At 39.4% G+C, this 72089-nt stretch overlaps 1 long non-coding RNA gene and 4 other non-coding genes across 8 annotated transcripts; 2 read left to right on the forward strand and 3 right to left on the reverse strand.

The window, feature by feature from the left end:
* Positions 1–347: 347 nt before the first annotated feature.
* Positions 348–3517, reverse strand: LOC120270738. 4 transcript variants are annotated; one of them, XR_005539679.1, is made up of 5 exons: positions 3236–3509; positions 3026–3147; positions 2792–2840; positions 1495–1533; positions 348–530 (listed from the first exon to the last, which is right to left on the reverse strand). It is a non-coding gene; the product is annotated as an uncharacterized LOC120270738 (long non-coding RNA). The 4 variants fall into 4 exon arrangements; XR_005539676.1 differs by having other exon boundaries at positions 1495–2840; positions 3236–3517; XR_005539678.1 differs by lacking the exon at positions 1495–1533.
* Positions 3518–12820: 9303 nt separating this feature from the next.
* On the forward strand, positions 12821–12927 carry LOC120281246. Its single transcript, XR_005542522.1, has one exon. It is a non-coding gene; the product is annotated as a small nucleolar RNA R71 (small nucleolar RNA).
* Positions 12928–27899: 14972 nt separating this feature from the next.
* LOC120281109 lies at positions 27900–28006 on the forward strand. Its single transcript, XR_005542494.1, has one exon. It is a non-coding gene; the product is annotated as a small nucleolar RNA R71 (small nucleolar RNA).
* Positions 28007–35519: 7513 nt separating this feature from the next.
* On the reverse strand, positions 35520–35625 carry LOC120281182. The gene has a single exon (XR_005542511.1). It is a non-coding gene; the product is annotated as a small nucleolar RNA R71 (small nucleolar RNA).
* Positions 35626–44465: 8840 nt separating this feature from the next.
* On the reverse strand, positions 44466–44572 carry LOC120281304. Its single transcript, XR_005542531.1, has one exon. It is a non-coding gene; the product is annotated as a small nucleolar RNA R71 (small nucleolar RNA).
* Positions 44573–72089: the final 27517 nt, after the last annotated feature.

Here is a 72089-nt window from a genome sequence, read left to right on the forward strand (position 1 = left end):
ACGACCGAGTTTGTCACGGTTTTTGGCACTGTCGAGTTTGTTACAGTTTTTGACACGGTCGAGTTTGTCACGGGTTTTTGGCACGGTTGATTTTGTCACAATAATAATTTTTGGCACAATTTTCTGTCACAGTATTAAATTACAAAAATAATTTGTGGCACAATTTTTGTCACGGTTTTAAATTTAACATGATTGTTGACACATTTTTGTCAAATTGTTTTTCACGGTTTTGAATTTACTAATGATATTGACATGATTTTTTGTCACAAAATTTGGCACAATTCTATTTGAAAAATAAAATAAATTACAAATAAATTTATTTAATATTAGAACCTACTACAATTTCATAAAAATTATAAATTTTAATATTTGTAAAATATGCAAAATGTTATTACAATCATAGCATTACTACAACAATAAGGTCCAATCTAACATAACCCTATGCATCATCATGAACCCTATACTTCATCTTAAGAGAAATACAAGCTCCCTTCGGAATTGGAGAGTGCTTAGCTGATTCTTCAATGTCACTGCATATTGTGTAAATTTCATAAGATAATGCCAAATTAATATCCAGAGCATCAGCACAATGCTACACTCCACATTGCAATTAATGTACAATTTCATAGAAAAAAATGTCATCAAGTTAGTTCAAAAAGGCAACATATTAAACCGGAAATTCCAAGGTAAAATGAGACAAAAGAATCTTGGAAGAAGATGATAAAGATCTAGAGCATCAAACAAAAGAGGAAGTTCATGGGTGAACAATTTAGAATAAAAGGGAATTAAGCAGGTAATTATCAACAAGTGTAGGACCTTTCAACTGTTCAAAGCTTCTGGTTCACTCACGCAAGAAAGAAAAACCATTTAACTAATAATCATATTAATTGAGTCGGGTCACAGCGAAACTCCTTTGATTAAACCAAGTTCTAATTTTTTAGAAAGTATATACTTCTGGAAAGATTCTACATTACCAAATAGATTTTCTCCATACAGTTTGGCCTTAATTGATATTTTAATGCCAATCTTATCTGATTCATGAATGTCAATTGTACATTAATTTCTTAAGCACGTGCATGAGCTTTTGATTTAACCATAAAGCATGAATCCAAGAAGTAAAATATAATTGAACCACATCCACATTTAATTAAAAAATAACGTAGTTACAAGACCAAGACTAGTTTGGTTCTACCTTCTAGCCCTATGAGATTAAGAGGATATAACACATTATCTTTATCATTTTATATGGCTTCTTGTTATCGTCGAAATATCACAAAGACAAAAAAGCAAGATCAGTTTGGTAACAAAGCATTTTGATGACAACTATTACTAATGCCACAAGTGTAGAATTGTTAACCATCTTTGTCCATTTTCATATAATAAAAATTATGGTTATTCAATGTATGTTTGCAAATATCTAAACACGATTGGTTTTAAGGCTGCTTTAAGCATGTATACCATAGTTTTCCTGTAAAAGTTTAGTTTTTCACTTACCTATTATCCATGTGATTATAAAATCAAACCATTTTTGACCTTTCCATCTAGTAAGCATCAAATCCATATGAAAATATTTTTAGTGCCATTTCCAAGACATATAGCCAGCATGTAAGATAACATATAAGTGATTAGCAACCAATTGTTAGATATCATAAAGATAAAAATAAATCAAAATAAATGGAAATTAAGTCATTCTCATGGTTATTCAAGCAATTCATAATAGACTTCAGGCAAATTATATAAAGATTTTCTTTGAAAAAAATCATTATCATATCTAGAAAGCAGGGAATTCAGCAGGTAATTAAGACAAAAGTAACTTGAGTATACTTTCCAAATCCTGTAACTCAAAACTATCACAAAGTTAGTCCCGCCTCCAAGAAAAATGGAATACATAAAATCAATGCTCCACCAACACAATGAAAAAAGGTTAGTGATTCAAACCAATAGTTTAAATCAATACATTTAAGAACCTAATAGTTATATAGGGTTCTAAGACTTAATGTTATAAAAATCATAGGTTCAAATCCTGATTTATTCAAAATGAAAAGAAAAACCAACTATTCTGCCTAAAACAAAGAAATGAATGGAGAACCCACATAAGACTGAAATCAACTGTTAGGGATCTTATCAACAGAATTAAAATACCCGGACATGCAAAATGATGTAAAACATATCGCCTTTTAAACAATGAAATGAATAGGTGCATAATGTTGATTTCCTAGGTAGCTTCCAGAAATCTTTCTTTGTTCATACGGAAAGAGAATTGAAAATTATTGGAGGATACTGTTCTAAATATATGATTAAACTTCCTAACAAGTACACCAATGACAACCTAACTTTGGGTCACTATCATCAATTGTACATACATACTGAAAAGGTTATAAATTATAATCAAATAATAGATATTAAATGCTTGACTCAATATACATAGATTTTCAAGTTCACATTGGTACCTTGAAATTATATACTTTAGTTATCTTCCAAAAATATATGAGCATTCATCATCTAGTAGTTGACAGGAGAATACTCATTACCATGTCAAATGTCTTTTTTCCCGAAAAAGAGTGATACGTACAAGTGCGCAACCCCATCATAATTTATACATAGTTAACTGCTCAACTCCTCAAATAATCTTTTCCATAAAATCAAATTTAACTTTTAATTTCCCTACTATTCTATCTGAAAGGGCATAGCAGTTTAAAAATAAAACCAACGCCTATCCAAGGTAACCATGAAGAACATTTAAGAACAGTTCAAACATAGGGAGATAAGTAGATAAGGAGATAAGGCGCACTTCTTATCACTTGCATTCACCAAAGTCACCAAAAGCCAATTGTAAGCTCCTAACAAATGGACAACACACAAAATTAGGAACCAGAAACAAAAACATAAATCAATTTCGTCTAAAATATATATAAAGCAACAAGCCAAGCATTTAACAATGCCAACATCTCAATAGAGTCAACGATACGATTCATAGCATGAAATCAAACAAGGTTCAACTCCTCAAAACTAGTGATCTACTTACTATCCAAAGATACATCAAACCATCGGAAGCCAATCCTCTCCATTATTAATTATCGAGATCCTTAACTGGAATTTTGACTGGAATTTCCTTTAGGGCCTTCCGGCATCCTCGTCTTTCATATGCTGGAATCAAAACGAGATCATGTAACAGATCGATAAGGGATTTCACATCAAGAGGTCAACATCAAAGGGAAAAGGAGGAAAGCCTTACGAATTCATGGATGATGCCCTTGTAGATGAGGATAGGAACAGTGATACCGAACAAGCCGATGATGGCAAGGTTCCGGTGGGTCCAGCGGAAGTTAAACTCGAGGTTCTCCCGGCCGGAACCGATCAAGAGGAAAGCCTTATGAATTCACGGACGATGCCGTTGTAGATGAGGAGTTTCGGGCAACTCGGTGTCATCGAAGGAGGATGGTGAAGATGTGGAGATGGAGGGTGGTGGGTATGGGGACCAGATATGGGGGTTAGGGTTTGGTGGTAAGGATGGAGGAATGGATGGCCTTTTGTTTCATGGAGGGCTCTTGGATTACTCTGATGTTGGTTGTGTACCGTTGGATCTTGATGCTAACCCATAAATCAATTATACAATAGCATCTCTTCGAAGATTCCAGCTATCCATTTTATTATTTATTTATTTTTAAACTAACACATATCTAAATTTTAATATTTCAAGATTAATAAAAACTGGAAAATCAAGACGTTGTCAAGAAAATTAGCGAGAAAATTAGAGATTATTACGTTTAGTTATGGAAATGAAAATTTTGACATGTTTCTTAGCCGAATGAGATTACTGAAAGTTATTATCAATAATAATAAAAAAAATAGAACATATAAAAATAATTTAGAATTAAATATCTATTTATATGTGTATGTGTATTAAATCAAGAGAACAAAATGGACCAAACAAACATGATTTTATGATTATTTGTAAAATAATGAATATTTTTTTGTTTCCAACTTTTAACTTAATTTTTTTTATAAATATATTATAATAAACAAAATTGTTAATAACTACAAATTATTATTTCATAAATGCACAACTCTATTCAAATATCAACTTTAAAATTAAGATAATTAAGATAAATTAAGATAAGATAATAGGATAGTTTCTCACACACCTCACAAGAAAAACACACCACTCTATTACAACAAAACTAATGATGACAGCAGGATAGTTGCTCACACAGCTCATAGCTTTACTCTATCTAACGCCTATGGAATCGCCTCGCACGGTTCCTTTGCTGAACGCCTGCACAATGTGGAAGAACTTCTTGAGCATCGTCATAAGTCATCGCCATGCCGCCATGTACTCCATACCGCCTATGCAGTTGCTGCATGTGTCCTGGTTCAATATTGTACCTTTCCATATAGATGTCTTGCAGCTCTGATGTCTCTAGTGTTTATGCTTACCACCAAGTGAGTCTGTGGCACTAAAACATGAGCTTGAGCTCTCTCCTGTCCGATAAGTTCCGAACTGGGCTGATCCATCAGTGTTGGGCTTGAGGTTCCTTGTGATAGTCCCTGAGCTAAATTTTGCTCATCAGTAGTAATGATGGCAACAACAGCTGTGGTAGCTCGAGCTTCTTCTTCTTCCTCCCTCCTTTGCTCCTCTAACTACCTCTCCATTCTTTGTCTACTAGACATTGGTGAAGCTAACCCTTTTTGCCATCTGGATGCCATGGTTCTCCAAGTGGTTGGTGATGATAGAACATATCTTTGGCTATGGCTCAATTTAAAGGTGAGCCCCAATAATGAAGGTCATGAAGTCCACAGCTCCCTTCTGTGAGTAGGTAGATAGAGCATTTGTCAAGTCACTTCGTAGTACTAATCTTCCATGCTATGAACAGTGTGGGAACACATCTTTAACTTTTGAAATACACATAGCTAGAGATTTAGTATTGTCACACCAAACACGTAGAGCAAAGCATTAGACCTCTGTCCTAACTAGAAGACCTAAAAGCAAACGGAAGGATGATGAAGAAGAAGTAATACGGGTGTTTTGAAAATTTTAAATTATAATATAAAAATTTATTATAAATATAATATAAGTATTATAAATATAGAATATCATGTGTATGCATAATTAAATTATGCAAGAAAATTCTTATATATTTTTGTGAAGCATAGTAGAGAGTTTCTAAGAAAATATTATGGAAGAAAAAAACTAAGTTTTTCTTTTATTGTGGGTATGTAATTAATATAAAAAGAGTATAATTATTATAAATAGAGTATAAGTATTATAAATATAGAATATCATGTGTATGCGTAATTAAATTATGCAAGAAAATTTATACTTATCTAGTTTTAAATTATAATATAAAAAATTAATTTTTTTTATTGTGGGTGCATAATTATTAGAGTGCAGTTATTATTTAATTATTATAAATATAGAGCAAAATTAAGTTTTTGATACGTTTTTAAGTTGGTGGTAGCAAAAACATGACAAATCCTTTATTTGTCACAGTTTTTGGCACGTCCAAGTCTAAACCAAGCCAAAAACCATGCCAAATGCCATGTATTCTATTGCCATGGTTTTTATCATGGTTTAGGCTTGGACGTGCAAAAAACCGTGACAAAGAAAGAGATGATAGTGTTTGTCATGTGTTTTGGCAAGTCCAAGTTTAAACCGTGACAAAAATGTACCAAATGCCATGTACTCCATTGTCATGGTTTTTGGCACAGTTTTGATTAAGCCGTGCCCAAAACCGTGACAAAGAAAGGGATGGTGTGTTTGTCACAGTTTTGTCACGTCCAAATCTTAACCATGCCAAAAAATGTGTCAAATGGCATATACTCTATTGCCACTGTTTTTGGCACGGTTTTGATTTGGCCATGCCAAAAACCATGAGAAAGAAAGAGATGGTGTGTCTGTTATAGTTTTTGGCACGTTTAAGCCTAAACCGTGCCAAAAACTATGCTAAATGCCATGTACTCCATTGTCACAGTTTTTGGCACAGCTTTTGCCTTGGTCATGCCAAAAACCGTGACAAAGAAAGGGATGGCATGTTTGTCATGGTTTTTGGCATGCCCAAGCCTAAACCGTGCCCAATACCGTGCCAAATGCCATGTACTCCATTGTTACAGATTTTAGCATTGTTTTGCCTTGGCCGTGCCAAAAACCGTGACGAAGATAGGGATGGCGTGTTTGTCACAGTTTTTGGCACGTCCAAGTCTAAACCGTGCCAAATACCGTGCCAAATGCCATGTACTCCATTGTCACAGTTTTTGGCATAGTTTTGCCTTGGCCATGCCAAAAACCGTGACAAAGAAAGGGATGGTGTATTTGTCACGGTTTTTTGCATGTCTAATCCTAAATCGTGAAAAACTTATGCCAAATGCTATGTACTCCATTGTCATGGTTTTTGGCACGGTTTTGCCTTGGCAGTTCCAAAAAAACCGTGACAAAGAAAAGGATGGTGTCTTTGTCACAACTTTTTGGCACGTCCAAGTCTAAATCATGCCAAAACTGTGTCAAATACCATGTACTCTGTTGTCACAGTTTTTGGCACTACCAAGGCAAAACCGTGCCAAAAACCATGACAAATAAAGGGATGATGTGTTTGTCATCAGTTTTGGCACGGTTTTTTTGTCTAAATTTTAGACGAAAACATAAATGGTGCTAAATACCATGATAAAGTTGTCACAATTTGTTAATTGTGCCAAATACCATGACAACTTTGGCACTACCTTCAACTTCGTGCCCATTTATGTGACAAATTTGGCACAGAATCAAAACGGTGGCATATAAATCGTGCCAAAATCCTATTTTTCTTGTAGTGTTTTAGAGAACTCATGCAACTTGAAGATAGCTAATAAGACAAACAAAGTAGAGATACCAAACATATAGAATAAATAATTATAGGATATGAAAAGCAACATAAACAAGACCAAGCAAATACAACATCGGAGTACAAATATATCTGAAAGAAACAAGCAACGCCTCAGAAATAGCCGCAAAATATGAAATAAAATTTTAAATATAAACACATTCTTTGCATCATTAAAGAAGTATCAGAAGCATCATGATACCAGAACACAAGTTAAGGCCAGACTGGAAAATTTAAAGATCTGATAATAGAATAGCATAGTAGGCCATGGCAGGAATAGCTTATATTCTAGTCCAGCTAAAAGCACTCTTCATAAAAATAAAAAAAGAAACCAATTTACTTAAGTCCCTCTATCTATATTCTATTGCTTATTTCAGGATTCCATACAATGTTGGATCATGATTTAAAATATAACATCTAGGCTATCATAAACTGCATCAGGCTATAACACTAATGCCACTCTAAAGTTCCACAAATCATATCATATGGTATAGAAAATTTGATATATCTAACCTCAAAAATAGATTGGAACTACATTTAGAACATTGACGTGTTTCAAGAAACATTGAATTAGTTTCAAAATGTTAGCATCATGTTATATATTTTAAAATGTCAATGTCCACAACTAGAGAACTCCATGCATATCAGCATGCTACAAAATAAAGGAATAAACAAAAAGGCAAAAAATAAATACCTAACAGTAATTATCCTTTATACTTGTTTAAGGATTGCTTGAATTCTTTAATCTTCTACTGAGTCATCTCACCTCTTTAAAAGTCAAAAACCTTCTTACCTAGATGTTGAATGTTTGATTATCTATGTTATCTTCAAAAAGCCATATCACTTTGTAAAAATAAGAGTGAGAAAAAGGTGCCCAAACCTTCAATATGGGTATACAATTTTAACAAAGTGTTTCACTGCTCTTTGCTACAGAAATGGCACACCTCTTGTGTGTGTGTACCGCAAGTGCATGGGTTATCAAAGTAATAAAGCACCCTGGTGAGTGGGTAGTCGTATCCACAGGGAATAGTGCTTAGAAACACAAGAATTACTATTTTACTATAGTGAAAATGATTCAAGAGTGGTGTGAACAATATCGATGCATGTAAAAAAAAAAAAAGAAGAAAGAGATGCAATAGAATATAAGGAGAGGCAATCAATAGATGGATGGGGGACCCGGACATTGCTCACCCTAGGATAATTGTTTCAAGTGCAATACTAATCATTATGTCTCATAACTGATGCTTAATGAGTTGTGAAAATCCTAAAACATGGTCCCAAATCTAAGGTCAACTGTGACTAACCCTACACTATGCCCCGATAGCAAGGAATACTCTCGACGCCACACACTGTGCAAGGTTGCTTAAAACTCTAGGGATTCCAAATGATAAACCCTATTCCCTAATATAGATCTAACTCTTTGATCCAGGCGAATGACCCTTAATCATAATTAAGCCCCAGCACTAAGGATTACTTCAACACTTCACTCTATTACTCGTGCAATTAAGCCCTAGTGGAATTTGTCTCTTAGTACTTCACTCTATTGTAACCGTAAAGAACTCTTGGAACATGGAGGTAGGATAAATCACACCATAAGGGAAAGGGGACATTTTTCTACCTCTCGACTTACCCTCTCGACCCTCTCCAACCTAGCTTTGTCCAATCCTAATGAAGTGTCACTCATTCACAAGGATTACCAATATAGATTCTCAACCTTAGTGTTACACTAAGGGAAAATCCATTAAAATATCAATTAAAGAAACATAATAAAGGTTAATGAAACAAAATCATCCTAGGGTTTACATGTCTAAGCATCCACTAGGGGTTTAGCTCTCCATGGAGCAATATATAATCAACAATGAAATGGAATGTAAAAGCATGTAATCCATAAGTAAAACAGCCTTGTAGTCCGTATCGATGATCTTGTGAAGTATCCTCGTCTTCTCCAAGGGTTCCCTCGTTAAGCCTAGGGCACACATCGCCGAATCGATGCCGACGAAAGCCCCCCTCCCCCCTCCCCCCCCACCCCCACCCCAATAACTCTCTTCCAAAGTAAAGCGATGTTGAAGGTCGTAGAACCACTCCAAAGACCTAGCCGAAGCCTCTCCAAACCCTAGCCGCGAGTGCCTCCAAAGATAGAGAAAAGATCGGAAAAGAATCTTTCAAAACATCTGAAATCGTGGTATTTATAGGGGCTAGAATTTGGCAACAACACGGGCGGTGGAATTTCTAAAAGTTGATTTCCTACGAGCTATAAACAGTAACTGCTACAGTAATTTTGCTCCAATGATTTACTGCAGTAACTATTGCAGTCCTTTCGCCAAAATGCTCCCGTAATCCAATCTTTTCATTGAGGCCACATGAATGAGCTCACGTCTATGCGATAGATCACGTCATGTCTTCAACTAACCCACATTGACGAAGATCTTGCTAGTATTACACAAGTCGAAACACATTAGTGTGACTGCCTTTGTGCGCCTCCAATTTGTGTGTTCGGTCGAGCACAATAGAGGTTGGCACACATTGACATGTCTTTGAGCATAACTTGTGTCTTCACGTTTGTTCACTCCAAGACTTCATCAACAAGTGCATCCATGATCTACTTTTGGATTCTTTCTTCCACAATTATCTTCATAACCCTAAATGCACAAAAGAACGCATATAAACACGATTAAGTGATAAAATTTAAGAAAAGTAATGCTCAATGTAAGAAAAGAATACTTCGTATTACTTATACACAACTACTTATCAAACTCTATCACACTTAAACTTTTTCTTGTCCGCAAGTAAAAATAAAACATTCAGCATATAAGAAGGAAAATTGAAAGTTTTTGGCCTTATGTTCACCAAAAGCATGCAAAGAAAGCATTCTACAAGTAAGGAAAAATTTTCACACCGAATAAGAGAAATCAAAGCTCTAGCTAAAAACTTGAATAAAAAAAGGACAACTACCCAATATCGTGTAAGTGTGTGTAAACTCACTCAAGTCAACCCAACGTATACTCCTCAAAGCTCTAAGTGAGAGGGACTTATTTATGTATAAAAAGAAAAGAGAAAGTAGTAGCTTCACACATCCTCTAAGGTAGCCCTTTCTAAAGAGGTCGCTAAAGTGGCTTTCACAGTTTCGAGGTGGTAGCTTTTTCTACCGGGATAGTAGTTTTCCCTCATCCCATGAGATAGTTCTTTCTCTCATTTGGGTATAACTAGTATCCGACTTATGAGAGTAGCTTTCATACTTCATAGGTGGTAGCTCTTTCCAACACCAATGCACAAGCAAACAAACACATCTATATTTTTTTCTTCTTTCTTTTTCCTTTTCATCCATTCAACCATTTATTTCTTTTTTTAAAGAAATTAAAATATGAAACAAACTAAAACAGTCTCCTAAACATCAAACTTGAGTTTCCACACAGTTTAATAAAAAAGTATAACAATCAAAACATGTGTGGAGAAGGGTAATTGAAACAATACTCCCCTGAACTCCTAATGGTACGTTTGATGGAGCAATGTTCATAGAGAGTTGAGTTCCAATAGGTTGTGGAGCACACACGGCCATGTGAATAGCAACATGACCGTGTCCATGACTATTCCTCTAATTCCAGACTCACACGACCATCTGCACGTATACACAATGGGGTTCAGTGAAGCTCAACGAAAACAAAATAAACTCGAGTCTATAAAGATATGAAAATGAAATACAACTCAAATAACTAAGAATAAAAGATAAACTCAGAAGGAAAATCCTTTCTGAGTAGTATAAGTCCAAATAAAATGCAAAAATAGAATACGAAAAACAGAAAAAAAAAAAAAAGAAAGATAAAGACGCCTCTAGCGTCAGTATCTAGTGCTTCTATCTGCTGTTACTACTGGTGAAGAAGATGCAGGTGTTACTGGTGGTGGTGATGGTGTTGGGGATGTTGGAGGTGTCCAGGGTCTCATCACAAAAGTGGAAGTCGCGTCTCGCTCGAGTATCTGCTATAGAATGTTGATAAGTGCTTGAGTAAACATGTTTTTATACGTGTTTTACATGCATTGAGCATCATTTTATATATGGTTTATGTCTCATATTGTTTATTAGATGTTCTTTTATGCATGTAGGTTGTGAATGCAATAAAAATTCAAAAGGAAGCAAATATAGGCTATTAAAGAACGATGTTGAGAGTTCTTGTGCAATTAAAAGACAAAGACACAAGAGGAGTTCATGAATGAGAAGATGTGTGCCATCTTCCAAGGAAGTTTAAGTCAATTCACTAGATGGAAGGGCACAAAGGCAGTCATATCTTCACATTCCTTCTCTTTGTGAAGATTGTAAGACTTTTCATAGATTCGTCGATGAAGAAAACTCTTAAGCCTACCACATGATCGTGTGCTCGATTATGTGCCCTCAAGAGGAGAATATTTGGGTCACGTTTGTGAAATCACAACAGCAAAGCAATGTAGCATTTTTACTGTAGTAATATTGTAGTAAAGTTACTGTTCATGCGCCTCTGCGTGGAAATTCTTGCAGCCCACACAGGCGTGTGGAAAATCCACACTGGCGCATATGGGCACATGACAGATGCGATTCTTAGCTTTTGTCGAGCACTTTGAAGGGAAAGTCGCTAGGGTTTCGAAGGAGATCTTTGGGAATATTGGGGAAATTCCATCACCAACTTTGATCGATCTTCTCTCCATCATAGCAAAGTGGTAGCCACCGGTGACCTAGCTTCGATGTAGGATTCTTCAAGATTTTGGGCAACCTATCAAAGCCATTCATCACGAATTCAAGGGTGTTTTCCTTCATGGTTTTCATTGCTTTTCATTGTATTAATCATTGTCTTGTAACTTGCCCCATGGAGGGCTAAACCCTAGTGTGTAATTGGGCATGTGAATCCTAGGATCTATTCTTTGTTTTGATTTGCTTTATGTTTCTAGTTAATCCGAGTTTATTTGAGTTTTAACCTTGTGATTTCATTACTTTCATGTGTTATTGATCTTTATGATTAATCTACATTTCTTAATTTGTTACTTTGATGTGAGAGGTCTCCATTTGAGTTAAAACACTAAGGTTAAAGGGGGTTGAGAGGGTGAGCCATGAGATAGTGGAGTGTCCCCTTTCCTTTCCGATTGAGTGTTTTCTATCTCTGTATTCCCTAGACCCTATGCAATCATATTTTGTGTGAGGCATGAGATTGATAGATTTCTCCGCCGGGACCTTACAAGAAGTTAGGGATCCTTCGCCGTGAATTAGGGTTGGATCAATTTTTAGGAATCGGTTTCACTCCAAGGTATCCCTAGAGCTTATTGCGGTCATATGGGAGTGTGAAGTGTTGAGATTGAGTGATTTCTCCACCGGGACCTTGTAGATGACTAGTATTAGTTGCTTGCAGATGAGGACCGGTTATTCTTGGATTACCTCGACTCCATTAAACTTGGTTTAGAGTCATTTAGCGAATCTTGAGCTTCATGTTGATCCTAGGGGGAGCATTGCCTGAGTACCCCATCTTAATTGATTGAGAACTCCTTCCCTTTATTTCTTACCTGTTTTATTACTTATTAAAATTTCTCGCAATTAGTTCAATTCATCACATTCATTGATTCTTAGTAGATAACTAAGCATTAGTTAATACTAATACTTCTGTTCTCTGTGGATTCGACTACGCACTCACTGGGGTAATTATTACTTCGACACTTGTGCACTTGTGGTTACACGCAATGCAAGCGCCTGTCAAATGTCGAGACACCATCACCTCTGTATGGTTTGTGGCCTGTGTTGCGTGAATCTCAGCAAAATCACTCTGTAATACTCCCACAACACTCTCGGGCCTTTCAAATCCATCATGGGCTCGAGTCAGAGAGAAGATCCAAGACCAGTGGTGGCTTTTGTGCAGGAGGGGATGCCTCTATCTGCATTTGCTCTTGCTGTGGCATGGGAGTATGCTATGAACCCTCGGCTATAGAAAGTCTAAATAATCACCCACTTGGGGAACCCATGTTGAGGACATTTCTGCAGGAGCCCATTGAGCCTATCACATGTCTTAAATAGAGACTCCAACTCTCTTTGCACAAAAGATGATATTTCATTCCTAAGCTTCGTAGATTTTTGGAGAGGGAAATATCGGGCAAGCAAATCTTCTACCAACTCCTTCCATGTAGTGATCGATGCTCTAGGTAATGAATGTATCCATTGCTTCGCTCTCCCTTTCAAGGAAAATGGGAAGGCTCTCAACTTAATAGCATCATCGGCAACAATATTGATCTTGAGCATGTCACACTTTCAAGAAGTTCTCTATATGATTGTTTGGATTCTCATTAGCCAAACCATTAAACTGTGCCAACTGCTGTAACATTTAGATGAATGCTGGCTTGAGCTAAAAAATTCTGAGCAGTAATCGGTAGCCGCACAATGCTAGATTGCGTGCCAAGAAGTGCGGGTGTGGTATTATCTGAGAGTGTCCTCTGCTGCTTATTCTGTTATGCCATGTTATCTGACCCTTCACCTTTGATAAGTGCGGGTGTGGCATTATCCGAAGGGTTCCCAAGGGTCATAACCTGGAGCTGTGATAAGTGTCTAAATATACTTATTCTAGTATATGTATTTGATACTTCTAGCATGTATTTTTATATGAATGGATGCCCGTTTTGTGCTTACTCGACTATTATTTGCTTTATAGGCATGAGAAAGCCATGGAGGACACGAAGATATGATTTGGGTGAAAAAAAGAAGAAAACCAGGTCGCAGTACTATAGTGTATACCTGTAGCAGATACTATAGCTGGAGTACTGCAACGGCAGGTATAGGCACAAGATCACTGTAGCAATCACTATAGCACTTTGAGAGTTTTCGAGTCAGAAATTGATCTAGGCCATACGGCCTCAATGCTGCCGAGATTGACCCCGGAATTGATACTGTAGATAGAGAAGAAAAGAGTTTTCTTGAAGGCATACGGCCTCAATGAGGCTATGATAGAGGCCGTGGATTGACCCCAGGATTGACCTCTGTATACATCATTTTGGGGCATGATAGAAGGGCTCTTCTAGGCCACCATACTTTCTTAAGGCCTTACAGCCATCTTCCGGCGATGATCTTTGTGGGAAACGAGCACACATCATCACCAAGAGAGAGAGAAGCAAAGGAGAAGGAGTTGGAGTGAAGTTCTAAGCCACCATTGATTCACCATTCGAGGCTTCATCCATTCAAGGAGACCAATATCGCAGAAGGAGTTTTCTTGCTTCTTTATTGTCTTTTTTTTTCCTTGTATGTTGTATAAGTATCCCTCGTCATGATGGATTAACTTTTTATTGTGTTTGGATTTGGATGAACCCTAGGGTGTATTCTTGTGTATAAACTTGGGATGTTGTTCTTCATTTAATTTAATGATTGTTTGAGATTCAATCTTTCATGCTTTGATGCTTAGAATTACATGTATGGCGAAATCTGTAATTCTATTATGAGTTGTATGTGTAGATGTGACCTAGTCACGCGCACTAGATCTAGGAAAGATTGAAAGGGGATACTTATGCCGACACGCCGAGAGATCGGGTGTTGGAAGCCCTTCATTGCTAGGTTTAAGCCAAAGAAGTGTAGGTTTACTCTTATTAGAGAACTCCTAGAACTTAATGCGATCATAGGTGTGTTCATCAGGAAGAGATTCCGATTGATATTCGTATGGGATTAGGGGTGAATTGCCGAGAGATTGGGGCTAATCTACTCACGAGGTCTCTAGGTCTTAACTATCATCAATGCATCTTTAAACCATCCTAGTTTGGGCCTTAATGACAACCCTAGGTGGATTCTTTATCCAAACACTCCCTTCTCATGCTTGATACTTCTTTGTTTGTTTACATTCGTGTGCTAGTTACCCAGCCATAGGATTAGCTTAGCCTGGTTTATTTTATTTCATCTGTTCTTCTTACTAAGAATTGTAGGCTAGATAATAGATGATGAGCGAGAAATAATACTTCCTTGGCTCCCTGGAATGCGACCCCTGTGTCACTCATAGGGTATTACTTGGCGATCCCGTACACTTGCGGAGAAGCAATCAAGTTTTTGGCGCCATTGCAGGGGAACTTCAAAGAATATTAGGAAAGCTTGTAACCTATTGCTCCAGCCATTTTTCTATTATTTGTACACATTAATCTTTGTGCATATTTTTCTTATTTTATTTAACTTTGTTCTTTATATATTCTTTTGTGCAAGGTATAATTTTCTTGGCAATGCAAGGGGCTTGCAATTTGAGTGATTCTAAACTCAATTTCAGCCGCTAAAGTTGATGCCAAAGTTGATTTTATTGGAGGACAAAGAACTCAAGAAAACCCATGCAGCACAACTTATGATCCGAAGTGGAAATACCACCCATATTCTTCATTGTATCAAGGGCAACAACCGTCACAAGTAAAGGGATTTACTATAGAGGATGTGTTGGCAAAATTCATGACAAATACTGAACAGAGATTTTGAGACATCACCTCAAATTTGATGCCCTCAACACTAAACTTCATGCCCTTGACGGCAAGTGTAATGCCCGATTTGAGGCCATCGATTTCACACTTCTGTTGGTGTAATCTTCTGTTCACAAGTTAGAGAGTCGGGTTGAACAATTAATTCAAGAACAAGCAAATAGAACTCCCAACCACAAACAACAATGAAAAAGAATGGAGAGGTGATGGAAGGGAGGTGGATGAGAATTTTGGTGTATTGAAGGTGAAAAGGGTGGAAGAAGTGGCACCGGTATCACTTGAGCTAGCCCTTCGCATGGAAGTGACTCAAAACACCAAATCATAAAAATGAATTATTTCGGGATGACTGAAGATTTGGGTAGGAGGTTAAAGCCATCCAATGTCCCACTGATGCTAATGTTAGACACGTCCCAACCAAAACTTTTTCCCTTGAGGCCCAAACAATTTTTGTGGGTAATTAATGGAAGATTGACAATGGTTGAAGAAGGAGATGTGGATAGGAGGTTTACACCGCCCAAGAACCCACCGATGCCGAGTTTGAAAAATTTTCAACCTTACCTATTCCCTTGGAGGCCAAAATGATTTTTGAGGAAGCTCCAAGGAAATTCAGCTGGGACCAAAGTAGAAGAGGGTCAGGATGTTAAAACCGACAAAGGATCAACCCAAATTCAAGTTGCACAATGCCTGACCGAAGCTTTTTCCTTGGAGGCCAAAAGGTAACATATTCAAGGTCTTCAGAAACTCATCATCCCGGATGGTAATTATTTTCTTTCATGGAAGTAGCTATGCTACATGTAGCAGGGAGGAACACACCCTCTTCAAGTCCCCTTAAGGTAAGAACGAGGTACATCGAGGTAATGACGTTAAACAAGCACTTCTTGGGAATCAACTCAAGCTTCAATTTCTTCATTTTCTTATTTTCATATTTTTAGTTTAGTGTAGATTGTGTTTTCGTTAAGTGTATTTGTGTTTATTTTATGTTTTTGTTGTGTGAATAAGTCCATGCTCGCTTTCCTTCTACATTTTTTCTCATCGTCCTTGTTGTGGTTTAATCATTTATCTTCTTGAGAAACTCATGTTTTTGATGTTATTTCATGCATTAGATCGAGTTTTTAAACTTGCTTTCAAGTGTGGAGGTGATCTAAATCCTTTCATGGCCTTCCTTATTCCCTTGGACAAGCATTTTTTGGCTCAAAATGTTTCCTGGGTGCATACGGCCTCAATGAGGACCTCATTGAGGCTGTCTGCCCCATCCAGAAAATTTTAACTAGGCCATATAGCCTCAATAAGGCCCTCATTGAAGCCGTATACACTGTAGCAATAGCTATATCTTAGCTATTCGGCCACCTTTTCTATCTCCTCATTTGTTCTTCTTCTCACCCGATTGTCTCTCTTATTTCTCCACCATTCCTTGGCCAAAAACTCTCATTTCTTCTTCTAGATCACCTCCTAAACTCTTTGAAACTTCGATCTAATGGTTTACCAAAGGTTTAACTCGAGTTTTCTCAAGGTTTCATCGGTAAGCTCTTTGGTACCCTAGTTTTATCTTCTTGATTTTTCTTTCATTCTTGGAGCTTATTTGTGGAATTATTTAAGTATTTGGCTTGGTTTTTGTGGTGTGATTGTTGTGGATGAAGTCTCCCTTCAATTTATGTAAAACTTTTTCCATTTTCATTATTTTGGGGAGGTTCTTTCGAAGTGAACAGTACCCATATGGCCCCTATATGGTTGTATGGACACTATACATCATATTTTTCATTGTTTTTTCATCTCATACACTACATTTTGAATTATATTGGATTCTTCTATGCTTGGTTGTGTTTTTCATGGTTTGTAGGAATATTGAGGATGGAGAAATTGACAACAACCATGGAGTTATGTCTACACCACACGGGTGACCACATTTTTGGACAAGAAGACCATAGAACAAGATGTCATTTTGTGATAAGAAACCTAACTCCAAGGGGCAAGGACTAGCATGGACACTTTGTTTTAATATTTAGCCTTTAGTTTCTAGTTTTTGTGTTAGTGTTTGCATGATTACGCCCTATCTCTTATTTGTAAATTTTTGTGAAATGATGATGTCCCCTTTGTGACTTACAGGGCATTAAAGGAGCTTGGTTAGCCCTCCTTTCCATTTGGTGGAAGCCCGACCCGATATGTATAGCTCGCCATACTTTGTGTTCGGGTCGCACCTTTCCCTTTGCACAAGATGAACCAGGGAAGTTCTTTGTCACCCTCCTCTATTGTTTCCATTGCAAATATTGTCTTGTTCTTCATGATTAGTGTACATTGGGGACAATGTACAACACTAGGTGTGGGGATGTGTGTATTTCATGTATTAGGGTCATTATTTGCATGCTAGTGTTATGTATGTTGGCTTGTTCATTATTGTAAGACTCTTCTAGCATGGATTAATGATTGATGTGAGTTACATATTTGTTGTTGTACTCTATTAAATCCTGTTTCACCTCTAATACTGTCTTGTGCACTGAATCTTGTGTTGATGCCCTGGGAATAGCCAACTTGACTACTCTAATTCTCTTCTATGCTTAACACACAACTTTGAGTACTTGGCCTTAGAAAACTAAGTTCTATCTTTCAATGAACTCTTAAGAACTTCTAAGTCTTGGTTCGCTAGCCCTAGTTTTGTGGCATGTAGTGTAGTCTAAAGACGTGATCTAAGGTGAATGTGAAAAAATAAAGAAAAAAATGAGTCTATGTCAGTATTCCTCTGCTAATGAATCATGAATGCATCTATGTAGACTGTGATTGACTACTTGGGTGGCTCTTGTGCCTAACCAGCATGTGCACCCTTCAGAAAGATTTTTTTGTGCAGTCTACGTTAGTCAGACTCGGAAAAAATGAAAATAAAAATAAAAACCCTAGTGATCTTTTTAACTACCTACTAGAGGGTTATGAGAAGGAAATAGGGAGTTAGTTCAAGTTTAAAAGTTAGAAGGATCTTGCTTGTTCATTGGAGTAGCACTAAGCATTTTAAGACTCAGTACTCTTTGCATGTGGAGTGATTAGCATCAAGAGCTGTACTGACTGAAGTCGGTAGGCTAGACAAGATCAGGGAAGATGAGGTAGAAGATTCACACACATGGCATAGACATATAAGAGATGGGACAGGATCTTTCTGTTGTGCTTACTGTTTGTAACTCAACATCTGTATGTCATGATCCATTGCTTGTAAAGTCTTGAATTTATGTAAGCCAGAGGTAATGCATTTAGCCATTTATCATTTCTTTTTGCTTTTTCATGATTTGTTTGCTTAGGAACAAGCAAACGCTTAGGTGTGGGGATATTTAATAAGTGTCTAAATGTACATATTTTAGTATATGTATTTAATACTTCTAGCATGTATTTTTATATGAATGGATGCTCGTTTTGTGCTTAATAGACTATTATTTGCTTTGTAGGGGCATGAGAAAGCCATGGAGGACACGAAGATACAATTTGGGTGAAAAAAGAGAAGAAACCCAAGTCACAGTATTGTAGTGTATTTACTATAGCAGATAATATAGTTAGAGTACTGCGGCAGTGGTACTGTCGCAAGATCACTTTAGCAATCATTATAGCACTTGGAGAGTTTTCAAGTCAGAAATTGATCTAGCCATACGGCCTCAAAGCTGCCTGGGATTGACCGCAGGATTGACCCCGAGATTAACCCCGGTATACATTGGTTTTGGGGCATGATAAAAGGGCTCTTCTAGGGAAATATGAAGGGGAATTTTTCTTAGCCATTTGGGCCGCCGCTAGCACACTTTCTTGAGGCCTTCCGGCCATCTTCTAGCGATGATCTTTATGGTAAAATGAGCACACATCATCACGAAGAGAGAGAGAAGCAAAGGAGAAGCGAGTTGGAGTGATGTTCTAAGACACCATTGCATCACCATTCGAGGCTTCATCCATTCAAGGAAACCAAGATCGTAGAGGGAGTTTTCTTGCTTCTTTATTGTTCTTCTTTTCCTTGTATGTTGTATAAGTATCCCTCATCATGAGGGATTAACTTATTATTGTGTTTGGATTTAAATGAACCCTAGGGTGTATTCTTGTGTATGAACTTGGGATGTTGTTCTTCATTTAATTTGATGATTTTTTGAGATTCAATCTTTCATGCTTTGATGCTTAGAATTACATGTATGTAGAAATCTATAATTCTATTATGAGTTGTATGCATAGATGTGACTTACTCACGCGTACTAGATCTAGGAAAGATTCAAAGGGGATACTTATGCCGACACGCCGAGAGATCGGGTGTTGGTAGCCCTCCATTGCTAGGTTTAAGCTGAAGAAGAGTAGGTTTACTCCTATGAGAGAACTTCTAGAACTTAAAGTGATCATAGGTATGTTGATCCGGAAGAGATTCTGATTGACATTTGTATGGGATCAGGGGTTAGTCGTCAAGAGATTGGGACTAATCTGTTCATGAGGTCTCTAGGTCTTAACTGTCATCAATTCATCTTTAAACCATCCTAGTTTGGGCCTTAATGACAACCCTAGGTGGATTCCTTATCCAAACACTCCCTTCTCATGCTTGACACTCCCTTGTTTGTTTACATCAATGTGCTAGTTACCCGGTCATAAGATTAGCTTAGCTTAGTTTATTTTATTTCATTTATTCTTCTTACTAAGAATTGTAGGCTAGATAATAGATGAAGAGTGAGTAATAATACTTCCTTGGACCCATGGACTACGACCCCTGTATCACTCACAGGGTATTACTTGGTGATCCTGTACACTTGTAGGGAAGCAATCAAGCTGCAACCAAAGAAAGAAAACAAATCAGAACGATGGAAGAATAAGAAAATGTGAAATAGAATAAGTAATTAATAGCTAAAATAGTAAATTCCAAAGTGTTTCTAAAATGCCCATTCCCCTGCATCGGCGCCAAAAATTTGACAACGCCGTGCACTGTTTTATCAAAGTAATAATACCCTGGTGAGTGGGTAGTCGAATCCATAGGGAATAGTGATCATAAACACAAAGATTGCTATTTAACTACAATGAAGAAGAATCAATAGTGGTGTGAACAAAATCAATGCAAATAGAAATAAGTAAAGAAGAAGGAAGCACGAATAAAAGATAGGAGAGGCAACCAATAGAAAGTGGGGCATATAGATATTGCTCACCCTAGGACTATTGGTTCAAGTGAAAAACCAGTCATTATGCCTCCTAACTGATGTCTAATGAGTCATGAAGATCTTTATAAACACGGTCCCAAAACTTAATGTCAACCATGACTAACCCTACACTATGCCCCAATGGCGAAATCGCTCAATCTCAACATCTCGCACTATCCTAGGTTGCTTTAAGCTCTAGGGATTCCAAGTGATAAACCCTATCCCCTAATATAGATCTAACCCTTTGGTCCAGGAGAAAGACCCCTAGTCCTAATCAAAGCCTAGATACTAAGGATTACTTCAATGCTTCACTCTATTGCTTGTGCAACTAAGCCCCAGTGTAGTTTGTCTCTTACCACTTCACTCTATTGTGACCACAAATAACTCTTGCAACATGAAGGTAGGATAAATCATACTGGAGGGACAAAGGGGACGTTCCACTACCTCTCGACTCACCCTCTTAACCCTCTTCAATCTAGCATTATCTAAACCTCATGGTGTGTTACTCATCCACAAGAGTTACCAAGATGGATTCTCAACCCTAGTATCACTCTGAGGGAAAATCAACTCAACAAGCATTGAAGATTGGAACTCAATTAAAACATTAATTAAAGAAAGTGTAATAAAAGGTCAAAGAAACAACATCATCCTAGGGTTCACAAGTCGAAGCACCTACTAGGGGTTTAGCTCTCCATGGAGCAAAATACAATCAATAATGAGATCAAAAGTAAAGATATTCAATTCATGAATAAAACCCCCTTGTTGTCTGTGTCGATGGTCTTGTGGAGTAGCTGTGTCTTCTTCAAAGGTTCCCTCGTCAAGCCTAGTGCACAACTCGTTGAATCGGTGCCGATGATAGCTTCTCCAATAACTATCTTCCGAAGGAAACGCGGCATCAAATGGCGTAAAACCACTCCAAAAACCTAGCCAAAGGCTCTCTAAACCCTAGCAGTGGGCTCCTTAAAAGATGGAGAAAAGATGGCTAAAAGATAGGAAAAAGATTATGAAAACAAGCTACAATCGTGACTTAAATATGGGTAGAATCGGGCATCCACACGGGTGTGTGGAATTTCTACACGCTTGTGTGAATCTGCAGAAATTCATTTTTTAGCGGCCAGTGAACAGTAATTGCTACAGTGGTTTACTATAGCACCCTACTACAATACTTAGACAAAATACTCCCAAATCCACATTTTCCATCGAGGTTACATGAACGGGCACACATCCATGTGGTAGATCGCGTTACATCTTCAAATAAAAACACATTTGACGACAATCTTACTAGCGTTGCATAAGTTGGAAAACATGAGTGTAACTGGCTTTGTGCCCCTCCAATTTGTATATTCACTTAATCATAATGGAGATTGGCACACACTCACATGTTTTTGATCACAACTTGTGGCTTCACGTGTGTTCACTTCAAGATTTCATCAACAAAGTGCATTCGAAATCTACTTTGGCTTCTTTTTTTTATACTTGTCTCCGCTACCCTACATGCACAAAAGAACACAAATACACATGTATTAGCAATAAAATATGAGAAAAGTAATGCTCATTGTAAAAAAAAAATACTTCATATTACTAATGCACAAGCACTTATCAAACTCCCCTACACTTAAGCTTTTGCTTGTCCTTAAGCAAAAATAAAACATTGAAGCATAGAAGAAGGAAATATTGAAAGTGCTTGGCCTTAGGTTCACCAAAGCATGCAAGGGAAGCATTCTACAGGTAAGGGGAATTTCAACACTAAATACGAAAAATCAATGCTCTAGCTAAGATGACAACAAACCCGAAATTGTGGAAGTTGTGTAGACTCACTCAAGTCAACCGAACGTATACTCCTCAAAGTTATAAGTATAAGGGACTTATTTATATTCAAAATAAAGCAAAGAGACGGTAGTACCTTCACACATCCTCCAAGGTAGCCCTTTCTAAAGCAGCCGCTAAGGTGGTTTTCACACTTTCGAGGTGTTAGCTCTTTCTACTGGTGTAGTAGCTTTCACTCATCCCATAAGATAGCTCTTTCTCTCATTAGGGCATAAGTAGTATCCAAGTTATGAGAGTAGCTTCATACTTCATAGGTGGTAGCTTTTTCCACCCCAAATGCACAACCCAAACATACACATTTTTTTTCTCAACAAAATTAACACCAGAAACAAAACTAACTAGTCCCTTAAACATCTAACTTGAGTTTCCACAAGCTTTCATGAGAAAGTAGTGCAACAAGTGTCAATCGGGCAAAAAATTCCTAGAAATTCAAGTAAAAACTAGAGCATGAAAATGTTCAATGTTAAAAATTCTCCTAAACTTAAGAATACAACCATTGTGACTAAGGTGAACCGCCATTGTCTATTTGGGAATTTTTAGTTAAATTTTGTGTAAAGAACATGTGTAATGTGAACTCCCCCCTCTCCCCTTACCCACCCTCCCCCCCTACACACAGACACACACACACTTAAGATGTACATTGCCCTCAATGTACGCATGCAAGCTAAATAAAAAGTATAACATTCTAGATCATATGTGAAGGTGGGTAATTGAAACAATACTCCTCTGAACTCCAAATTGTACGTTTAATGGAGCTATATTCCTTGAGATTTGAGTTCCAATGAGTTTTGGATCACACATGACTATGTGAAAATCACATTGACCATGTCTATGACTAGTCATCGAATTCCATACTCACAAGACCATATACATGTATACACAAGGGGTTCAATGAAGCTCAACAAAAACAAAATAAAACTTGAGTATATATAAAGATAAAGCAATGAAATACAACTTGAGACAATGAAAATAAAAGATAAACTCAGATGAAAGATCCTTTCTGAGTGGTACAAGTACAAAATAAAATGCAGAAATAAATATGAAAAATAAGAACAAAGAAAAATAAAGACGCATCAAGCGTCGGTATCATGCTCGGTCGCCTTTGCTGCAGCTGGTGTTAGATCAAATGGTGCCGGTGGATCTAGTGATGATGGTTCTAGTGATGCCTGAGGGGTCCTGGGTCTCATCACAAAGGGGAATATCCCATCTCGCTCGAGAAACTCCTGTAAAAAATCAAGACGCGCCATCACCTCTGTGTGGTTCTCAGCCTGTGTCACGCGAACCTCAGCCAAGTTTGCCAGTAGCACCAATACCGCAGTCTCAAGCCTCTCAATGCGATCATGGGCTCGAGTGGGAGAGAATATATGCACAGGCGGTCGCTCCTGTGCTGTGGGAGATGCCTCTACCTGTACCTACTCTATCTGTGGCTCAAGTACTAGATGTGACCCCTCTACTACATCACCCTCGGTCTCAACTGGCTTTGGTGCCGGTATGACCATCACATAAACCCCTGGTCGGTACCGGCAAACCATCCCCATCAATTTCATCGTCTCATGGCCGAGAGAAGCTGGTATAATCGTTTTCTCTACCCCCTTGATCGCATCTAGTAAACCCATCCCGATGATGAGTCTAGTGATGTATGGGCCAGAGAAGATCATCCCTACTCTCGCATACTATCCCTAGTGTCTCAAATATTCAGCCATAATGTACCACAGATGCAATAGCTCACTCTCAACCATGGAGTATAAGTATAAAAGCTCTTGTCTGCTCAAAACTCTAGTACTATCACCGCGGCCGTCCATTGATCTGCACAGGATGGCATGAATATATTTATACCTCGGCCAGGATAGACATGTAGCCTTCCACACCCCCAGCTCATACTGACCCTGGACACATAATGCCATGTACGCTCTCTCAGGAGTCAAACTATCCGGATAATCGGTCGGTAGGTGATCATACTCCTCAGTGTCGTTAAAGGCCTCGTCATACAGCCCGAGTCAAATGGAGAACTGGGTAACACACATGCTGTGATACTCACCGAACGCACGGAACTGAACGGCGTCGATAGTGTCAAAACTGCTATATGATCAGTCAAACTCGAATGACGCTAATACCACCAGCATCAACGTACTGACAGCTGGCTCACGAATAGAAAACAATCTCCTCCAGCTACCAACTTAGATGAGCTCCTCTATCTCTTTAGCCATGATGTCCCTTTACTATATCACCATGAGCGCACTCAAATCCAGGAATCGAGTCTGACCAAACTTGAGCTTGGACAATCTCCAAATTGATCCTAGTGCTCAGGATTGTCAAACTTTAACTGTTCTATCTAGGGAGAAGACTCTCTAAGACGTTTGTCGGATGCTTTCTTTGTTCTGAGGGCCATGTCTTCAAGTATTAAAAAGGAAATCGGTCATTTAAACTCACAAAACAATAATGCAGAAATTCACACGCCCTTGTGGATCCACGGGGCGTGAAAGCCACACAGTCTTCATACAAAAAATCCAAAAATACATCCCAAATTTGTTTCTAAACACATTCTAAACATGCACCAACCATTTAAACATAAAAACGAAGCAACATGCACCAGTTTAATCGAAATAAATCAAACTTGGTGAAGAAAAGAGGGAATGAGGGTTTACCGACAAAATGAAAATGAAAACCTTGAAATCGGCCGGAGAACACACTAAAATCTGTTTAAATAGATGGCAACAAAGTCAGGAGAGCAAACGAGGCATTCTCTGAATCTTTAGAAGTGTGAAAATGAAAAGGCGAAATAGATTTATAAAGAAAAATCGTGGCCTTTTGAGTTCTGTACATCCACACGGGCTTGTGGAAGTTACTAATTCCCGTGTGACTCTACAAGGGAACTTCATGGGGGTAGACACGAGCCTCTATATGCTCTCCTGATAGCGCATCTTGCTTCTAAAAGAATCCACACAGGCGTGTGGAAATTACCCAAGCCCATATGCCCGACCCACAAGGGCACCTATATGCCCTTGTAGCTTCTCTATCCATCCAAGAAATTTTTCTAAGTATTTCACAAGCCTGTGTGGAAATTCCACACGGGTGTGGATCTTCACAAGGGCATTCACATGCCCCTGTGTCTTCTCTACAGAGTTCTCTGCCATCTTCTAGGGATAGAGCTCTGAACTCTGTAGACACATGCCCCTGTATCTTCTCTACAGAGTTCTCTGCCATCTTGAGAAGACACAGAGTGGATCTTCACATTCCAAGGTCAGACATAAGGGGTAGACACACGGCCCTGTATCTTCTAGGGATAGAGCTCTGAACTCTGTAGAGAAACATATGCCCGTGTGTTAGTCATAAGGTCATTCACAGGGGCAGACACATGCACCTGTGTCCTCTCGGGATGAGCTTTGAATGAAAACACATGCCTGTGTGTCTTCTCCGAATGACTTAGAAAAAATTACAGACTTCGCAAAAAATTTCTAAACATTTACATCTTTTTAAAGCCTGCCTATATTATGCAAAATTAACTAGAGAATCATGAAAAATACGCTCAAACGACCAAGAAACTTTGCCACACACAATTAAGCACATGATACCACCAATAATCCATGAGAAAATCACAACAATAGCATATAAAAGATCAAGAGACCAACACTCAAGCTCTTATTCATGCAAACACTAACTAAAACCTAGACAAACAATAAAAACTTGTGTTGCCTCGCAAGAAGCGCTTGTTTAATGTTACTTAGTTTGACGTACCTGACCATACCTCAGGGGACTCATAGATTAAGGTTTCTCTCTTACCCATAACTTGAAAAGTATAAGGAACATAGTCTTTTGAAGGTAGAGGAATAGTTATCAAGTTTGTTACTGCAAAAGGGTTCATCACCCTTACTCCATTCTTACACGTCCCCATTAGCCTTGGGTGCATTTCTTGTGACGTCTCCTTGTATGCTTCATCTTTGGAATCATCTTCTTCAAGATCCCTGCGGTAGGTTGCATTTTGTCCTTTTGACCAAATGTCATGACGTCTTCATTCTCCACTTCTTGGTCTAGCAACCCCTTGTACGGGTCCGAATACATCATTTCCTTCACATCTTCATCTATTAGTTCATCGGTAGTGTCAAGAAAGTAATGAATATCATCAAAGTCAAGAGAATGTCTTATGGCTTCGGTGAGGCGGTATGTAAGCTTGTTATCCCCAACTCATAAAGTCAACTCCCCACCGTCCATGTCAATAAGAGCCTTGGAGATGTGTAAGAAGCGCTTCCCTAGTATCAATGGGACATCGACATCCCTCATCAACATTCGACACTACGAAGTCCACAGGAAATATGTATTTGTTGACCTTCAGAAGTATGTCTTCAATGATGTCCCTCGGATGTCTAACCGTTCCGTTCACCAATTATAATGTAATCTGAGTGGGCCTAGGATCTCCCAAGTCAAGCTTTTGGAAGAACGTATAAGGCATGATGTTGATGCTAGCCCCTGAGTCCACCAATGCCTTTTCTTCATCCAAATTACCAATGTTGCACGGGATGATGAAGCTTCTGGGGTCCTTCTTCTTGTTCGACATATTCTTTTACAACACCGCCGAACATGAAGCATCTAATATCACAGATGCACTCTCCTCTAAATTCCTATTGTTGGTAAAGAGGTCCTTAAGAAACTTTACATAATGAGGCGTTTGAGATAATGCCTCCACAAATGGGATGTGTATGTGCAACTGCTTGAATAACCACAAGAACTTCTTGTATTGCTCATCATTTTGGTAGTTCTTCAATCTTGAAGGATAAGGGATTCTTGGCTCGTAAGGTGGGGGTGCCACCTCCTTCCTTTTAGTTCTCTCCTCAACCTCCATGACCTCGGGTGTTTCAACATTGGTCTTCTCACTAGGAGTTCTACCTTCAACATCACAACCACTTCTCAAAGTGATCACCTTAACATGTTCTACTGGATTAGTCTCCATGTTACTAGGCAAACTTCCTTGAGGTCTCTGTGATAACGACTTCACAATTTGCCCCACTTGATTTTCCAAGTTATGCAATGATGCGGTGTGGTTGCGAAGTGTGGCTTCAACCGATTAAAATCTTGTATCCGACGATTGAATAAACTTAGTTAAAGCCTTCTCTAGATCGGTTATCTGGTTTTCCAATCCTGAAACTCGGTTCTCCATGTTCGGCGCTCCTTGTTATTGTTGGAAACTAGGTGATGCCATTGTCTTCTGTTGCCCTTAATTACTCCATGAAAGATTCGGGTGGCTCCACCAACCCGGATTGTAGGTGTTACTATATGGATTGCCTTGGCTTCTCATTGCATTACCCACAAAATTCACTTGTTCTACCAAGGATGTACCACCGATAGAAATTAGGAAATCAGATGGAGCACGTCCTCCCCCACACCACGTGCAACTAGTCACGACCGCCACTCTATTCGAAGTTAGACTGACTAACTTGTTGCTCAAAAACTTAACCTATGCCACGAATGAAGTAACTGAATCAATCTCATGAAGTCTGGCTATCTTCTTTCAGTTCCTTATATTTCACTAATAACTGTTCATAGCCATTTTGCCAATAAGATTTCGGGCTTCTTCTGGGATCTTGCAGCATCACCTAACTGCTTCGTACTTAGGTTTAACCCGCTATAGAAATTCTGAATAATCATCCACTTAGGGAACCCATGTTGAGGACATTTTCGCAGGAGCTCCTTGAACCTATCCTATGTTTGAAATAGAGAATCCAATTCCATTTGCACAAAAGAGGATATTTCATTCCTAAGCTTCACAGATTTTTTGGAGGGAAATATCGGGCAAGAAAATCTTCTAACATCTCCTCCCATGTAGTGATTGATGCTCTAGGTAATGAGTGTAGCCATTGCTTCACTCTCACTTTCAAGGAAAATGGGAAGGCTCTCAACTTGATAGCATCATCCATAACACCATTGATCTTGAGCATGTTGCACACTTACAAGAAGTTCTCTATGTGGTTGTTTGGATCCTCATCAGCCAAGCAATTAAATTGTCCTAATTGTTGTAACATTTTGATGAATGCTGGATTGAGCTCCAAATTCTATGCAATAATCGGTGGTCGCACAATGCTAGGGTTCATAAGTTCAAGCACCCACTAATAGTTTAACTATTCATGGAGCAAAATACAATCAATAATGAAATCAAAAGTAAAGGTATGCAATCAATAAATAACACCCCCTTGGTGTCTGTGTCGATGTTCTTGTAGAGTAGCCGCGTATTCTTTAAAGGTTCCCTCGTCAAGCCTAGCACACCTCGCCGAATCGGTACCGATGAAAGCTCCCCCAATAACTATCTTTCAAAGGAAACACATGTCGAAGGCGGTTGAACAACTCCAAAGACCTAGCCAAAGCTGTGAAAACCCTAGCAGCGGGCGCTTCCAAACATGGAGAAAAGATGGCCAAAAGATTGGAAAAATATTCTCAAAATGGGCTTAATTCACGACTTAAATAAGGCTAGAATCGGCATCCACAGCGGCGTGTGGAATTTTCACACGCCCGTGTGAATTTGCAGGAATCGTTTTTCAGCGGCCTGTAAACAATAACTTCTATAGTAATATGCTACAGTATCCTATTACAAAACTCTGCCAAAATACTCCCGAATCCACATTTTTCATTCAGGCAACATGAAGGGGCACACGTCCTTATGATAGATCGCTTTGCATCTACAATTAAAAACATATTTGATGATAATCTTTCTAGCGTTGTACAAGTCGGAACACTTGAATGTGACTGCCTTTGCATCACTCCAATTTGGATATTCCCTTGAAAACAACGGAGGTTGGCACACACTCATATATCTTCGAGGACAACTTGTATCTTCACGTTTGTTCACTCCAAGATTTCATCAACAAAGTGCATTCGCAATCTACTTTGGCTTCTTTCTTCCATACTTGTCTCCACAATCCTGCATGCACAAAAGAACACAAATACACATGTATTAGTGATAAAATCTAAGAAAAGTAATGCTTATTGTAAGAAAATAATACTTCGTATTACTAATACACAAGCACTTATCAATGAACCCCGAGAAGAGTATTCCAACCCAGGCATAGTTACCTTGATGCCTCATGTACTTTGCTACAATGTGCCCCAGGCGAAGTGGCTCACTCTGTACCATTGAGTACAGGTAAAGAAACTCCTGGCGGCTCAACACCTCTGTAATGTTACCACGGGGGTTCACTGTTCGGCTAAGAAAGGCATGAATGTAGTGGGAAGCTGGCCTGGAAAGGAATGTTGCCTTGAAGACTCCCGGCTCATACTGTCCCTGGCCACATAATGCTCTGTATGCATATTGAGGTGTCAATCTACTAGGGTAACCTGTCGGGAGCTGCTCATACTCCTCTTTGTCAATGAACTTCTCATCATATAATTTAAGTCAGATCGAGAACTGTGTGATGCTCATACTATGGTACTGACCAAAAGCTCTAAACTATATGGTGTCAATGCTGTGAAAACTGCTATAAGAACAGTCGAATTCAAATGATCCCAATACCTCTAGTGTCAACATATGGATGGTTGGATCATAATCGACAATAATTTATGCCAACTACCAACTTAAAGGGGCTCTTTGACCTCACAGGCCATATCATCCTCCAACTGAATCTACCCTAAGTGCACTTAAGCCCGAGAATTATGTCTGACTGAACTGGAGCTTCGACAGTTACTCAAACTGAGCCTAGTGCTTAGGAATGGTGAATTCCATATATTCTGGCTCAGGAGAAGGCCCTCTAGGATGCTTGCTGGCTAACTTCTTTATGAGGGGAGCCATATTTGCAAGAATAGAAAGAAAACAATCAAATTTAACATGGCAACCTAATTCTGCAAAAATTGACACAATCATGTGGAAAATTCCAGACGCCCGTGTGGATCTACGGAGTGCGACAGCCAGACGGCCGAAAGCTACAATAGACTCACAATACACAAATAAATGTTCTATATTCATTCTAACAGCATTCACCAATAATTTAATCATGTAAATCATGCAAAATCGATCATAACAAGCAAAATAAATGAAGATTTGGTGAAGAGAAAAAAAAAAGGCTTACCGACGAAATGCAAGTGAAAACTTTGAATCCTACTGGAAAACTCAACTAAAATCTCTTTAAATGGACGATGAGGAGTCGGGAAAGTGAAGAGAGGCTTTCTTTGAGTGTTTGGGAGAGAAATAATGAAGAGACACGAGTAGGTCTTAAAAAAAGCCATGCCTCTTGGCATTTTTGTGCATCCACAAGGGCGTGTGAAAATTACCCACACCCGTGTGACTCCACAGGAGAGCTCACAGGGATAAACACACGCCACTTTATAATCTTGGGATAGCCTTTCGATTGTCTCTGAACGCATCCACACGGGCATGTGAAAATTATCCACGCCGTGTGCCCGACCCACAAGGGCACCCACAGGCCCCTGTGTGCTCTCTGTCCTCCTGAGAAAATGGCTAAGTGTTCCACATGCCCTTGTGGAAAATCTAGACGGGCGTGTGGATGCTCACAGGGGTTCTCATAGGGGCACTCACATGCCCTTTTGTGCTCCTGGATGGAAAAGAAGTCTCTGCAGAGTTTCACATAGGCATGTGGAAATTAGCCCATGCCCTCTGCCATTCATAGGGTCATCCACAAGGGTATTCACATGCCTCTATGTCTTCTCGGAATGGAGTCTGAGAACTCTACAGAGATCTACACACTCGTGTAGAAATTACCTACAGCGTGTGACTGTCACAATGCCGTTCATAGGGGCATTCACACACCCCTATGTCCTCTCGGGATGAGCCCTGAAAGGAAACACACGCCCGAGTGGAAATTTCACACGGTTGTGTATCTCCTTTAGATGACTCAGAAAAAAATTATAGACTCTACAGAAAATTTCTACACACTTATACACATACAAAGACTACATAACAATGAAGAGCTGACTAGAGAATCATTGAAAATAAGCTTAAACAACCAAGAAACTTCACCAATGACAATTACCCACACTAAAATACCAACAATCCATGAGAAAAACACAGCAATAGCATGTGAAAATCAAGACACCAACACTAAAACTCTTATTTATGCAAGTACTAAACTAAAACCTAGAAAAACAGTAAAGACTTGGGTTGCCTCCCAAGAAGAGCTTGTTTAATGTCACTAAGCTTAACGTAGCTCACCTTAACTCATGGAGGCTCATAGATGATGGTTACCCTCTTACCTATAACTTGAAACCATGATGCATATAATTGTTTCAAGGTAAAGGGAGAGTTATCGAGCTTATTACCACACAAGGGTCGGTCACCCTTACTCCGTGTATACACATCCCCACTAGCATTGGGGCGCTTCTTGTGATCTTTCTTTGCTCTTTTAATTTTTTTACCATACTTTTCATGATCCCGGGTGTAGGTTGCATCTTGTCTTCTAGACCAAGTGATAAGACTTCTTCACTCTCCATTTCTTGATCTAGCAAGCCCTCAAATAGGTCCAAACACATCATTTCCTGCATGTATTCATCAATTAAGTGATCAGTGGTGTCAAGAAAATACATAGTATGTTCAAAATCAAGAGAATGATGCATGATTCGGCAAGGCGGTATGTCAACTTGTCATCACCAACTCTTAGTGTCAACTACCCGTCGTCCATGTCAATGAAAGCCTTGGAAGTGTGCAAGAATATCCTCCCAAGTGTTAATGGAACCTCAACATCCTCATCAACATCCAACACCACAAAGTCTACAGGAAATATGTACTAGTCAACTTTCACAAGTATGTCTTCAATGATGCGCCTTAGATGTCAAACTATTCAATCAGCTAATTAAAGTGTCATCCGAGTGGGCCTAGGCTCTCCTAAGCCTAGCTTTTGGAAAAATGTGTAAGGCATGATGTTGACGTTATCCCCTAAATCCGCCAATGCCTTTTCTTCCCTCAAGTTACTAATGTTGCATGGAATGATAAAGTGATAAGTGCTTGTGTATTAGTAATACAAAGTATTCTTTTTTTATATTGAGCATTATTTTTCTCAGATTTTAATGCTTATACATTTGTATTTGTGTTCTTTTGTGCATGTAGGGTTGTGGAGACAATAGTGAAAGAAAGAAATCAAAAGTAGATCATGGATGCATTATGTTGATGAAATCTTGGAGCGAACAAACGTGAAGACACAAGTTGTGCTCAAAGTCATGTGAGTAATATCCGTTGTGCTCTAGTGAACATGTAAAGTGGAAGGGGCATAAAGGCAGTCACACTCATGTGTTCTGACTTGTGCATTACTAGAAAGATCTTCATCAATGTGACTTTTATGGAAGACATAGCATGATCTACCACATGGATGTGTTCCCATTCATGTGGTCTCAATGAAAAGTGTGGAATCGGGAGCATTTTAACGAAAGTACTTTAACAATTTACTGTAGTAAATCACTGCAACAAAAGTACTGTAGTAGTTACTGTTCACAAATCATAAAAAACGTATTTCCTGGAGATTCACACGGGCGTGTGGAAATTTCAGCCATTTTAAAGAATCCTTTTCCCATCTTTTCCCCAACTTTGGAGGCACTCACGGCTAAGGTTTTGATAGGCTTTGTTAAGGTTTTAAAGTGGTTCTATGGGCCTTCAACACCATGTATCCTTTAGAAGATAGTTATTGGGGGAGCTTTCATCGGCAAAAATTCGGTGAGGTGTGTCCTAAGCTTGACAAGGGAACCTTTAAAAAAGGTGAGGCTATTCCACAAAACCATTAATACAGACTCCAAGAGGGTTTTACTTATGGATTGCATGTTCTTACTTTTAATTTCATTATTGATTGTATCTTGCTACATGGAGAGCTAAACCCCTAATGGGTGGTTGGACTTGTAACGTAAGGATGACTTTGTTCATTGACCTTTTATTATGTTTTCTTTAATTGATGTTTTAATTGAGTTCCAATCTTGAATGCTTGTTGGAGTGCTTTTCCCTTATAGTGACACTAGCGTTGAGAATCCATGTTGGTAATCCTTGTGGATGAGAGATATGCCATGTGGGTTATACAAAGCTAGATTGGAGAACGTTGAGAGGGTGAGTCCAGATGTAGTGGAACGTCTCCTTTCCTTTCTGGTATGATTTATCCTATCTCCGTGTTCTAAGAATTCTTTGCGGTCATAATAGAGTGAAGTGTTAAGAGAGGAACTCCGCTGGGGCTTAGTTGTGCAAGCAACATAATGAAACATTGAAGTAATCCTTAGTACTGGGGCTCAATTGTGAGTAGGGGTCTTTCCCCTAAACCAAAGGATTAGATCTAGATTAGAGAATAGGGTTTACCACTTGAAGCCCCTAGAGCTTTAAGCAACCTTGCACAGTAGCCCGTGTGGTTGCCCGATTCCAGCCCTTTTAAGTCAAGACTTCAGCCCGATTTCAAAATCTTTTCCCAATCTTTTGGCTATCTTTTCTTCATCTTTAGAGGTGGCCACTTCTAGGGTTTGGAAAGTCTTTAGCAAGGCTTTTGGAAAGGTTCACGGAATTCGACACCACCTTTTTCTCGGAAGAGAGTTATTGGGCAGGCTTTCGTCGGCACCAATCCGACGAGGTGTGCCCTAGGCCTGACGAGGGGACCTTTGGAGAAGACACGGCCACTCCAAAAGACCATCGACATGAAAACCAATGGGGTTTTACTTATGTATTGCATCTCCTTACTTTTGATTTCATTATTGATTGTATTGTGCTCCACAAAGAGCTAAACCCCTAGTGGGTACTTGGACTTGTAAACCCTAAGAAGTTATTATTTCTTAGACCTTTTATTATGCTTTTCATTAATTGATGTTTTAATTGAGTTCCAATATTAAATTCTTGTTGAGTTGGTTTTCCTTTAGAGTGACACTAGAGTTGAGAATCCATTTTGGTAATCCTTGTGGATGAGTGACACAACATGAGGGTTAGACAATGCTAGATTAGAGAGGATTGAGAGAGTAAGTCGAGAGGTAGCAGAGCATCCCCTTTCCCATCCGGTGTGATTTATCCTACCTCCACGTTCCAAGTGTTCTTTGCGGTCATAATAGAGTGAAGTCCTAAGAGACAAACTCCGCTAGGGCTTAATTACGTGAGCAACAGAATAAAGCGTTGAAGTAATCCTTAGTATCTAGGACTTAATTGTGACTAGCGGTCTTTTGCCTGGACAAAAGTGTTAGATCTGTATTAGTGAAGAGGGTTTATCACTTGGAATCACTAGAGCCTAAAGCAACCTACCACAGTGTGAGGTGTCGAGAGTGAGAGATTTCTCCACCGGGGCATAGTGTAAGGTTAGTCACGTTGACCTAAGTTTTGGGACCGTGTATTTAAGGATCTCCATGACTCATTAGATATCAATTAGTGAACATAATGATTGGTCTTGCACTTGAAACAATAGTCCTAGGGAGAGCAATGTCCGGGTGCCCCATTTATCGTCGATTGCCACTCCTATCCTTTATTTGAGCCTCCTTCTTCTTTTCTTATTTCTTCTTACATTGATTCATTTTCACATCACTATCAATTCATTTACATTCTAGTTAAATAGTAATCTTTGTGTTTCTAATCACTATTCCTTATGGATTTAACTACACTCTCATCAGGATATTATTACTTCGACAAACCCTTGCACTTACGGTACACAAGCGAAAGGACGTTGTCAAATTTTTAGCACCATTGCTGGGGAACAGGTGTTTTAGAGACACTTTGCACTTTACTATTTTAGCTATTCATCATTCGTTCTATCTCACATTTTCTTATTCTTCCATCTTTCTTATTTGTTTTTTTTCTTTATGTGCAGCTCCAGGTTATGACCCGAGGTAGCCCTTCGACATTGGTTGAAGGTGATCCGGAACTTGAACGAACACTTTATAGAAGGGGTAAAGAACCTATGAAAAACAGACAAATCAAGCTGAAGTAGAAGATGAAGGGTCAGACATGGCAAAACAGAATGAGTAGTAGAGGATACTGTCAGATTATGATAGACCCGCAGTTCTTGGCACACAATCTAGCATTATACGACCACCGATTACAGCTCAGAATTTTGAGCTAAAGCCAGTCTTCATCCAAATGCTACAACAGTCGGCACAGTTTAATGGTTTGGCAGATGAAGATCCAAACAATCACATCGAGAATTTCTTGGAAGTGTGCGACATGCTTGAGATCAATGGAGTTACGAATGATGCTATCAAGTTGAGAGCCTTCCCATTTTCCTTGAAAAGGAGAGCAAAGCAATGGCTACATTCATTATCTAGAGCATCGATCACTACATGGGAGGAGATGGTAGAAGCCTTTCTTGCCCGATATTTCCCTCTTGTAAAATCTGCGAATCTTAGGAATGAAATATCCTCTTTTGTGCAAACATAATTGGATTCTCTATTTAAGACATGGGATAGGTTCAAGGAGCTCCAAGGAGATGTCCTCATCATGGTTTCCCCGAATGGATGATCATTCAGACTTTTTACATTGGTTTGAACCCAAGTATGAAGCATTTACTTGATGCTGCAGTAGGAGGTACCTTAGGGAGCAATACCCCAGAATAAGCTCGACATCTCATTAAGGAAATGGCTATGAATAGTTATCAATGGAACACAAGGGACAGAAAGAAGGTAGCCGGACTTCATGAGATAGATGCAGTTACTTCATTGGCGGCCCAAGTGGAGTCATTGAGCAAGAAGTTAGACACTCTAACTTCTAATAGAGTGGCGGCCATGACTACTTGCACAGGGTGTGGGGGAGAACATGCTCCATCTGATTGCCCGATTTCTATTGGTAGTACATCCTCAGTTGAACAAGTGGATTTTGTGGGTAATGCAATGAGAATCCAAGGCAGTCCATATAGCAATACCTACAATCCGGGTTGGAGGAACCACCGAGTCTTTCATGGAGTAATCAAGTACAATAGAAGATAATGGCACCACCCGATTTTCAACAACAACAACAATAATCCCCTGAATATAGAGAACCGAGTTTCAGGGTTGGAAAACCGAATGACCGATCTAGAGAAAGCTTTAACCAAGTTCATCCAATTATTGGATAAAAGGTTCCAATCAGTCGAAGCCACACTTCGCAACCACACTGCATCATTGCACAACTTGGAGAATCAAGTGGGGTAAATTGCGAAGTCTCTATTGAAGAGACCTAAAGGGAGTTTACCTAGCAACAACGAAACCAATCTAAGAGAACATGTGAAGGTGATCATTTTGAGAAGTGGTCCTGAGGTTGAAGATAGAACCCCTAGTGAGGAGATCAATGTAGAAGAACCCGAGGTCATGGAGGTTAAGGAGAGAACAAAAGGAAAAGAGGTGGCACCTCCACCTTACAAGCCAAGAATTCTTTATCCTTTAAGATTGAAGAACGACCAAAATGACAACAATACAAGAAGTTCTTAGGGGTTATTCAAGCGGTTACACATCAACATTCCTTTTTTGGAGGAGTTGTCCCAAATGCCTCAGTATGCAAAGTTTCTGAAGGATCTCTTGACCAACAAGAGGAACTTGGAGGAGAGTGCATCGGTGATTCTAGATGCTTCATGTTTGACGGTGTTGCAAAAGAATATGTCAAACAAGAAGAAAGACCCCGGAAGCTTCATCATTCCGTACAACATTGATAACATGGGTGAAGAAATGGCATTGGTGGATTCAGAGGTTAGCATGAACATCATGCCTTATACTTGCTTCCAGAAACTAGGCTTGTGAGAGCCTAGGCCCACTCAGTCGACATTGCAATTGGTGAACCAAATGCTTAGACATCCGAGGGGTATCATTGAAGATGTACTTGTGAAGGTTAACAAGTACATATTTCCTGTAGACTTCGTAGTGTTGGATGTTGATGAGGATGTCGATGTCTTATTAATACTTGGAAGGCCCTTCTTGCGCACTTCCAAAGCTCTTATCGACATGGACGGTGGGGATTTGACTTTACGAGTTGGGGATGACAAGCTTACATACTGTCTCACCGAAGCCATGAGATATTCTCTAGACTTTGATGATACTCTTTATTTCCTTGACACTACCGATAAACTAAAAGATGAATATGCACAGGAAATGATGTGTCCAGACTCGTATGAGGGGTTACTAGACCAAGAAATGGAGAATGAAGACGTGATGATACTTGGTCTAGAGCACAAGATGCAACCTACCACGGTGATCATAAAGAAGATGCTCTAGAAGATGAATCATGCTAGGAGACTTCACAAGAACCGCCCCAAGCCTAATTTGGATGAGCAAAAATGGAGTAAGGGTTACAAACCCTTGTACGGTAACAAACTAGATAACTCCCTCTCTACCTTCAAAAGACTATGTTCATCATGCTTTCTGGTCATGGGCAAGAGGGAAACCTTCATTCGTGAGCCCCCATTAGGTAAGGTCAAGTACGTCAACCTAAACGACATTAAACAAGCTCTTCTTGGGAGGTAAAGCAAGTCTTTACTGTTGTTCTAGGTTTTAGTTAGTGTTTGCATGAATAAGAGCTTAAATATTGGTGTCTTAATTGTTTACATGCTATTGTTGTGATTTCCTCATGGATCTTTGGTGTTTTCATGTGCTTAATTTTGTGTAGCGAAGTATCTTGGTCAGTTGAAGGTGTTTTTCATGATTATCTGGCTAATTTTCCATAATGTGGACAGCCTTTGAATACTTGTAAATGTTCAGAAATTTTTTACAAAGCCTGTAATTTTTTCTAAGTTATCCAAAGAAGACACACGGCCATCTGGAAATTCCACACAGGCGTGTGTTTTTGTTTAGAACTCATTCCGAGAGGACAGAAGGACGTATGTCTGCCCCTGTGAACGACCTTGTAACGGTCACACACCAGTATGGAATTTCCACACGGGCGTGTGTTTCTCTGCAGAGGTTCAGAGCACTATCCCGAGAAGACATAGGGGTGTGTGTCTGCCCTTGTGTCTAACCTTGTGAACTATACACGGGAGTGGATAATTTCCACATGCCTGTGTGATTTCTTGCAAAGAGTTCTCTGGCATCGCGTGAAGATAAAGGGGTGTGTTAATGCCCTGTGATAGGCCCTGTGAAGATCCACGCCCGTGTAGAATTTCCACACAGGCATGTGAAACACTTATACGAATTTCTCGTGTGGACAAAAGAGCCACAGGGGCGTGTGGATGCCCCTGTGGGTCCGGGCACATGGGCGTGTGTAATTTCCATATGCCCATGTGGATGCATTCAGAGATGCAGTGTGCTATCCTGAGAGCACACATGGGTGTGTGTCTGCCCCTATGAAGCTCTCCTATGGAGTCATACGGGTGTGTGGATATATAGAATTCAAAAGGCCATGATTTCCTTTATAAATCTATCAAGCCTTCCTCATTTTCACACCCTTAAACGCTCAGAGATCACACGCATTCACTCTCCAAACCTTGCAGTCGTCATTTTAGAAAGATTTCACTCGAGTTTTTCTGGCCGATTTCAAAGTTTTCATCTTCATCTTGTCGAGTAAACCCTTATTCTCTCTTCTCTTCACCATTACTTGGTTTTATTTGATTAAACAGGTGAATGTGGTTCATTTCTATGCTTAAATGGTTATTGCATGTTTAGAATGAGTTTAGAAATGATTTTTGGGTGTATTTGTGGATTTTTAGCATAGTGGTCGTGCGGCTTTCATGCCCCATGGATCCACACGGCTGTGTGGGTTTCTGCAGTATTGATTCTTTGAGTTTAACTGATCAATTTTCCTTCATATATTTGCAGATATAGCTCCCAGAACAAAGAAAGTGGCTGGCAAATGTCCTAGAAAGTCTTCCCCTTTGCCGGAGAGTATAGAGTTTTCCATTCCCGAGCATCATGCTTGGTTTGAGTGATTATCGAAGCTCAAGTTTGATCAAACATGATTTCTGGACTTAAGTTCACTCAGGGAGGTATAGTTGGCCGATGACATGGCCAATAAGGTTGAGGAGCTTCTCTCAGTCGGTATCTGGCACAAATTACTGTTGGTCCAAGAGCCCGCTCTTTGTCTGCTCACTTTGGAGGTGCTATCGTCCTTTGAGTTTGACTGATTGTACTCCAGATTTGACAATGTCGACATAATACAGTTCAGAGCATTTGGACACCATTATAGTAAGAGAGTCACACAGTTTTTGATCAGACTTAGATTATACGATGAGGACTTTACTTCCACAGAGGAGTACGATCGTCTGCCTATAAACTACCCCGATAGCTTTACACGCAGTGCACATAAAGAGCACTGTACGGACAAGGATAGTATGAGCCTCAGGTGTCGAAGGTGACCTGTTTGTCTCAGCCGAGCTACAGATATATTCACACTATCCTGAGCAGATCAGTGAACGGTCATGGCGATAGTACTAGAGTTTTGAGCAGACAGGAGCTTCTATATTTATACTCCATGGTACATAGCGAGCCGGTGTATCTGGGACACATTATGTATGTTGACACATATATGCTAAAGTCTTGTAATCTATATGTATTATTGTAAACTCCTAGTTTGGTCAATTTTGTCAATTATTTTGTATATTCTATCAGAATTGTGTGAACCCATTCACTGAGTAACTTTGGTGACTCACTCTCTCCCTTTATTTTAGGCTCTAACTTCTAGTGTGGTTGCTGCGAGGCGGACTGTTGGGTATACCCTCGCTTGTCTTTCTTCACTTTCAATCCTATTTATGTTTATTGTTGAGCATGGACTCATCATACCATAATTATGGATCCACTAGTGTGTCAGTTTCCTTATGTGTAGTAATTGCATAGCTTGTATGTTTCTACTTTTATTGAAAACTTTGATGTATTGGTGTCCAACATGTTTCTTGAACTCTACTATTAGACTATGATGATGTTTCTTCCTCTGTACTATCTCTGTATTCTTTGTATTATTCTTCGAGGATTGAGTGGCGTGGGTGTCTCTTCTTCGGTTGTCTCAGGTAGTTGTCACATGCCGGTCCCGAGGGACTAGGCGTAACAGAGATTGTCTTATAAAATGATTTAATACCAATCCTTTAACTTAGTGATTGGTTGAGGCAATTTAGAGGGGTAGCAAGGAAAGAAGAGGGTGATAGTTATTTTCCTAAGGGAGCAAGAAGGGGAAAAGGAGTTTGGAGAGATGCTTTACCCCTCCAACTACTTACATGTCACCCTTCTAAATTAACATCTTTTGGAAGGGATGGTACTGTTGAGAAAAATTTTAAATATTAAAACTATGTAAAAAAAAAATTACCCTTCGTTATTTGAAAAAAATACCATGATGTTCTTTTAAAACCAAATTTCATCACTCTAGTAATATTAATATTATTTGGATGTAATATTATTTTTGTTTTCTCATTATTTTTTTGTAAACATGCCAATTTGAAAATTAATAATAATATTATATAATTTTAGAAAAAAATTGTAAGAAAATTTTAAAATATATATAAAAAAGAGTGATTATAGTATTAGGTTAATAATATTGTTCTTATAAAATATTATTAATATTTTACAAATAATGATATTACTGATATTAATATTAATATTAACAAAGTTTGCACAAAATAATCTTAATAATATATTTAAAAAAATTATTGTGAATTATGTTAATATTAATAAAGTTTTTACAAAGTTTATACATTGCACCTCTACTCATTGCTCCTCATTAGTTCGTATTCTAGTTAAATAACAAAAAATAGATTACCCATTGACATTCCTAGATATAATCAAACATTATTTTTTTTTCATATTATACTTAATTTACTTATCATCACTCCCTTCACTTCATGAGTGGTAATCCTAGGGACTAGGTTCACTGGGATTTAAGATGGAACTGAGACGTGAGATCACCACCACCACACGGTTTGGATTGACATTACATGCTATTTTTATTTTTTAAAACAAAATTAAGGGCAATTAGGTAATTTACTTACTCATGCCTTTTTCCTTCTTCGTTCATATCGTCATCCATATTTCCCCTTTTTTCTTTTTCCTTTCTTCTCTGTTCACCTCTCCTTGTCGTCCATTGAAGCAACCGAGAAACAATCATATATAAAAACCCCCAGACACCCAAATTCCAAATTCTTCATCTCCTTATACACCTACTCCCAAAAAGAAACCCAAAAACCCAAGCAAAATCCTCAATTCAAATCCGAAAACAATTATACAATCAAATATCAAATCCAAAACACCACCACCATTATGATATCAGCCATAACAACATGAATGAACAAACATGTTATCACTCTAAAGTTTCATTTATATCTTTGGATTCTCTTATCATAATTTAAATTTTATAGCTTCTTTTTTTGTGTTTGTTTGGGATGTTGGGACAAATTATAATTTCTCTTTTCCATGATCTTTAATTGCATCCTTTTCATGTTTTTCTTGAAGTGTTAGTTTTTTATGAATAAAAATGTGCCTTTTCCTCGAGAACACTCTGTTTTAATTTTCTTAACCTTGCCTCAATCTTACATTGTATTAGTCATTTTTTTCAATCCTTTGTTTATTATGTAAGATTTTGGTAGTTTTAAATTGGATATGGATATGATCATCATAGATTTGGTAAACTTTCTTCCATATTTTTGTTTTGCAATGAAGGGAAGGATTTTAATCTAGAGAAGTTTCGAGAAAAAAGGATCATCTAATTGTTGCTAGGGACTTTCCATAAAGCCTTTTCATCAAGAATAAATCTTCCAGTGTGACATATATATATATATATATAATCACCTTGAATTATGTATTTTGAGTAATAGATCAACTAGATAATGATACCTCAAATAAATATCATGTAATTCCAAAGAAGTGAACTCCTGTTATGTGCTTATGTTGGATCTAATTTTGACTTTCTGATTTGTTTTGTTGTATGTCGTTCAACATATCACTATGTATTTGAGGAGCTTATTTGTTTAAAAAGAAAATACTTTACCTGCTATTTAACATATCATCAGTGCCAAAACAAGCTGTCATAAACGGATAACATGTACAAATCAAGAAAAAAAAATCAAAAATCATGTCATACAAATCTCAAATCAAAACATATAAAGGATCAAAATTAGAATAAAAAACAGCCAACTCCTCAACTATTGTTCTTTGTGAAACCTCTACACAAGCATTGAATTTACATCAGTTCTCACGAGACAAGATAATTATTCCAATAACACACAAGGCAAGAGAAGAGTTACTTAATATTGGTTTAAACAAAACTCTCAAAGGAAAAACAAATAAAACATTGAAGAACATAAATTAATATCTAATAAACATCTAAATGTACGTATTGTGTACATACCAATGCACATGTTTATTGTATTTTATTGAGAAGTCGATGCCGTTTATATGGTTTAATCATTTTATTTCATGTTTCAGGCACAAAGGAGGCCAAGATGAGCTCAACGACGGAATGTAAGAAGAAATCAACATCGAAAACGTCATTTTTGGACCACGGGCACTGTACATGCACTGTTGCAGCCCGGAACATTAAAATTTCAGAAAAAGTATAAGTCTGGATTTCCTTACAGGCAGTATTATGACCATCCTCGTGGGCAGTATTGTGAGCGTGAGCCACCCGCAGGGAAGCCCGAGTTCATCCCTTTATAAGCATTGTTAGGGTTTCTTTTGAGGGGAGAAAGCCTTCTTCTTCGAGCTCACCACCACCACACCAAATCGCAGCCAGAAGTAAGGTTTTAAGGGCATTTTCACGGAAGATTCGATGAGGAGAGCACGATTTTGGGCGAGATCTACTCCTAAGGCTTGTGTAGAGGAGGTTGAAGACAAGGGAAGCCACCTCTTGTGTCCCGTCTTTGGAAGCTTTTCCGGCCTTCATTCTTTGAGGGAGTGTTTCTTATGTTTTGTTTGGTTGTTGGCATGGATTTCTTGTTGTATTTGATGACTATGAACAACTAAACCCCAAGGTCACCGGATGTAGGTGAACCTTGGGGGTGAACTGGTGCTTGTATGGATGCTTGGTTCTTTCTATTGTATTTTGGCTTGTTTGTGATCCTTGCTTGGTGTATTTGAATGCTTTGGTATGCATGAGAACTCGGTGTATCAATTCTTAGGTAATGCTAGGTTGCATGATCATTGCCCTAGTGTTAGACTCACCAAGTTTGGAAGGGAAACAAGTATAAATACGCCGTGACCATCGAGTATTTATACCCCTCTAATTCTAGGGTTAAGTATTAGCTTGTATTCTAACCCTAACTTGAGAAAACCACCTTTCCCATTGCAATGGTAGGAGGATTTGGGCAGGAGAGATTCTGTATCCAATACTCATACCGGATTAGGGATCAATTGATGTGACCATTGGGTTGATCTAATCTAGGGTTTTCTCGGTCCAACTAGCCAAATGCATGTTAGTTTTGGCATCCTGCACACTTTAGTAGCCCCTAAGAGGATCCTCATGCGTGACTGCTTTTTTTCCTTGATTATCCCCCATATCTTGCCTTCATTGTTAGCATTTTATTTTCATTTTACTTGTTTATTTGTTTTATCACTATCACATTCAAATTTGGAGGTTAAACAACATAGTGAAGAGGAAGTAAGAGTAGCTTCTCTGGCCCTTGGGAATACGACCCCCTGGTGCTCGAACGAGGGGTATTACTTGGCGATCCCGTACACTTGCGGGGAAGTGATCAAGTTTTTGGCGCCATTGCCGGGGAACCACGAGGAATACTAGGAAAACTTTAAGCGTGTTGATTTGACCATTGTTTTGTTTTTGTTTATCATTTGTGTATATATTTCATCATTGCTCCATTTACATTCTCTTTTCTTTTTTTTTTCTTCTTCAATATCTAAGTCTTGACTCTAATTATCTTGCAAGGTACCCATCTTATGACACGAGTGAGTCAAGTGAATTTAGTAGAGCCCAATGACGAGATTGAACGAGCCTTGCATCAACGGTTGAGAGAAGTGGCCGAAAGTTCAAGACAACAAGAGATCGGGGTTGAAATCTAGTGAGCCTTTAGTTACAACCGAGCCAAGAAGAACTTTATCCAATTTTGAGAGGCCACAATTTACCGGGGAGAAATTTAGTGTGCAATCACCTACTGTTTCAGCCAATAATTTTGAGATCAAGGTAAGCATGATAGGAATGGTTCAAAACTCAGTACAGTTTGATGGGTTAACTGATGAGGACCCACATGCTCATCTTTCTCGCTTCCTTCAAATTTGCTCAACCTTCAAGATTAACTCTGCATCTGATGATGCCATTAGGTTGAGATTATTTCCATTCAGTCTGAGAGGAGCGACATACAGATGGCTCACTTCTTTACCTCCTGGTTCCATCACCACATGGAAAGACATGATGGAGAAGTTCCTTGCTAGATATTTCCCACCAAGCAAGGCAGCGAGACTGAGACAGGAGATTTCATCCTTCAGGCAATGGGACACCAAGACATTGTTTGAGGCACATGAACGGTTTAAGGATCTTCTATGCATGTGCCCTCATCATGGATTCCCTGCATGGATGAGAGTGCAGATGCTTAGTAATGGGCTGAATTATGCTACAAGGAAGCTCATCGATGCAGCAGCTGGTGGTTCTTTGAGCAACAAACTCCCTAAAGAAGCTGAGACATTAATCGAGAACATGGCTAGCAATGAATGTCATTGGAGCACTAGACAAAAGGCACCAAGAGCAGTAGGGCTGTACGAGGTGAATGAAACCACTGCTTTGGCTACAAAAGTGGATATTTTGACCAAGAGTGTCATGGATAACAATGCATTAGCCACAAAGGTTGAAGCTTTGACATAGAGATTTGATTAGTTCATGTTGGGTTCTGGCTTAAGTCCTAAGGAAGTGGTGTCATGTGAAACATGTGGTGTTGGGCATGCAACAACCCAATAGCCTATTCTTGTTGCTTCCCCTACACCGACTAAGTCAGTAGAGTATGTCAGTGGAGGACTAAGGGGTCTGGGAAATGCTTTCGGCAACACTTACAACCCGGGGTGGAAGAACCTTCCAAATTTCTCTTGGAACCAAGGTCAGTCACAACAAAGACCACCACCACCTCAAGGTCCTCAGTTTCAGCCCCAACAACCACAAGACATGAAATATATCACTGAAGATGTGTTGGCAAAGTTCATGATTAATACTGAGGTAAGATTTCAAAATATTAACAATCAGTTAACATAGCATGGGGGACAGTTTAGTGAGATAAGCACCGTGTTGAGAAATCTTCAAGCGTCTATGCAATCTCTTGAGAACCAGGTGGGACAACTTGCTAGAGCACAATCAGAACGACCGTCAGGTAGCTTACCAAGTAACACTGAAAGCAACCCGAGGGAGCATTTGAAGGCTGTCACATGAAGAAGTGGGAAACAGTTGGAGGCAAATGCCAAGGAGAGCCCAAGTGCCTCCAATGATGGGGTAACCGTTCGGGAAGACCCTAGTTCAGGTAAGAGTGCGAGTGAAAAGAGTGAGAAGAAGCCTGATGAAGATGTTCCCAAGTCTCCGATCCGAGGGGGGCCTAAGTATAAACCTGTAGTGCCATACTCCTCCAGGCTCAAGCAAGACAAGGAAGAAGCCCAATTCAAAACGTTCCTTGGCATTTTCAAGCAACTTCACATTAACATCCCCCTGGTCAAGGCTCCTTCACAGATGCCCAAGTATCCTATATCCTTGAAGCATCTCCTCACCAACAAGAGGAAGCTAGAAGACTTGAAGACTGCGACTCTATCGGGGAATTGTTCTGCTGTGATCCAGAAGATACTTCCTAAGAAACTCACTAATCCCGGCAGCTTCATCATCCCCTGTGTGATTGGGAAAGGAATGAAAGAAAATGCTTTAGCCGATTCTGGGGCCAACATAAATGTGATGCCATATATTTTGTTCTTGAAGTTAGGGTTAGAAGATTTGAGGCCCACCCGGATGACCCTGCAGCTTGCAGATCGCTCAGTGAGAAAACTCAAGGAGTGGTTGTGGATATTCTAGTTCGAGTTGACAAACTTATCATTCCAGTGGACTTTGTGATTTTAGATGTGGACGATGATGTTGAAGTACCTTTGATTCTCGGTCGCCCATTCCTTAACACTTCTGGTGCTTTGATTGATGTCAAGGGAGGCAAGATGACCTTGAGAGTTGGAGATGAGCAAGTGGTCTTCACCCTCCCCGAAGCAATGAAAAACACACTTGATCATGATGATACTTTATACTTTACTGATAATACTAATTTAATCATCTCTAATTGTGTGCAGGAGGTTTTAGCTTTAAATCCCTTGGACGAGTATTTGGAGGGGTTCGAGATGAATGATGTTGAGGCCAAGGTCCCCTCTTCTCCACCAACTCACAAAGTAGCCCAAATGGAGGCTAGCCCATCACCTCATGGATAGAAAAAGAAAACCTTGTAGAAAGTGTGGAGAAAAGCGAATGAAAGATTGAAAAGAAGTGTGTTTGTCTCCACAATGCCACCCAAGTTGGTAGACCTCTTATACTTCGAGAGCCAAGGCAAGTTCCAAATTTTTTCATGTCTCTCAATAAATTTTCCGGGTAACAATACTTTGCCAAAGAATGGAGGTAACTCTCCACCATATGTCCCACCATGATCATGAGGTAAAACATGTCAAGCTAACGACGTTAAACAAGCGCTTCTTGGGAGGCAACCCAAGCTTTTGAACTCTTTACCTTCTCTTTCATTTTATTTGAGTATTTGTGGTTTGTGTTCTTTAGTTTTTGTGCATGTTTGGTAGCCTTGTTCATCGTCTATCTTATCTTTTTCATCCATGTCGTTGAGAATGCCTTGAGTGATTTGATGATTAGACTCCATGAAATTAAATTCTTGAGTGTTTATGTGCTTAATTTGGCTTTTTTTCATTGTTTTTTTTAGGTTTGGAGGAGGCTAAGTTGATGTAAATCTAGAAATCACCCGTTTTATGACCGTGAGAGAGGTCGTGAGGCATCCAGAGGGCTCTCACGGATGCCCTTGCGCCCGCAAGGACACCCGTGAGGCATCCAGAGAGCTCTCACGGGTGCCCATGCGCCCGCAAAGGCACCCGTGAGCAATCCCGAGGGCCCTTGTGGTTGCCCTTGTGGCCGCAAGGGCACCTGAATGAGGGTTTAAATCAGCCCCACACTCATCTTCTTTCTCTCATAACTTTCTCATTTCTTCACCAAATCCACTCATTTCTTTTGCTCTAGATCACTCTCCTCCTCCTCTAATCTTATTTTGTGAAGGAATTTCAAGGTTAAAAGACTCTCTTGGCCATTTTAAGCTTTTGAATCACCACATTTACTCTAGGGTTAAGGTATGTCTCTCATCTCTCAAACCTTGAGCTTTTGATGTTTTTTTGGGCTGATTCTTTGGGGATTTTTAATCTCTTTGGATGATGGAACATGTGTGGAATGAAACTACATGATTGTAAATTTGTTGTGCTCCATTTACAAACAAGGTTCTTGAAAAAAATTTTCGGGTTTACTGTAGCACGGCATTTTTCACTAGTTTTCATTCCAGTGAGCTTGTATTTGTTTAAAACTTGGTTAATTATTCTTCCATTGGTCTTGTAGGTATGAGGGTGAAGAAAGTGGCATACAAGAAGGCTAGGAGGGACCCTTGTCCCACTTCCAACAAACCAAAGTTTAAGAATGAAGAGCACAAGACACGTTATGCACTTTTATCCCGGAAGGGTTTTGGAACCATTCGGAGAATAGATTGGGATGTCTTCAAGCTGTTGGGGTTGGATGGTATCATCTTGGAGCTCATCTCCCATAGTGGGTGGGACAAATTATTCTCCATTGAAGAGCCCACCTACAAGGAGTTAACACTAGAAGGTTTGAGCACCATCGAGGTTGCGAAGCATTGTCCATTCACTCACCAACCAAGTTCTATCTCCTTTCATGCATTCGGGAAGAAGCATCGGGTTACGCAAGATAACTTGGGTGTACTCTTGGGACTTTACACCGAAGCATATACACTCACACCTGGATACAAAGACTTATCACATGATTTTCCATACTAGATAACAAGTGAGAAGTATTGGGCTTCCATGGCAACTTATTGGAAGACACGGAAGGCGTCTCAAATGTTGAACCCCGCTCATCGCTACATACATGCTCTACTTACTAGAGGTATCAGGGGATGGCTAGACTCTACGGGGTTGGTATCTCGCAGAGATTTATTGATGATCTACAACATTATTGAGTGTTACCCCCTCCACTTGGGACACCTTGTTGCCGAAGTCCTAGCACACAATGGGGTTGTTTGTTCACCTTGGGGCCATTTTCGCCGGACCATACATCACACGAATGATTAGATGCATGGGCCTTATTGAGCGTACCCAGGACATGATAGTTGTTGGTACTATCGCCCCGCTCGGGATGCAGACTCTTGTATGCATTGGGATAGTTGCAAAACGGGGCGGTGGTAACAAGCTTGCACAGCGTCAACGAAACAAATGCCCAAGACACCGGCCCTTCACAGGATACTGAGTCTACTTTTGAGTCTGAGTCTGAATCTGAACCCGAGCAGGAATCCAGGGCGCGTAGACCTTCTCTAGAAGCATGGTTTGAAGAATTTCGCACTGAGGTCTACCAGCAGCTGCAGGTGCTTGAGCAAGGACACCGAGACGTGGTTGCATCACTGAGCCGCATTGAGAGCAACACCGCCAATATCTTAACATTCTTTCGCAGCTCATCCTCATCGGTTGGAACCACCTCTACAGCTACCACTTGCGCGGCATCATTGTTTCCACTTGATCTCTAGGCACCCAGTACATGGATATTTATCTATTTTGGTTATTTATTTCTTTGTCTTGATTGTACTTTTGTGTTGTCATGGTAGTGTGTTTTTGTGGGAGTTAGTTAGGGTTCCACCTTACTAAACTTTTTTTTATCTATTTAAAACCTTACTATTTAACATATCATTAGTGCCAAAACAAGCTGTCATAAATGGAGAACATGTACAAATCATGAAAAAAAAAATCGAAAATCAGGTCATACAAATCTCAAATCAAAACATATAAAGGATCAAAATTAGAATAAAAAACAGCCAATTCCTCAAATATTGTTCTTTGTGAAACCTCTACACAAGCATTGAATTTACATCAGTTCTCACAAGACAAGATAATTATTCCAATAACACACAAGGCAAGAGAAGAATTAATTAATTTTGGTTTAAACAAAACTCTCAGAGGAAAAACAAATAAAACATTGAAGAACATAAATTCATATCTGATAAACGTCTAAATGTACATATTTTGTACATACCAATGCGCATGTTTATTGTATTTTATTGAGAACTCGATGCTTTTTTATGGTTTAATCATTTTATTTCATGTTTCAGGCACAAAGGAGGCCTAGGTGAGCTCAACGATGGAATGTAAGAAGAAATCGACATCGAAAACGTCATTTTTGGACCCAGGGCACTGTACATGCACTGTAGCAGCCCGGAACATGAAAATTTCAGAAAAAGTCTAAGTCTGGGTTTCCTTACAGGCAGTATTATAACCATCCTCGCAGGCAGTATTATGAGCGTGAGGCCACCCGCAGGGAAGCCGGAGTTCATCCCTTTATAAGCATTATTAGGGTTTCTTTTGCGGGGAGAGAGCCTTCTTCTTGGAACTCACCACCGCCACACCAAATCGGAGCCAGAAGTAAGGTTTTGAGGGCATTTTCATGGAGGATTCAACAAGGAGAGCGTGATTTTGAGTGAGATCTACTCCTAGGTCTTGTGTAGAGGAGGTTGAAGACAAGGGAAGCCACCTCTTGTGTGCCGTCTTTGGAAGCTACTCCGGCCTTCATTCTTTGAGGGAGTGTTTCTTATGTTTTGTTTGGTTGTTGGCATGGATTTCATGTTGTATTCTAACCCTAACTTGAGAAAACCACCTTTCCTATTGCAATCATAGGAGGATTTGTGTGGAAGAGATTCCGTCTCCGATACTCGTACCGGATTAGGGGTCAATTGCCGTGACCATCTGTTGATCCTAATCTATTGTTTTCTCGGTCCAACTAGCCAATTGCATGTTAGTTCTGGCATCCTGCACACTTTAGTAGCCCCTGAGAGGATCCTAATCTGTGACCACTTTCTTTCCTTGATTATCCCCTGTATCTTGCCTTCATTGTTAGCATTTTATTTGCATTTTACTTGTTTATTTGTTTTATCACTATCACATTCAAACTTGGAGGTTAAACAACATAGCTAAGAGGAAGTAAGAGTAGCTTCTCGGGCCCTTGGGAAAATGATCGCCTCGTGCTCGCACGAGGGATATTACTTGGCGATCCCTTACACTTGCTTGGAAGCGATCAATATCCTTTCCCCTTCTTATGCTCAAGAAAGCATAGACCACACAGCTACTCAACAAAAATGAGAAGAAATACATATAAGTCACTTTTCCCTTACTATTATCCATCATCACAGTTAATCTTTTTACCTATATGAAAAGAATATGACAAAAATATAAGAACTGGCAAATAAGATGTTGTATTATCACTGTCAAATATGATAAAAGAGAATTCACCCATTGGTTGGTGGATAAGAAACACTTTCATTAGCAAGATCTAGTCTCATGGCATGGCCCAACAATTGTTGCCCATTCAATTCAAGTCCCTGGATCAACAACAAAAGTAAAATCTGTTATTTCATAAAACACAGTTTCGAAGAGATCCCTGGATCAACAACACAAATAAAATGTGTTATTTCATAGAACACAGTTCGGACTTCCTATTTTTGTGATTTTTCTCACAAAATCCTTTCTTTCTTTTACCATTTCCTTTACGTTTTGCTAGTTAAGGTCATAGATTGTTAGTTCAGTTGATGTAATTTTTTTTTTGTGATGATCCCTCTACATTGTTGCTATTTGAAATTTTAGTGTTTTGCATTTTAATAGCCTTCTCAACCTCTTTCCTTGTCCTCCTTAACCAATGCATAGCCACTTTATAAACTTCTATAAAACAAGAACCCTTGGTTTCAATTTCTGATGCTTCATGTGTAAGACTACTATATCTAAGTGTTAAATGAGCCTCACAGTCTTCTTCTATATATTGGCCATTTTCATCAAAAACCTTCGCATATTTTGGCATCTCTTGTCCAACGCTTTAATTTGTATTCTCTTGGAATATTATCCACATTAGCTACAATGAATACCTTAAGTATGTGACGACATAATAGCCCTGTAAAGTCAAACTTATAACAAGTACAACTCACAAGAAGACTAGACGCAAAGCAAATTTTAACAAGTCTAACATCTCTCTCTGGTATCCAACAATTATATACAACTATACCTTCATTCTCTTCAATTGTTTCACACTTATAATGAATACTACCAAGTAATTCTTATTGGAATGTTACAAACATAGCTGGTGTTTAAAATTAACCTGCTTCTTCTTCAATGGGAATATGAAGCATTAAAGATGGGTGCACATTATTCATTTTAAAGTCAGCTTCAATTTTTTCTGTCGCCATCTGATAAGTATCTTCTCACCACTTGAGCAAAATCCATTAACAACATTTTTCTGCTCAAAAACCACTTGAAAATTTTGTTTATGCTTTCACTTCATTGAGTGATGGATATATCTGCACAAAAACTAAATCATGCAAGTATACAAGAACCCACTGTTGGTACTTCCTATACATTCTCAACATCTAATCATTTTCTTTTGAATCATATTTATCAAGTAATTCATTCCATTTTTCTTCAAAATCATCAATGGTTTCATGAAACCTGACATAATAAGATAAATAATTTTCAAACTTGGATCCCCTTTTAAATAGTCTACTTAAGTGCCTTTTAGAATTTATGGCAAGCAATAGTAATGAATAGTCCTTTCTAAGATTTGTGCAATTGCATAGGTGATAGCTGAATCTTGATCAGCGAGAATTACTTTGGGATGGCATCCCTTCATTGCTTGCAACCAATTCTCAAGTACCCAAATAAACAAATATTCTGTTTCATCTAAAACAAATGCGTACCCAAATAATACAGTTTATAGATGATGATTAACCCCTACAATTGGAATAAATGACATTCCATATTTATTTGTTCCTTAAGTTCGATACAAGTAGACTACATCCACAAACTAGGTATATTCCATTCCACACCTTGCATCATTCCAAAATATTCTTGTCAATTTTCCATCCACATTTAGTTGGATTGCATAAAAAAGTGAGGGTTCTTTATTTGCACTATATTCATGTAATCTAACAATCTTCATGAATCTCCAACAAAAAAATCCTATTTTTCTTCTAGTGCGCATATAATTTCCTGTATCAAGCTTTATAAATCCAACATTTCGGCTTCCTTGAGATTCTTCTGAGAAATACTTCATCATAAAATTGGTTTTGATGCCTGATTGGCTCATTTTATCAATCAACCCTCTTTGACTTTCATTGGTTTTTCTATGCAATGGCAAAAGATGACATTTTCTTAGAGTTGCTAATACATGATTGTGCTCCTCAACAAACATGGAAACAACCCATAATCCATCAAAGCTTTTATTTACCAAAAATCTAGCGTCGCAACTACAATGTGTTTCACCTCGATGTTTCTTCTTGTTGGCTTCATTCTTCTTAAATCTTTCTTCTCTATAACCGTATTTTGAGCAACACAAATGCCAGCCAATAATACTACCATCTTTCTTAGATTTTCTTATTGCACCTTTTCTCACACTGAACCATTTTCTATATGCATAGTGATTATAAAATTCACAAGCCTCATCCACAAAATCAAACACCATCCCAACATATGGTTTGAGAGAAATTTCTTCTTCATAATTAGTATTATATTCATTGTTATCTTCTCCTTGGTCTTTATTTTGTTCTTGGATTTCATTTTTTGGCAAAGGTTGATCTTCATTTTTCTTCTCCGACTCAAATTCACTTACATTATTGATGGATGGGTTATGGGTGTCAAAATTATGCAAACATATAAGAATGAAAGTATGTACTTAATACTACAATTAGTTAGTCATACCGCAAGTACACAGGTCATCAAGTAATACCTCACGGATGAACATGAGGGTCATATTTTCCCAGGAACAACGAGAGGCTCCTATCACTTTCTTTTTACTTAATCAATAGCCTAATCGTTTATGCTCTTTCTTTAGTTCTACTTGTACAACACTATTAAACAATACAATTGCAGACAATGTTAAGCATGCATAGAAAGAATTGGGAGTATGTACTAAGTTATCTTGATTATTAATTTTGGTAGGCATTAAGTGTCAATCGTGTTCTAGGTTCGAACTAAGGGGATTCAAAGGCCTACTAACCCAAATAAACCATGGCGACTAGGTAGAAGATGCCTATCATGCACGATCTTCTCTGATGATTCTCGTTGATGTACTCTTGAGAAATCCACCAGAATTCGTTGGAATATGGAAGAAACACCATCTCCCTCCACTCAAATCTCCAGAAATCCTGTCGCCCTAGCTTATTCAGCAAAAGAGTCTCTCTAAATTTAGAGAATACTGGGGTATTTATAGTAATCAGCTTCGCCACAGTCTCACCATAGGCGTTATGATTCTTGTTGTGAGTAAGTTGTTTCTTAGGCTCCAAGTCGCATCCTAGCATGGTCTTTAGGTATTATACATTTTGACAACAGCTATTATAGACTTCACAACGGCCGTTGTGAGGCCGTAATGCTTCTATGCTGCTACTAGTGAACTCATGCTGCCACGACATGATCACTGTAATGGTGAGTGTAGACAATGGCCATTGTGTGTTGCCATAAAAACTGTTGTGAATCGTGGTGCAGCCTTGATTCAGCAACTTGCTTCATTTTGCTTCAAAATGTCCTTGAATTAACTTCTTTCTTCTTAAAATAGAAATAAATATTGTTGTAAATATAAGAATGAAATTCCATCTTATTGAGATGCTAAACAAGTACAATTTTATGCTAGATGCAGTGTAAATGAAATTGAAAATATGATCAGTTTAGAACTTATCAAATATCCCAACACTTAAGGGTTTGCTTGTCCTTAAGCAAATAAAATTGATAAAAATAGAATACATATTAAGTGCTTGATCTCAGGCAACTAAGAATGTAGTTTTAGCAGTATGGGGGAAACAATCAAATGGCAGTTGGCATGGTTATTCCTCTATAAAGAATAGTGTACTCTACGACAAAAAGTACTTTCCCAAGTGGTAGTCTCTTGGTCTACTATCTTATAGTCTAGATCATGTAAAGAAACTTTTTGGGGTTTTCTTTAGTGTTAGTCTTACACTTTTCATAGTTTTATATATGATTACCCTTTTATTCTCCCTTTTGTTTGTGTGTGTGTGTGTGTGTGTGTGTGTGTGTGTGTGTGTGTTCTTTTTCACAGTCGGTAGCTTTCACACTTCCCAGTAGTATTTTTGCTATAGTTTTTTCTACAATACCTTGCTCTAGTACAGGCCTGAAATACTATTAAATCCATACTTTCATCGAGGTAACACAAACGGGCACACATTTACGTCATGGGTCGCCTTGCTTCTTTAATAACAAATATGTTGGTGGAGATCTTCTTCTATATGCAAAAGTCAGAATGCTTGAATATGACTGCCCTTGTTCCCCTCCAAATAGTTGTGCTAACTCGAGTACGAGGAGGTTGGCGCACAATCCTGCATCTGGAACCCGACCTATATCATCGCGTTTGAACCTTAGCAAGATTTTCTCCAAATTAGTGCATTATGACCCACATTGGCTTCTTTCTCTCATAATCATCTTCACAACCCTACCTACATGAAAGTAACATAAATACACACATATTAGCATTAAAACCCGAGAAAAGTAAAGCTCAACAAAAGGAAAGAACACTTCGTATCGCACAAGCACTTATCAAACTCCCCCACACTTAAGCTTTTGCTTGTCCTCAAGCAAAGATTAAAACGTTATATGCATAGATGAAGGAAACATTGGAAGTGCCTGGCCTTAGGTTCACCAATGCATACAAAGAGAGCATTCTATAATTAAGAAAAATTTCAATACTAAATACGAAAAATCAATGCTCTGGTTAAAAACTTGAATCAAAAAAAGGACAACAAACCCGAAATCGTTTAAGTGCGTGAGCTCACTCAAAACAACACACATTATACTCCTCAAAGTTCTAAGCACAAGGGACTTATTGATCTACACAAAGTAACAAAAACATTTCAAAGGTGGTAGCAGCTTCACACATCCTCTAAGGTAGCGCTTTCCAAAGCGGCCGCTAAGGTGGCTTTCACACTTTCGAGGTGGTAGCTCTATCTACCGGAGTGGTAGCTTTCACCCATCCGATGAGATAGCTCTTACTCTCATTAGGGCATAACTAGTATCCGACTTATGAGAGTAGCTTCATACTTCATAGGTGGTAGCTCTTTCCACCCAACAATCACAAATAAGAAATAAAACTATTTTGATCCTTTTTTTTAATTAACGAAAGAAACGACTATACTTAGTCCCTTTAACATCAAACTTGAGTTTCTAAAAGGGTTTCAAGAGTGCGAAGTACAACAAGTGTTAAACGGGCAAAAATCCCTAGAAATTCAAGCAAAAACTAGAGCATGAGGATATTCAATGTTAAAAATTCTCCTAAACTCACGAATATAATCATTGCAACTAAGGTGAATCGCCATTGGCTATGTTAGCATGTATATCAATCAAAACTAATATAAAAGATGTGTGCACTATGGAACTCCCCCCTCCCCCCCAACACTTAAGTTGTACATTGTCCCCAATGTACTCATGTAAGCTCACTCATAATGTATATCAATTAAATTCAAATGTGGGATAAGCAATCAAAACAATACTTCCCTGACTCCTAGTGTTGCATTTGATGGAGCTAAGTCCTTTGGAGTGTTGTTTGAACGGGTTGTGAAGCTCACATGGCCAAGTGCCCAAACACCTTGGCCATGCCCATGACAAAGTTCTCAATTCCCATGATGACAAGACCATCTACACAGATACACGAGGGGGTTCAGTGAAGCTCAATAAAAATAAAACAACTTGAGTATATAAAAGATGAAGCAATGAATACAACTCGGGACAACAAAATAAAAGATAAACTCAGAAGGGGAGTCCTTTCTGAGAATACAAGTCCAAAATATAAGTGCAAAAGTAAAAAAATGAAAAAAAACCAAAAGAAAACAAATCAAGTGTCGGTGTCATGATTTAGCTCCTCTACTACTGCTGGTGCTGGTGATGAAGTACATGGTGGGTCAACCGGTGCTGGAATAGAAGATGGAGATGCTGGACATGCTAGCGGAGTTCTCGGCTGCAGGACATATGACGAGGCAACGTCTCGCTCTAAAATCCGTTGGAATATGTCAAAACATGCCATGAACTTTGTATGCTGTGTGGCGTGCGTAGCCCGAGTCTCAGCAATCTCTGCTCGAGCCTCAGCGACGTCTGTCCGTATCACCCCCATAGTACTCTCGTGCCTCTAAAAATGATCATGTGCTCGAGATGGTGAAAACATGCGTACTGGGGGTGGATCCTCTGCCATATGATGTACCGCCTCTGTCTGATCTCCCTCAAGCTGTGACTCTAAAGCTGGTTAAGACCCCTCTACGATGGTTTCGTCGGATATAAGAGGCTCTGGTAGGGACATATTCTGCACATAAACAACACCCGGATATTTCCTGATCATATCCTTGAGTCTCATTGTTTCTAGCCCGAGGGTTGCTGGTACTATTGTTTTCTCGGCCCCTCTGATCGTGTCTCATAAACCCATCCCTAAGATGAGTCTAGTAATGTATGGGCCCGAGAAAATGACACCAAGCCTAGGATATTGTCCTTGGTGCTTCAGATACTCCGCTGAGATGTGTCCCAAATGGATCGGCTCGTTTCGTACCATGGAGTATAAATATAGAAGTTCCTGCTTGCTTAGGACTCTTGTACTGTCACCGCGACCATTCACTGACCTACTCAAGATGGTGTGAAGACATCTGTAACTAGTTCAAGAAAGGCATGAAGCCTTAGACACTCCTGGTTCATATCGTGCCTTACCACATAGTATTTTATATGCTTTCTGGGGAGTTAAGCCTCCTGAAATGTCAATTTGTAGATCCTCATACTCCTCCATCTCAGTAAACCCCTCGTCATATAAACCAAGCCCAACGGAGATCTGCGTGATGCTCATACTGTGATGCTGCCCAAAAGCTCTGAACTGAATGGCATCGATGCTATCGAAATGAGCATAAGAGCGGTCAAACTCAAATGAAGCGAGCACCTGTAATGTGAGTAGGCGGATAGCAGGGTCATGAATAATCAATAGATTGCGCCAACTACCCACCGATAGTAACTCCTCGACCTCATAAGCCATGTCATGTGCTAACTATATCTCCCTAAGGTCGCTCAAATCGAGCTTGATGTTCGAGAAGTGTAAATTCCATGCTTTCTGGTTCAAGAGTAGGCTCTCTAGGACGCTTACCAGCTGTCTTGTTTGATCTGGGAGCCATACCTGCATGTATTAGAAAAGGAATTGATCAAATTTATTAATAACTTAATAATGCAGGAATCCACATGGTCGTGTGAAAATTGCACACACCCATGTGGATTCACGGGGCGTGAAAACCGCACGGCTCTTTATGGAAAAATCCATGAATACACCTTTTCCTCCATTCTAGAGCTCATTAAAAACATATCACAGTCATTTTAGCATGAAAATGAAGTGCATTTGCCAGTTTAATTGAAGAAAAATCGAATAGAATTGACTTAGCATAGCGACAAGATAAAACAAGGATTTACCGATAAGATGAAGCTAAAACCCCTGAAATCGGCGAGAAGCTAAAAATAATCGATGAAAAATAGACAGCAGGAGGTCGGGAGAAGGTCGAAGAATGTTTCCTGAGTGTTCGGAGGTCTGTTAATGAGTAAAGCTCGAACGGTTTATAAAGAGGAAACGCAGCTCTCAATACCTTCAAAAACCACACGGGCATGTGAAATTTTACACTCCCGTGTGCTTCCACCTGAGAGATTCACAGGAACTGACGCACGCCCCTGTGTGCTCTCGGGAAAACACTCAACCTCTCTTAATGCAGCTGCACGGGCGTGTGGGAAATACTCACGCCCGTGTGCCCAACCCACAGGCGCTGCGGCACGCCCCTGTGGCTTCTCTGTCCAACCAAGAAGAATCGCTAAGTGTTTCACACGCCCGTGTGAAAATTCGACACGGGGTGGGCATTCACAAGGCCAACTCACAGGGGCAGCCGCACGCCCCTTTGTCTTCTCGGGATGGAGAGAGCTCATCTGCAGAGATCCGCACGGGCGTGTGGAAATTACCCACACCCGTGTGTATTTCACAAGTTCGCCTACAGCGGTGAGTCCACACCGCTGTGTGCTCTCGGGATAGTGATAAGTGCTTGTGCGATATGAATGCGAAGCGTTCATTCCTTATGTTGGGCATTACTTTTCTCAGGTTTTTACATTAATATGTGTGTTTTTATGTTACTTTTATGCAGGTAGGGTTGTGAGGCCGAGTATGAAGGAAATAGGCCAATGTGGATCATAATGCACCTATTTTGGAGGAGATCTTGCTCAGGTTCAAACGCGAAGACATAGGTCAGGTGTGAGATGCTAGAGTGTGTGCCAACATCCTTGTATTCAAGTGAGCACATTCATTTGGAGGGGCACAAAGGCAGTCACACTCGAGCATTCTGACTTATGCATATAAGAACAAGAGATCCACCAACATGTACATCATTGAAGAAGCAAGTCATTCACGACGTAAACGTGTGCCCGTTTGCGTTACCCCAATAAACGTATGGAATTCGGGAGTATTTTAGGCAGAGAGACTGTAGCAGGTCATTGTAGCAAAACAATGTAGCCAGTACTGTAGCAGCCCGTCCGAGAAATCAGAGAAACAGAGAATCCACACGGGCGTGTGGAAATTATCCACGCCCATGTGGAAATTCCACAGGGGCGTGTGACATCATACACGCCCGTGCGAGTCGCCCGATTCCATCCCTATTTAAAGCTGATTTCAGCATTCTTTTCTTCATCTTTTCCCCAACTTGTGAGAGGGTTTCGGCTAGGGTTTCGAGGGGTATTGGCCAAGGTTTTGGATAGGTTCTATGGCTCTGACATCGTGATTCCATTAGGAAGAAGATTGGTAGGGGAGCTTCGATCGAGGCGTATCCTATACCGGACGAAGGAATACTTGGACGACGAGTAGAGGACTTTCCACAAGACCATCGACACGACCATCGAGGGGGTTTCTTTATGGATTCATTGCTTTTACATTCAATTTCTTTGATTGTACTTAGCTCCATGGAGAGCTAAACCCCTAGTGGGTACTTGGGTGATTGTGAACCCTAGATGTATTCGTTTCATTGAACTTCTTTATTATGCTTTCAATAAATTGATGTTTATTGTGAGTTCCAACCATAAATGCTTGATTGTATGAACATTTCCCCTAGAGTGACACTAGGGTTGAGAGTTCTTGTTGGTAACCTTGTGAGTGAGTGACACACCATGAGCGTTAGACAAAGCTAGGTTGGAGATGGTTGAGAGGGTGAGTCGAGAGGTACAGGAGCGTCCACTTTCCACTCCGACGTGATAGATTCTACCTCCGTTCCTTGAGTTCTTTGCAGCCATAATAGAGTGAATGGTCTAAGGGATGAACCTCCGCTGGGGCCTAGTTGCACGTGCAATGGAGTGAAGCGTTGAGGGAATCTTAGTATCTAGGGCTTAATTGTGGCTAGTGACCTTCCGCCTGGACCAAAGGGTTAGGTCTTTAATTAGGAAGTGATTTATCACTTTTCCCTAGAGCCCATTGCAACTTTGTTTGAGTGCGAGGTTGAGGGGTTACTTAATCTCTCCTCTGGGACATGAATAGAGTTAGGCATAGTTGACCTTAGATTTGGGACTATGTATGTAAGGATTTCCATGACTCACCGTTGCATTGATTAGAAAACATAATAGAGAGTTCTTGCACTTGAAGCGATTATCCTAGGTGAAGCATCATCTGAGTACCCCATCTTTATCGATTGCCTTACCCTTTTATTTATTCTTGCTCTCTCACTTGTTTCTTTTATTATTGAGAATTGAATCAATTTCACACCAAATATTATTGATCTTCCACATAGCTAAGAACCAAATTAAGTATTTTCATTCCCTACTCCCTGTGGATTCGACCCCGCTCACCCGGGATTATTACTTCGATAAGCCCGTGCACTTGCGGGAATATAAGCAATGGGGTACTTGTCAGATAGTTTACCAAGTCTCTGCAGGAAATCACACGCCCGTGCGGAAATTAACCAAGGGCGTGCGAGAATCACAAGGTCGTTCATAGGGGTGAGTCCACGGCCCTGTACCTTCTCTAGATGTTCGCAATGCAAAACCACCGGCGTGTGTTAATTCAACATGCCCGTGTTTTTTCTCTGGATGCCTTAGAAAACTCTGCAGGCTCTGCAAATAATTTCTGAATATGTTTACACACTCAAAGTCTACCCTAATATGCAAACTATACCAATGAGAAACATGATAGATAGATCAAACGACCAAAACTTCATCAAATTCACATGAAAACAAACGGTGAAATTATAAATCCACAAGAAAATCACAGCAAAAGCATCTACAAATCAAAACACCAACACTCAATAATTTATTCAAGTAACACTAAACTACCAAATTAAGAAAACAGTAAACACTTGGGTTGCCTCCCAAGAAGCGCTTGTTTAACGTCACTTAGCTTGACGTACCTTGTCTTACCTCACGGGGGTTTATGAAGGAAAAATACTTCCTTGTCGTCATTACCAACATCTCCTACGTAGTATGGTTTCAATCTGTGTCCATTCACCTTAAGTGTACCCTTCTCCGGATGGGTGATCTCAACATCTCCATGAGGTCAAACTTCAGTTACCTTATAAGGATCAAACCATCTAGACTTCAACTTTCCCGGGAATAACCATAAACGAGAATTGAACAGTAACACCTGATAGCCCACATTGAACTCTTTTGGATTCTTGATATGCTTGTCATGCCATTTCCGGATTCTTTCCTTATAAATCGTAGCATTCTCATATGCTTTCATTCGCCATTCATCTAGTTCATTGAGATGTAGCATTCTTTGTTCCCCCGACTTGCTCAAATCAAAATTCATAGCCTTAATTGCCCAATATGCTTTATGCTCTAACTCCACAGGTAAATGACAGGATTTTCCATACTCCAAATTGTAGGGAGTAGTCCCTATCGGGGTTTTGTACGCTGTTCTATGAGCCCAAAGTGTGTCATCTAACCGTTCAGACCAATCCCGCTTCCCTTGTTCCATGGACTTAGTTAAAATCCTCTTGAGCTCTCTATTTGTAACTTCCACTTGTCCACTCATTTGCGGGTGATAGGGGGTAACAAGACAATGATGTACTCCATAGCGCTTCAACACTTTCATAAGTTGTGTGTTACAAAAATGGGTTCCTCGATCCCTAATGATGATTCGTGGAGTCCCAAATCGAGTAAAGAGCCTCTTTAGAAATTTCACCACAGTTCTTGAATCATTAGTTGGAAGAGCTTCAGCCTCCACCCATTTAGAAATATAGTCAATTGCCACCAAAATATATTGATTACCATTAGACTTTGGGAATGGTCCCATGAAGTCAATTCCCCAAGCATCGAACACCTCACAGAACTGCATTGGATTCTGAGGTATTTCATCCCTTCGTGATAGGTTTCCAACCCTCTGACAACTATCACAACGAAGAACAAACTGATGAACATCCTAGAATAAAGTTGGCCAATAGAAACATGCGGCCAGAACTTTCTCAGTAGTTCTGCTTGAAGCATAATGCCCTCTAACACCCGAATAACAATGCGCAATAATGGTCCACCCTTCCTTCCTAGAAAAACATCTGCAAAACACATGGTTTGCACAAATATGGAATAGGTAGGGATCATCCCAAAAATAGTTCTTCAAGTCACTAAAAAACTTTTTCTTTTGTTGAAAACTGAGGCCTTGCTTTAGTACCTTTCCTGATAGATAATTTGCAAAATCTGCGACCCATGGAGTATCTTCTGACTCTGACTCCTGTACTGCATACAGATGTTCCTCAAGGAAGAAATCATTGATTTACTTGCTTGCCGGTTCTTACTTCTCACAACCTTCTAATCTTGAAAGATGATCTGCAACCACATTTTCGGTTCTCCTCTTATCATTTATATCCATATCAAATTCTTGTAAAAATAAGATCCAGCGAATCAATCTTGGCTTTGCGTCGGCCTTGTTCATGAGATAACGGAGTACTGAGTGATCAGTAAATACTGTCACCCTAGATAAAATGAGGTATGTCCTGAACTTGTCAAAAGCAAACACCACTGTTAACAACTCCTTTTTGGTGGTTGTATAATTCTCCTGGGCACTTGTGAGAGTCTTGCTAGCATAATAAATCGGTTGAAACTGCTTGTCTTTCCTTTGTCCTAAAACTGCTCCCACAGCGTAATCACTTGCATCACACATGAGCTCAAAGGGTTCATTCCAATCTGGTATAGTCAAAATTGGTGCTTGCACTAATCGTTCCTTCAACAAATTGAATGCACTCAGACAGTTATCCCCAAAATCAAAAGGAACATATTTTTCTAGGAGTTTGGTCAAAGGTTGCGTGATCTTCGAAAAGTCCTTGATAAACCTTCTGTAAAAACCTGCATGCCCCTAGAAATTGCGGATCCCTTTAACATTTGTAGGCGGAGGAAGCTTTTCAATGACCTCAATCTTTGCCCTATCCACCTCCATACCAGCTTGGGAAATCTAATGTCCAAGGACAATGCCTTCTTGGACCATAAAATGACATTTCTCCCAATATAAGACGAGGTTTGTTTGTTCACATCTCACTAGCACTCTTTCCAAATTCTTCAAGCATATGTCGAAAGAGTCCCCAAATACCGAAAAAAATCATCCATGAATACCTCCACAATATCTTCCAAAAGATCATAAAAAATGGCCATCATACAGCGCTGAAATGTTGCTGGTGCATTACACAACCCAAAAGGCATTCTTCTATAAGCAAAAGTGATATAAGGGCAAGTAAATGTGGTCTTCTCTTCATCTTCTAGAGCTATGGGGATTTGAAAGTATCCCAACATGCCATCAAGAAAGCAATAGAATTGATGCCCTGCCAATCGTTCTAGCATCTGATCGATAAATGGTAATGAGAAATGATCTCTTCGAGTGGCATCATTTAAGCTTCTATAATCAATGCAGACTCGCCATCCTGTAACCATCCTGGTTGGAATCAATTCATTCTTTTCATTTTTCACCACTGTTATTCCCCTTTTTTTTGGAACCACTTGAGTTGGACTCACCCATGTACTATCGGATATAGGGTAGATAATCCCTACATCTAGGAGCTTCACCACCTCCGCCTTGACGACTTCCTTCATGTTCGGATTTAACATCCGCGAGGTTGGATCACAGATTTGTAATCATCTTCCATTAAGATTTTATGAGTATAGAATGATGGATTTATGCCCTTAATGTTGGAGATCTTCCATGCAATAGCCGATGTATGCCTTTTCAACATGATAACAAGCCTTCCCTTTTGATCCACCGACAAGTTTGCAGCTACAATCACCAGGAGTTTAGATTCTCCCATCTGGAAGGCATACTCTAAATGCGCTGGTAAGGTTTTAAGCTCAAGTTCTGGGGGTTCATCAATCGAAAGGCGCAGCCTGCTCTCCTTAAATTTGTTAGTCTCCTCAAAATCCTTCGCCTCTTGTTCGCAATCATTCTCCCCTCTTCTACTTGTAAATGTGGTTTTGTGTGGTCTTCTACAACAAACAATGCTTCCATTCCATAACTCTCCCCTCCTGACATCGACACACTCATAGAGAAAGGTTCCTACTTTTGTTCACGATAACATGAATCAAATTGAGCTAGGACCCTCTCCAGACTTTCCTCTAAGTGATCATTCATTGATCCCTAATGCAGATCTCTCAAACTGATCTAACACATTATCTAATTCGCAGTTTTGTTCTTGAATTCGGGCAATATAATCTTCAACTGATTCTTCTATTGGCTGTTTAATATTATACGACTCTTGCAAGAAACGACAAGGTGTATCCTGTACTGCAAACAATTGAACCTTTTGTTTCGCATTTTCAACCATTCCTATGATAGTGTCAAATAACTCAGGTATTTCAATCGTTTCTGTGACCAAAGAAAAAAAATAATTCAGAATGATAATAGGAAAGAAAATATGAAATAGAATGAATGAATAGCTAAGAAAACAAAGTGCAAAGTATCTCTAAATGCCTACTCCTGGCAACGGGGCCAAAAACCGTGACACGTCCGTATATGTGTGTAAACCACAAGTGCACTGGTGTCGAAGTAATAATCCCAGATGAGTGGGTATCATATCCACAGAGAGTAGGGAATAAAGACACTTAAGTTGTTTCTTAACTAATGTGGAAGATGAATAGTGATAAGTGTGACAAAATATGAAATAACGAAAATAAAAGCAACAAGATAGAGAGCACAAGTAAAGGAGAAGGTAAGGCAATCAATAAAGATGGGGTACACGAATATTGATCCACCTAGGACAATCGTTTCAAGTGCAAGAACCCTCGATTATACATCCTAATTGATGCAACAATGAGTCGTGGAAATCCTTAATTATATGATCCCAAATCTAAGGTCAACCATACCTAACTCTATACATGTCCCGGAGGAGAGATTGAATAACCTCTCAACCTCGCACTCGCATAGAATTGCAATGAATTCTAGGGATTCCAAGTGATAAACCGTATTCCTATGTATGACCTAACCCTTTGGTCCAGGTGGAAGATCCCTAGCCACAATTAAGCCATAGGTGCTAAAATCACTTCAGCGCTTCACTCCGTTGCACTCGCAACTAAGCCCCAGCGGAAGGTCATCCCTTAGCCCATTCACTCTACTATGGCCGCAAAGAACTCTTAGAACGTGGAGGTAGGATAGATCACACCAGAGGAGAAAAGGGATGCTCCGCTACCTCTCGACTCAGCCTCTCAACCCCTCCAATCTAGCTTTGTCTAACTCTCATGGTGTGTCACTCACTCACAAGAGTTTACCAACAAGAACTCTCAACCCTAGTGTCACTCTAGGGGAGTATTCATACAATCAAGTCTCCAAGATTGGAACTCACAATAAACATCAATTAATTGAAAGCATAATATAAAGAGATTCAATGAAATGAATACATCCTAGGGTTCACAAATACCCAAGTACCCACTAGGAGTTTAGCTCTCCATGAAGCTAGATACAATCAATGAAATCGAATGTAAAAACAAAGCATCCATAGAAAACCCCCTCGTTAGTCATGGCGATGGTCTTGTGGAGAGTCTTCTACACATCGCAAGGGATCCCTTTTGTCCGGCCTAGGATACATCTCGCCAGATCAATGCCGACGAAAACTCTCCCACTAACCTTCTTCCAAATGGCTCGCGATGTCGAGCCATAGAACCTCTCCAAAGCCCTAGCTAATACCTCTCAAAACCCTAACCACTGCCCTCTCCCAAGTTGGGGAAAGGATGGAGAAAAGAATGTTGAAATCGGGGCTGAAATCGGGTTTTAAAGGGCTAGAATCGGGAATCCACACGCTCATGTGGGCGCCCCTGTGGATTTTCCACACGGGCGTGTGGAATTTCCACAAGGCCGTGTGGATTCTCTGTTTTCCAGTTTTCTCGGTCGGCTGTAAACAGTATTGCTGTGATATTTTTGCTACAATTTTTCTATAATACCCTGCTACAGTACCGGCCTGAAATACTCCCGAAGCCATACTTTCATTGAGGTAATGCAAACGGGAACACATTTACGTTGTTGATCGCCTTGCTTCTTTAATAACAGACATGTTGGTGGAGATCTCGTTCTATATGCACAAGTCGGAATGCTTGAATGTGACTGCACTTTTACCCCTCCAAATAGTTATGCTAACTCGAGTACGAGAAGGTTGGCACATATTCCTGCATCTGGAACCCGACCTATGTCTTCACATTTGAACCTTAGCAAGATTTCCTCCAAATTATTGCATTGCGACCCACATTGGCTTCTTTCTTTCATAATCGGCCTCACAACCCTACTTGCATGAAAGAAACATAAATACACCAATATTAGCGTTAAAACCCAAGAAAAGTAATGCTCAGCACAAGGAAAGAACACTTCGTATTCTTATCACACAAGCACTTATCACGTTGCTTCTTTTGTTCCATTCATTCAATATGTTCTTTGTCTTGTTGCACATGTTCTTGAATTTTTTAGCATGCATCCTTTCAATTCTTTGATCTTTGTCTTTTCATGATTGTAGGCATTTGTGGAATGATTAATGTTCCACTGCTCCTATAAGTTTTTTAAGTGTCCACTAAATTTCTCACTAGCATTGATGTAAGAAATATGTGTTTTTGCAATGGTATTCAATTAGCTTTGTATTAATGGTGGACATGTATCTTTTGAATTATGTAGCCTATCAGATTATATGTATTATTATATATGCTTATGCATATGCCAGTATGTATCCTTAGGATTCCATAGGTTTTCATGCAATGCTATATCTAGCATTGAGCAATGCTAGATCCTTCTTATTGTTTTAAGCATCGGTGGACATGTATCTTTAGTTTCTCTTTTGATTTGTTCTACATGCTCATGCATAACTTAGCTACCCTTCAGATTATTACACAAATTCATGCTATGTCTCGTCCATGTGTCCCTTGATTCATTTAGTTAATGGTAAGTCATATCACTTTTTATGTATTTTTTCATACCCAAAAATACATAAAAAAAAGAACACTTCATATTCTTATCACACAAGTACTTATCACGTTGCTTCTTTTGTTCCATTCATTCAATATGTTCTTTGTCTTGTTGCACATGTTCTTGAATTTTTTAGCATGCATCCTTTCAATTCTTTGATCTTTGTCTTTTCATGATTGTAGGCATTTGTGGAATGATTAATGTTCCACTGCTCCTATAAGTTTTTTAAGTGTCCACTAAATTTCTCACTTTCATTGATGTAAGAAATATGTGTTTTTGCAATGGTATTCAATTAGCTTTGTATTAATTGTGGACAAGTATCTTTTGAATTATGTAGCCAATCAGATTATATGTATTATTATATATGCTTATGCATATGCCAGTATGTATCCTTAGGATTCCATAGGTTTTCATGTAATGCTATATCTAGCATTGAGCAATGCTAGATCCTTCTTATTTTTTTAAGCATCGGTGGACATGTATCTTTAGTTTCTCTTTTGATTTGTTGTACATGCTCATGCATAACTTAGCTACCCTTCAGATTATTACACAAATTCATGCTATGTCTCAGTCCATGTGTCCCTTGATTCATTTAGTTAATGGTAAGTCATATCACTTTTTTTATGTATTTTTGTGGGGTAGACATGTATGCTCGCAGGTTTCTTGCATGTATGTTCAAGTTTCTGCATGCTTTTATGCAATGGAGCCCTCAGATTATTTTTTATTCTATATTTTTCGGGGTTTTTTCTAGGAAACATTGCTCTTCAAATTTGAGAACTATTTTTCCTCATTGGAAGAATGGCCTCTAGTTTATGAATTTTATTCTAAATTGATGGACCTATATTTGATTTGATTGCTTCATTAACACACGATAGTATTTTCTGCATTAATACACTTGGTTTATCAATATTTATTATTTTTTGGATTTTTGGTTTTCTGAATTGGTTGTCATTCATCATCTTATACCAGCATTTGTTTTCCCTGCACTTGCTGATATACATCATCAGTTTTTATTATTGATAGACAAGAATCATATATTATAGGATTTTGATTAATTAGAACTTCATCGAGTGTGGAAGTTGGTAATTGCCCCGCATGATGATGCCAATGTGAAGGCTTTCAAAGGCAAATGTGACACTCCCAACAAGAGAAGGAAGGTAGAATTCAATAATTTCTTGGTTCCGTTGTTGGTTGAATAAGCTAACAAAGGACTCAAATGTGATCAATCTTTCAAAAGAGCTACATTTGCCCATGTTGTGTCTACTGTGAACACCAAATTTAGCACTGATTTTACAGCGGAGAACATCAAAAACCATTACCAGACGTTGAAGATCTGATATGTGGAGATAAAAACACTAGAGACCTGATTGTGGTGGGATGGGATGACAAAACGAAGATGATCACCCTTGACCCAATCATGTCATTCACCTATATTGAGGTCGGGTGTTATTTTCTTTCACATTAATGGTTTTTCCCCATTTGTGAATGTTATATTTACTTCCCATTTTTTGTGGTACAAGTCCACTTAGCTGCAAAACCTTTCATCAACAAACCTATCAAAAATTATAAAGGAGAGAAATTATGTACTTAAAGGTTTTAGTACAAAATTATAGTGCAACAATGTCATATGCGACATCTATGTATTATAATTTTGCAGAGAAGTTCGTTGTAGTTGAAGATAATAACAACGAGAATGGTGAGTCACTAGTCAAACTTGTTAATACCAATGAAGATAGAGATGGGAATTGAACACCTCATGTTATTAGTAGCCTTGGCACATAGTTGAGCTTGTGATCCAAATGCGCCAAGGGTACTAAAGGCAATTTGATGATGGCTAATCTGGTGATTGTTATCGGGGAAGTGGCAGTTGCAATTAAAAGCTCTACACACTAGTTAGCAAGATTGTACTTGAAGGTTATAGGAGTAGAGAGATTCAGTGAGTAGGTACTCACGGATGTGTTTGTGTTTGATTATCTCCAAGTGAAATAAAATGAAGGCAAATGTTCATTGTTAAATGAATAGATATGCAGCAGGTCTAGGTTGAAAAGTATCTTTCCAGACTCAGTTGAATTTATTGCAAGGAATTGCTTGACCTACCTAACTAACTGGTTAGATGTTTGGGTTATGATATTTATTTCCATTGCTTTATGCATTATCTGTAACCATATTAGGTATGCATCTTGCACTAACTGCATCCCATGCATATGCTCAAACAATCATGTTATCTTTTCTTTGTTGTTAACCAAACTGATTCCTGATTGTTTGGGGTCATGGCTCTGCCATGTGGCTTCCATATGTGGTCTTCCATCTAAAACACAATCTCTATGATATACCTCTTTAGGCTTATGTCTCTTGTTGTTCTGATTTATTTTCCTATGCCATTTTTCCCTTGAGTTTCTTTTTATTTTGGCCGTTTTGCCTAATTCATTTGTATTATTAGTTTAACTTTGGTTTACATTTTTATTTTCTATATTTTTTCCTTGGCTTCTCATTGCAAATCCAGATATTATGGCAATCATGACAACAATGTTTTGAATGTGCATTGAGGCAAGGTTCCCTACCATGACAGTTTGGCATAACTCTATTATCGATATGTTAATTATTCATATGAATAAATCCTCAAATGTGTGCTTCCACTGAATAAGGTACATTGGCGGGGAATCTTTTGAAGCCATGAAGGCTGGCCAATAGAAGTGAAGTCCATTGAGGAAATAATTCATTTGTGTCTCCTTTATCAAGTGACAGGTATGATGGAGCAAAAGGGCACTCAGTGCCACCATTGCAGCCTATTCATTGTTGTAGGGCACAAGTTATTTTGGTGTTTTATGCATTATTTATTTTAGCACCTATTGTAAATTGCATGTGATTGTAGATTTTATTGGTTGAGGCTCATGTTATTATGTGCATATTTCACCTTCTCATTTGTCTATCTTTATAGTTTTTCCCATTTTTTTATAACAAATTTGAATTGGAAATTGTCATTGCCAATGAAGTGCCTTATGTTGACTTGTCACCTGAGCCATGATTTGCTAAACAATAGTGCATTGCAGCTTGCCCATGATTTCTAGGAACATGATAGCTAACACAAGATTCATCTACATAGTTATAGTCAGTCTTTCTAGTTGATGCGACTGTAATGAAAGCCATAGATGCCGTGTATGGACCTTTCTTTTATAATTTTTTTCCCTTATGCACTGTCTTTACCAACCAATCGAGTGTTATTGAAGTTGTAATTGTTAGAAGAGGAGAGAGAGAGAATGGAACAAGTGTATATGCTTGAACACCTTACATGAGTGACCCTTTGGGTCTACATATAGAATATGATAAGTATACATATACGTCTGTACATACATATACATGTATACATATATAGACAATACAACAATACATCTAACACCCCCCCTCAAACTCAAGGCGGATCATGTGTCTTGAGTTTAGATAACTATAAATAGATGGTGATCACGTGTTTGCGCCTTGGTGAAGAAATCAGCCACCTGGACCTCTGTAGGAAGATAGTGAAGTGACACAGTCTGGGCACGTACATGGCATCGTGTGAAATGTGCATCCACACCAATATGTTTGGTCAGCTCATGCTTGACCGGATCTGCAGCAATCGAAGGGGCTCCAGATCGTCACAGATGAATAGGAATAGGAGATATGATCGGTACACCAAAGTCCTCAGAGAATCGAACGCGACCCAAAAGCACCTCTCGACGGTGAGAAGCCAACGCACGAACCTCGCCTCAGACACTAGACTTGCTAGCAATGAGGGTGTTTCTTGGTCTTCCAAACAATAAGAGAAGAGCCAAGAAAGATACAATAACCAGTGATAGAAACCCGATCATCGGGAGAACAGCCCAGGTAGCATCAAAATAGGCCTGCAACTGAAGAGTGGACTGACGTGAGTAGAACAAACCACAAGATACAGTGCCACGAAGATATCACAGTACCCGAATAAGATGAGCATAATGAACAGAAGTGGGTGCCACAACGAATTGACTGAGAATGTGAACTGCATGGTAAATGTCTGGACGGGTGACAACTAAGTAGACCAAACTGCCAACTAAATGTCGATAGTGAGAATGATCAGATAAGGGAATCCCATCAGAGGCACAAAGCTACAAATGTAACTCCATCGGTGTAGCAGCAATACGGGTATCGACCAAACCGAGCGAGCAAGTAGGTCATGAGTATAACGCTGAGAGAGGCGGTAACCATCGGGATGAGAAGTAATCTCGATACCCAAGAAGTAACGAAGGGGACCTAAATCGACTCATCAAGAAAGTCTCACATAACTTCTGCTTCACAAAGGTAATGTGAGCAGAGTCATCACCGGTAAGGATCATATCATCGACATATAGAAGAAGGATGGTTTGCCCATGAGAGGAAGAGTGAATGAAGACTGTTGGATCATGTATGCTCGGAGTGAAACCAGCAGCCTCAACTACTGTACTAAACCGCTCAAACCAGGCCCGTGGAGCCTGTTTGAGACCATAAAGAGCCCGGCGAAGACGACAAACAGACCCCGTAGGTACCCGGAGGCCAGGGGGAGGAGTCATGTAAACCTCCTCCTTCAAGTCCCCATGAAGAAACGCGTTCTTCACATCAAGCTGATGAAGAACCCAACCACGAACAGCAGCAACAGCAACGAAAGTGCGCACAGTGTGCATGTGGGCTACTGGGGCAAAAGTCTCCTCATAGTCACGGCCATACTCCTGCTGAAAGCCACGAGCAACCAAACGCGCTTTATAGCGCTTGAGAGACCCGTCAGAACGAGTCTTCACATGGTAGATCCAACGATAAGTGATAGGAACGGCATGAGAAGGAAGAGGAACAAGATCCCACGTATGAGTCCGAGTCAAAGCATCAAGCTCCTCTGCCATGGCAGTCCGCCACTCAGGTAATCGAATTGCTTCCCTGTAGGTACCTGGCTCAAAGACATCTGAAACACTGGTGCTAGCAGAAGCAAAACGAACAGGGGGATGTAAAGTAGAGCGATCGCGTAAAGAATAAGTGTGAGAGTGTACCTCAGGAGCTGGATCGATAGTAGGAGAGGTGTCAGAGATGACCGTCTGAGATGGAGGCTCGGTGGGATCCCGACGGTGGTATGTGAAACGAACAGGTGGGTGAGCAAGAGGAAGCAAGAGAGGAGGGGAAGACACTATAGGCGACTCAGTTGATAAAGGAGGGGAAGACACTGCAGGAGACTCAGCAGATAAAGGAGGAGAGGAGTCAAGAGAGGAGTGAGAAAGAAACTTCGGCAGGGAGGATTGAATGATGGAGGAAAGGAAGACACGGGGAGGAGTATGCTCAGACGAAGGGGTAGGGAAAAAGGAATGACAGAGGGCATGAGGGAGATGAGGGACTCGAGTGGAAGAA

Source organism: Dioscorea cayenensis, chromosome 2 (genome assembly GCF_009730915.1).
Source record: "Dioscorea cayenensis subsp. rotundata cultivar TDr96_F1 chromosome 2, TDr96_F1_v2_PseudoChromosome.rev07_lg8_w22 25.fasta, whole genome shotgun sequence".
NCBI lineage: Eukaryota > Viridiplantae > Streptophyta > Magnoliopsida > Dioscoreales > Dioscoreaceae > Dioscorea > Dioscorea cayenensis.